Consider the following 72089-nt stretch of genomic DNA (forward strand, 5'->3'; position numbering starts at 1 on the left):
ATTCTTTTAAATAGATTTTTTTCACTAAATTCATTTAAAAAAATTAATTGAAAAAAATAACTATCTGTTATAAAATAATATAAAGTAGATGAGAAGAAAGAAGAAGAAGAGAGAAAGAGAAAGTGAATGAGAATTTTTGAGTTTTTTATTCCAATGGGGTGAACCCCTATTTATACAAATACAAGAGTGAAATATTAAGAAACTAAGAAAAATGGAAACTAAGAAAAAGAGGAATGTTGATTACAATTAATGGTAATAAATAAAAGATTTGGACATCCACATAATTATTCATATTTATAACACTCCCCCTTGGATGTCCATAATAATTGCCTTATTAAAAATCTTGTTGAAAACTTGATCAAAAGAAAAAGAGTATAGTGTAAACTAACTCCCCCTCATTTAGCCATTTGTGGAGATCTTCTAATCGACGAATTTCGATCTTGTCTGCCGTCTTCTCAAATGTTGATGTTGGTAATAACTTTGTGAATAAGTTTGCAAGATTGACACTTGATTGAATATGTTGAACACCAATATGCATTTTCTTAAAGCGTATAAAGAAGAATTTGGTGAAATGTGTTCTAACTCTATCTCCTTCAATGTACCCTCTTTTTAGTTGAGCGATGCAAGCAGTATTATCCATAGAGAATTGCTTGGATTGATACTTCTTTATTGAGTGCAATCCATATGTTTCCCAAATATGCTATGTCAATGATCTCACTCACACACATTCTCTACTTGCTTCATAAAATACAAGTATGTTAACATGATTTATAGTTGCCTCGTTAAAAACCTTGCTAGAAAAACTTAGTGGGACAAAATCTGAGCTAGGGAAAAGAGTACAATATATATTTCATATTCATAATTATTTGCAAGTTGCCTCGTTAAAAACCTTGACAGGAAAACCCAGTGGGACAAAACCTGAACTAAGGGGAAAAGAGTGCAACATAAATATGTCTCCCCGTCATGCACATATGATCCATAATTCTTTCGGTGATAATAGATCTCATAAGATTATTGTTATCAATTTTAAAATATCACTATATACAATCTTTGATCATATATTTTCTATAACTCTTCCAGAGTATGTATGGACTTCTAAATTATAGATGAGAGGTTCATGGAACATTAGTCTTTATCCAACTAATTGTATCATTCATGTGTGTACACAACTTTGTTCATACTAAAATTTAAAATTTTAAGTAGATATGAACATAACACATTAATGGTACTATAAATTTTCATTTGTGACAATGATGGTACTCCAAGACCATATATTTGTTCCATCTTGTTGTATGATCTTAATTTCCATATCAAATGATCATATATCTATAATTCTTGATACATATGAAGTACTTCAGGACTTCAATACTAATGAACAAATTTTATACATTTAATATTTCTCGATATACAAAAGAAATAAAAGTTTGTTTTGCAATTAATCAAAAACTCTTCAAGAGTATATCACAACGTATAATTTACGTATTTATCCTGTATAGACAACCATGCGTATTTTTCAAACAATAATTTACTTACATGTCTTTATTTCATACAAAGATCTTTGTCATATAGTGCGCGCGACTTAGAATTTATATCACTTAAGACATGTATTAAATTCTTCTAGAATTTTTAGATAAGGCTTATTTCAAATTCTCACTATATTAGGAGCTCTAAATAAATAACCTTTTGTTGCAACATTTATGTGACGCTTATAAATTCTCATAAAATATATTACAGGCTATAATCAAATCATGATTATATTTTCTCAATATTTAAGCCTTATTTTAATCAATCTCATGTCTATGCAAACTTTGTACAACAATTCATTATGTACAAATACATATATGCAAATTTCTCATTAGAAATATTTATTTGCACACCCTACAGGTCTTACTTCATTTTATGCGAGTAAACTTGCCTGGACTGCGTCATAATATTTTGGCCAAAATCAAAATGTATGTCGATAATTCTCGACAAATCTAATATCATGATCCTTGCTATCTCATGTTTATTGCATATGCAAACATTCAACATCTATTGTCGACAAAAATTCATTATATGATAATTTCCTCCCATATTGACATAACTTATAGAGATCTCTTTAAATTACATATTTTTCAAATATGTTTATCATTTATAGGTACCTGTAACGAATCACTTCAGGGATTCAATTATGATCAAATGTGTTATGTCTAACTTCTCTTGGGAGTCTCTTCGAGTACCGTTTTCATCACGGTTATCATTATAATCATCAATATTTTATAACATTAAGGTATCTCCATGAGTACCTTTAGATTTAACAACTTCAGGACAATTCAAATGAACATTTATTAATAATTTCTACATTGTTCATTTACGCTTCAGGCGTTTTCAACTCATTCTATCTCAACTTTGAGTAATATTGATTTGCAGTTGATATATATCATTTTGAACTATATCGTTCTTATATACTTTGTGCAAGGATTATTTTTCAAAAATTATCATCGATCCCAACTGCTTCTCTCCCCCTGATCGAGAGAATTTTTAAAAATTGTGATATCTAATAATATTAATACACCTGTAGGGATTTTAATATATCAAAATGAGTCAATATTTATTTAAACCCATATATATTATATGACATTAAACTTTAGGTTCAATAAACTTCATGTTCAAGTTCAATACTTATAAACTTAATTCAATTCTAAGAATGAGTCACACGTGTATAATTAGAAATACATAAATTTACACATTTTGTAAATGCGTGATCACATAATCTTATCACATCGATAAGAAACTATGCAATAAAAATCTAATAATCGCTCAAAACTATTAAAGAAATATAATTTAAATATTTTCTATGTGCAAATATATGCACATTCTTCTTTTGAGCCTTATAAATTAACAATGAGAAGAATCTTCTGGTTCTTCAACAAAATTTAGTCAAATCATTTGACAATTTATTGCATATGAATGATCATGTCAAAATAATTCAATTCATGAACTTCAAGTTCACTATAACTTGTATTTCAATGAAACTTTCAAAAAGTAATGTAAATTCATTACAAGATTCATTTTTATATACACGAATAATATAATTATATTATTCTCCAAAACATATACACTCTTCAGGAGTCACTATTATATTTATCAAACTTTATATTTCTTTAGGAATCACTATCATCAATTTAATGATGTGTATAATTTAAAAGATACATGACAACTTCGTCATGTTATTGTAATGGTCAAATAGATATAACCATAATATATCATTCATTTTTCCTGGTATCTTTTTAACAAGTCGTCTAATTTATTAATAGACTATTCATTAGTCTAATTATCATGACTTGATATATTATATATTTAAATGTACAACCAGTACATACAATAAGCTATTTCTTATTACTTTCATAACTAGATAAAAGTTATACATCTAGGTACATACAAATATATTTTACTACTCCAAGTAGCAATTGTATGTAAGACTTCTTCAGGATGCTTTTCAAATAATCATTTTGTGATTCTTTATCACTTTGATTATATTGGATCACTAACAAATATTAGTAAATTATATATCCACTTTTGGGAATATGGAAACTGAATTATATAGTAACTATATATATACATATCATGTACTAACAATAGTTTGAAACTATTGATTTCAAGAAATAATAAAATATGTATATATTAATTTGCTTCTGGCATTACCAATATATGTGAAATCTATATTCTTTGAAATAGAATTTCATGTCTATTCATTCTCTTTAGGTAATGATATTTAAATATTCTAAATGTACAATAAGTTTGTACAATTCACATTCTATTAAATAATCAAGTACAATTCACATTCTATTAAATAATCAAGTATACTTTTATCTTGATTATAAGTATGTCCGTACTACAGGTACGCGACTACTATTATTCAATTCCACACATGATATATAGATTTTATGCACTTTGATTGTGTGTGGTATTTCATCTTTTGGTTGTTTCCAATTTCTTTTGGAAATATTTGAGTAGCAAACAATGCCATTGATTATTTAAAATCATTACATTCACTTCGGGGAATGACGTTGAACAAGTAGAACATTATTATAAATTTCTTAAAAATTTATTACTTGTTCATCCAAGAAATTATTCAGCAATTTCTTTTACGATATTTCAAAGAATATATAAATGCAATTTTTGCATAGTCTCCAAGATGTATGCAAAATTTAATCTTTAATATATGTCAGATTCAATAATTTCCAACATTGCAAGTAATAACAATGTATAGTAACGTTACTAATACGAGGAATCTTTAAAAGTGATTGACTTCAATTCGTATCATTCTCTGCAGGGAATGATGAACAATAAATACTGCCTCATGTATTTAAATAACATTAGTCATGCTCATTGTTATTCTTATACTTTGATGTTTCAATGCAATTTTCTTAACATTCTTTTTGGGTATTCAAAACCCACTATAAAATTGCATCAATAATAATCATTTTTAATGATTCTTTAGTTGTATTCACATAAATACAATCATTTTTTTTCGACAAATATAAAACATTTACTTCAGGAAATGTTTGTCAAAATCTATATCGATATTGGATTACTTTTCATTGTCCTCAAATAATACAAGAACATATATATAAATATGTATTCATTTTTTTCATTATATATTCATCAACTATATAATGAATATTACGTTTGCATAATCTTCAGGATATATGCAAGATTTTATTGAGGACGCATAATCATCAGGATATATGCAATATTTTATCGAGGATGCATAATCTATAGGATATATGCAATATTTTATCGATGATGCATAATCTTTAAGATATATACAATATTTTATCGATGATACATAATCTTCTGGATATATGTATAATTTATATAGATTTCTTTATCATATCATAGCCACACATATATTGTAATTATTATGAATGATAAGAACATAATATATATATATCCATAATAAATATATAAAAACATATACATACATATATATAATATATAGATATATAGATAAAAAGAAAAAAGAAACCAAATGATTCTTGAAATTGTTTCAGTCAGAGGAGTATATATATAAATATATATTTAGTGTATTTTGACTTTGAAATAATTCAAGAACTTTAACAAGATACTTACATTGGGACTTGGGCAGAGACTCATGCTTGAAGCTTGGGCAGAGACTCATGCTTGAAGCTTGGGCAGAGACTCGTGCTGATAACGTGTTATAAAATAATATAAAATAATATAAAGTAGATGAGAAGAAAGAAGAAGAAGATAGAAAGAGAAAGTGAATGAGAATTTCTGAGTTTTTTATTCCAATGGGGTGAACCCCTATTTATACAAATACAAGAGTGAAATATTAAGAAACTAAGAAAAATGGAAACTAAGAAAAAGAGGAATGTTGATTACAATTAATGGTAATAAATAAAAGATTTGGACATCCACATAATTATTAATATTTATAACACTATCACTATTATTAAAGCTAAAATAAAATTCTAAAATATGATCTAAAATAAACTACAAGAAAACATAGTCATGAACAATACAAAAAAAGAAAAAAAACAAAAAATGAGATTAAAAAAATGTAGATTGTGTAGTATTTCATTTCTTTTTTAAAATTATCATGTTTTATCTATTGATAAAATCCAGTCAAAGAACTTTGCATTTAAAAAAGTCATTAAAACTCTGTCAAAGAAAATAGTTTCTTTTCTAATTCTTTTTTTTAAAAAAACTTTGCATTAAAAAAAAAAAAATTCATTAAAACTCTGTCAAAGAAAATAGTTTTTTTTTTCTAATTACATTCCATATATGGATGATAGAAGCTCTTAATCTCTTATACCTACCCTATTTTTTGATATATATTTATATATATTTTTCAAATCATTCCATAACTTTTTTTTCTCTCATCTCTAAAAGTTGAGAATAAAAGGGAACAAAGTCCTATAGTGTAGTGATTATTATTTAAAATTAGCTGTTTGTGAAAAAACTAATGAGTTTTTCATATTTCTTTTAATTTGTTTATCTTCCATGAACATTTCATTTCTTGTCAGATGTAGACGTGGGTCCACCACCATAATAATAATTCTTTTATTACTTTTTATGCTTTGTTATATCAATAAATTTAAATTATCTACTGCCCCAAGGTCACACCAGCATTATATATCTAAGCTTTCTAATATCTAAATCTAATAATATATAGTGATCCGATTATCATAATAATTGTGGGTAATCAATAAAATAACTAACTTATATCTAACATTGACTTTGATAAATGGAGGCCCATTTAATTTTTCTTTTTTTTTATTTGGCTACTGATATGAAAAAGAACAAAAAAAAAAGCATAATTTAAATGGTGATGAACGGTACATGAAATTGCTTAGGTTTATTTATTCAGAAGGCAAGAAAGAAACTTTTTTTTAGAAGATTTATTATTTTTGTGGTTGTGATGGGCAATGACAACTATAGGTTGTCGATAAATAGTGCGGCAGCAGCTGCATGAAGGTCGTCGGACGGTGATGGTAACAAAAATATAATACGATGGGTGGGTGTAAAGAAGTGTGATTTTTTTTTTTTTTTTGAAGATTTACATATAGACCGAAATTTTTAAAAGAATTACAAAAATATATCAACATGATATTTTTTTAGTTTTACGCTTTGAACTTTTTTATTTACAAAAGTATTTCTTCAGTAAAATCAATAAACCGTTTTTTTTTTTATTATTTTATACTTTATTTATAGTTGTATTATAGTTGTTATTTTTTAGTTTACCTTCTTTATAATAAGAGTCATATATTACTCTTATTCTACATGGAGAACTGATTACAATGTAAGGAAGGTATACACATAACTTACCACCTACAACTAATTCTAACTAACACTCACTATATTCGTGCTTAAGAACAGTGACTAGGTAGTAACAACTCAGAACACTAACAACATGAACTCCTCTAACAATAGTTTAATGTTAATACAACTCGGTATTAAAAAGTATGCATATTTATTTACTTGTAAAAATGGTTTTAAAGGTGTCAAAGAGATATGTGACTGACAAAAATCTTCCTTCACTAACTCGGAACGATGTTAGAGTGACGAGGAGAATGATTTCTGATACTAGCCCTCATAGAATTGTAACCATTTACACAACTGGTTTTAGTAAACAAGCTAGCTGGGACTACGATGACGATGCATTTTTGTCATCCTACATACATACATACCAATGATCTTTATAAGCGTTATAGCAGTATCTTGATTTTTTATCATTGTCATGTTGGGATTTTATGCCCTAAATAAAATCTATATCAATATAATTTGATTTGTTATCAAGAGAAGATTAGAAATCATTTATGGTTACATGTAGTTTTCATGTTTATGGTTTAAAGTATACAATTTATGTTAAGTCTAGAAGTTATAGTTATTCACAATTATAGTAATGTCAACACAGTGGAAGGTAATTGTGATTATATGCTTCAAAAGATAATGTCTCATGATTCATCAGTGCACTAGATTTACAGTGATGTGATAGTTAGCGATAAAGCTTACTTACACCTTGAATAAGTGTTATGTTCTTTCCAGAATATTGACAAAGTATGCTAGTATCAGATATATGGATTATACATTGGATTGGGACCGATATTGATCTTGGTAAAGATATTTTAATCTTACCGTTGTATCTTTGTAAGTCACTATCACTGGTTGATCTCAGATCAAAAGATCATAATCCTGATATGGTTAGGTTCGATCTCAAGAGTATTATTTGTGTTCTTATAGTTGTTAGTCAAAGCCTACTATCTGGTTCGGGGTCACACGTACAGCTTGGGAACATGATAGTACAATTGAGTGGGAGCACTAGTCATAGATATGGAATCTATAGCTTCTATCTGGACATAGAAGTGAAATGATGGTTTCCTTCGAGCTTAGCTTAATAGAGATAAATAGAAGACCTCTTATTTCAATGATTATATTAGTTTACTGAAATATAGGAAGCTAAGTGTTTTAAGGATAAAATACATTGAGGGGTGAAACGGTAAATGTAAAGCCCGCTTAGTTAATTTAGAAATTATCAGTTGTTTATGATTAATTATGAAATTATTTATAGCTATTTAAATAATTTATTACTGTTATTTATGGAATTCAGAAATGCATGGTTATGTTATTCAGTAGTTCTTCATATTTTGCATTTCCGGTGTCCGGTATTTTGGAACTCGGCGTTTGGCTCAGTAGAAATCACAACTTAGTATGTTAGTAATTTGGGGACGGGTTTTAGACATTGGGAATGTCGGGAATGGCCGGGAATTTAGAATTTCCCAAAAATACCCCTTTAGTATGATTTATGTGATTTTATGGTGGAGGGGCAAAATGGTCTTTTTGCCCCATTAGTGTTTTGTCTTATGTGATTTATTAAATGGATTAAATGTTTATTTTAATTGTTTATCTTGGCTGAAATAATGTGATATATGCATTAAAATTCATTTTCTCCTTTCATTTTAACACTTAGTAAAAAATTAGAAAACTTTGAAAAAGAGAATTTTCTCTCATTCTCTCTCTCTATTTCGGCTGGTGCATGGGATTCAAAGAGCTGGGTTTTTCCATCAATTTCTAGCTAGATTCATCATCACTTTGGAACTCTTGTTTGTGGTAGGTGTTTCTTAATTTTTCCTCTTTTGTTTTCTTGAAAAAAATAGTGAAAAGATGAGTAAAATGCATGCTTTTGTGGCTGTTATTATTGCTGTGCTTGGTTGTTGATTTCTGAGGTTTAAAGCATGATTAATTGATGTTAATTGAGCTGTTTGAAGCCTGCTAGTTGTGTTGTTCAAAGCTTTGAGATTTTTTAAGCTTAAATATGTGATTTTTGGTGAAAATATTGTGAATCTGTTCTGTGATGTTGCTGTTGTTTTTAATTGTTTTTCAGAGGCTTAGATAAGCTTGATTAAGTAGAATTAAGCTAGTGAAATGCATGTTTAGGTGTTTTTGCTCAAGTTTGAGTTTAGAACTCAAAGCTTGAGCTCCAATGGCATTTTTCATGATTGAGGTTTCTGGGTTGTTTTGATGCCTTGGATATGTTCTAGGGAAGGTATAGAACAGGTCTGGAAAGTTTGAGGTGATTTGGGGTTGAATTGTGCAAGTTATGAAAATTTGATGTTGCTGCCTGCGAGGAACCGGAATTCCGGATGAGGGTCCCGACTTCCCGTAACCGGAATTCCGGTTGGGCAACCGGTCTACCGGTTGGGGAATTTTTCAGAACCCGTGTTTTCCTCGTTTTTATGTTTTTAGGGGTATTGCCATGCTTTTTATCGATAGGGAAACTTTTAGTTCCTAGTTTTAGTCCCCGGGAAGTGATTTAGCGTGTCACTTATAGCGTTGTGATTTTTATGGTTTATGAGCCAGTAATCCGCCGCTCGGCTTCAGTTCCAGTCAGGTTGACCGGCACACCTGAAATCGGAATCCAGGTAAGATTAGTATAACAGTATGCATATGTAGATTACATGTTTAGCGTGCATGTAGGAAGCCTATTAGATTACATTAGTTGTATGTTGGCTTCGAACCATCCAACCCTATCACGTCGGTACAGGCTGGAGTATGACCAGCAGCCGGAGTGTAAAGCCCGCTTAGTTAATTTGGAAATTATCAGTTGATTGTGATTAATTATGAAATTATTTATAGCTATTTAAATAATTTATTACTGTTATTTATGTTATTCAGTAGCTTGCATATTTTGCATTTCCGGTGTCCGGTATTTTGGAACTCGGCGTTTGGCTCAGTAGAAATCACAACTTAGTATGTTAGTAGTTTGGGGACGGGTTTTAGACATTGGGAATGTCGGGAATGGCCGGGAATTTAGAATTTCCCTAAAATACCCCTTTAGTATGATTTATGTGATTTTATGGTGGAGGGGCAAAATGGTCTTTTTGCCCCATTAGTGTTTTGTCTTTTAGTGGCCTTTTTATTTGAAAATAAATAATTATTTAATTGTATGTTGGCTGAAATGAAATGTGTAATAAGTGACTTTTACTCCATTTCCTTTATTTTTACAAAACATTACACTTAGAAAAATTTACAAAACTTTCAAACTCTCTCTCTCTCTCGGCTGTGCATGTGGGTGCAAAGGGGGGATTTTCGCTTTGATTTCCTAGTGGATTCTCATCCAAAGCCAAGCATTCTTCAAGCTAGGTTAGCTCCTTTGGTTTCTCTTGAATTTTATTGAAATTTTGATGAAAATATGATGATTCTTGCATGATTTATAGTTGATGTTGCTGCTGTGGTTTTGTGTTAATTTATGTGGTTTAAAGCATGTTAATTGAAGTTAAAATGGGTTGTGTTGAAGCATGTTAGATAGGTTATGCAAAGCTTTAAGTTTTCTATGCAAATATGTGTTTTTTTGAGAGAAAAGGTTATATTTTGTTGCTGTGATGTTGAGGATGTTTGCTTGAGTTTCCAGAGGTTATTTTGAGCTTGATTATGTAGAATTAAGTTGGTTTGATTGCTTGTTAGGTGGATTTGCTCAAGTTTGAGTTTAGAACTCAAAGCTTGAGCTCCAATGGTGATTTTTGCTTCTGTGATTTCTGGGTTAGTTTGAGGCCTTAGAAATGTTCTAGGGAAGGTATAGAACAGGTCTGGAAAGTTTGAGGTGATTTGGGGTTGAATTGTGCAAGTTATGAGAATTTGATGTTGTCGCTCGCGAGGAACCGATCGGTTGTGCATCCCATTCGGATGAGGGTCCCGACTTCCCGTAACCGAATTCCGGTTGGGCAACCTGGCCTACCTAGGTTGGGGAATTTTTCAGAACCCGTGTTTTCCTCGTTTTTATGTTTTTAGGGGTATTGCCATGCTTTTTATCGATAGGGAAACTTTTAGTTCCTAGTTTTAGTCCCCGGGAAGTGATTTAGCGTGTCACTTATAGCGTTGTGATTTTTATGGTTTAGGAGCCGCAATCCGCCGCTCGGCCCAAATTCCGGTCGGGTTGACCACACCCGAAATCTAATCCGTGTAAGATTAGTATAACAAGATGCATATGTAGATTACATGTTTAGCGTGGATGTAGGAAGCCTATTAGATTACATTAGTTGTATGTTGGCTTCGAACCATCCAACCCCGTCACGTCGGTACAGCCGGAGTATGACCAAGAAATAGTATGACCGGCTCGACCGATCAGCCGACACTTGGTTGGTGGTTCCGTACTATTGACGTATCCCGTTCTGGCATGTGCCGGAGTATGACCAGCGGCGGAGTATGACCGGTTCGACCGATCGAGGATATAGTAACACGTCGGTACAGCCGGAGTATGACCAAGGAGTATGACCGGCTCGACCGATCAGGTTGTTACGTGTCAATAGTACCGTCCTTATGAACGTTCGTAACTCAATACCATGTTGGACATGGCGGTAGTGGCTCGGCACCATGTTGGACATGGCGATGGCGGGACTCGGTATCGTGTTGGACACGGCGAGTTAGAATTATGTATGAGTATTATTATGCTTTTCTTACCGAGTCCGTCGACCCGCGCTTACGTTCATGTGTAGGTAAAGGCAAGGCTGTAGCTGATGGACCGTGAGCGAGCTTATGAGATTGTACATGTCGGGGCGGGTAGGCCTGGAGCGTACGATCCCTGGGACAAAGAAGGCCGACTTTTGTAACTGGTCGTTAGACGACCCTTATTTTTATGTAACAGTTAAACTTTTTGTAAATATTTTTATAATCGGGATCCCGAGTCTTTTGTAATATGGTTTTATAAGTTTAATTAAAAAGCAAAATTTTAATTAATCACGTTTTTCCATAAACCTCGTTGATTAGCAACGAGCTGCACAGTACGTTTAAAAATCACGTAATACGCCTAAGGTAGTTAAGGTGTTACAATTTGGTATCAAAGCCGCCAGGTTTTCTTCCGAAGATCGTCACGACATGTACAATCATCATCAGCAGTTAGCTCGATTCACGGTTCAGTAAGCCTTTATTGCTTTAGTAGTTTATTTTATTCAGTTATGAAAAAGAAAAGCCTGTTAGGAAGCATGTTAGTAGCCTGATAGTAGAATAGGCGCATGTTTCGTTTTAATTTCCAAATTAAGCGGCATTAGTAAGCTCTCCTTGAATACGACCTGATATGCCAACTCTTGGTTTCGCAGGCGGTTCTAACTAGATGGACGCCAGGCGGACTACCAGGAGTCAGGGCAACTCCGTGGGGTCGAATCAAGGACAGGGAGCTCAGTTTCCCCCACCTGCTAGGGGACGAGGTAGAGGTCCCCGAGGCAAGGCTCGTGGCCGGGGTGATGAGAACCCGCCACAGGCTGCCCAGGCTCCCCCAGCCGATCAGGGAGCCCCGAGTTGGGAGTTGCGGTTTGCGGAGATGCAAGCCCGGATCGAAGAACAAGACCTCAAGATTCAGAGGTTGAGACAGCAGGGTGCTCCTGCAGTTCCAGTACCCATAGTTCCAGTGGCACCTGCCCCTGCTGCCCAGGCCGAGATAGTGGTGGCGGCCCATAGATTGGAACCATTGTATGAGCGGTTCCGGAAGCAAGCACCTCCGTATTCCCGGGAGGTCCGATGTAATGAAAGCCGAGCAATGGCCGACGGTGATCACCAAGATACCGAATTTCATGGGTGTCACCGTAACGACGAGTGGTGTGCGCCACGTTTCGGGCCTGGGAGGACGCGTTGGTATGGTGGGACATGGTGTCTCAGATCCATGACGTCACCACCATGACCTGGGAAAGGTTCCAGGAACTCTTCAACGCAAAGTATTACAATGAGGCGGTCAGAAGCGCCAAGAGGAAAGAGTTCGTTCACCTGACCCAGCGGGAGAACATGAGCGTCACTGAGTATACTACTCAGTTTGATCGGTTGGCAAGGTTAGCCTCGGGAATTGTGCCGACCAACTTCAGCAAGAAGGAGAAGTATCTGGACGGGTTGAACCCCAAGATCAGGCATGACCTGATGATCACCACAGACGACAGCACCACCTATGCTCAGATGGTGGAGAAGGCACTGCGAGCTGAGGGCGCAGTGGGGTGCATGTCAGAATCGGCCCCGCATCTCGGTTAGTGGCGGAGCTCCTACCCTCTCCCGCATCGAGGCTTTAGCAGGGGGAGTAGTGGTTCGGCCATTGATCGAGGAAGAGAGCACCCACCGCTTCCGTGGCTCGAGTCGAACAAGAGGTTCCGGGGAACCGCAACGCAGGAGTCGTCCCGGTGGTACCGAGACCCGATTCTCCTATCCCGAGTGCCCTAGCCGCAAGAGGCACCATCGGGGCGAGTGCAAAGGTCGGTGGATGCTTTCATTGTGGCATGCCCGGACACTTCAAGAGGGAATGTCCCCGGCTCCGACCGCAGGCACCGCGAGCTCCGGCGATACCCACTCCAACAGGTGTTCGCTATCACGCAGCCGATGCGGATGCCCCCATCGGTTGTCACAGTCGGCTTTTTATTAACAACTCGCTATATTCGCGTCGTTTGATTCTGGGGCTACACATTCTTATGTGGCGGCCAGAGTCTTTAGTAAATTGGGTAGACCCTATGATAGATATGAAACAGGGTTTGGAACCCTGTTACCTGGCGGAGAATTGGTTATCTCCAATAGGTGGATTAGGTCTATGCCGATCAGGATAGATGGTAGAGAGTTAAGCGCTGATCTGATAGAGATGAGTTTAGTCGAATTCGATATTATTTTAGGAATGGATTTCCTATCTAAATATTCGGCGAGCATTGACTGTAAAAGGAAGATGGTGGTCTTCCAACCGGAGAGTGAAGAACCGTTTGTATTTGTGGGTTCAGTTCAGGGATCTCGGATCCCAATGGTCTCGGCTATGTCAGCGAGAGAATTGTTGCACGGCGGTTGCTTAGGGTTTCTGGCCGTGGTGGTGGACACCACACGGCCAGATACCATTCGGCCAGAGGACATCAGAGTGGTTCGGGAATTTTTGGACGTTTTTCCCGAAGAACTTCCAGGGTTACCACCTCAGCGGGAGATTGATTTCGTGATTGACTTGGCACCAGGGGTGGATCCGGTTTCCAAAGCCCCGTATAGGATGGCTCCAGCTGAACTTAAGGAATTAAAGATTCAGCTCCAAGGGTTGCTTGACATAGGGTTCATTCGGCCCAGTGTATCACCCTGGGGAGCCCCGGTTTTGTTCGTCAAGAAGAAGGATGGATCTATGAGGATGTGCATCGACTACAGGGAGTTGAACAAGCTGACGGTGAAGAATAAATATCCATTACCTAGGATCGATGACTTGTTCGATCAGATTCAGGGGAAGACAGTCTTTTCTAAGATTGATCTCCGTTCGGGTTATCATCAGTTGAGAATCCGAGAGGAGGACATTCCAAAGACGGCTTTCCGCACTAGGTATGGACATTACGAGTTTCTGGTTAAGTCATTCGGACTAACCAATGCTCCTGCAGCATTCATGGACCTGATGAATAGAGTATTCAAGGATTTTCTCGATATCTGTGTGATTGTGTTTATCGACGACATCCTCGTGTACTCTCAATCAGAAGAGGAGCGTGAGTTACATCTTCAAATGGTACTGCAACGGCTTCGAGAGCATAAGCTTTACGCCAAGTTCAAGAAATGTGAGTTCTGGTTGTCTCAGGTGTCCTTCCTAGGGCACATTGTGAGTAAAGATGGGATCAAGGTGGATCCCGGGAAGATTGAATCCGTCAGGGATTGGCCGAGACCGAAGACAGTGACAGAGATCAGAAGCTTCTTGGGTTTAGCTGGGTACTACCGTAGGTTCGTGGAGGGGTTCTCCAAAATTTCAATGCCCCTAACCGAACTTACAAAGAAGAATCAGCAATTTATCTGGTCAGATAAATGTGAAGCTAGCTTTCAGGAGCTGAAACAGAGACTGATTACCGCTCCGGTGCTAGCTTTGCCTTCGGACAAGGAGAAGTTCGTAGTATATTGTGACGCATCCAAACAGGGTTTGGGGTGTGTATTGATGCAGGCCGATCGGGTTATCGCTTATGCCTCCCGTCAATTAAAGGATTATGAACAGCGATACCCGACTCATGATCTAGAATTGGCCGCAGTGGTTTTTGCACTGAAGATTTGGCGGCATTACCTTTACGGGGAGAAGTGTGAGATCTATATCGACCATAAAAGTCTCAAGTATTTCTTTACTCAGAAAGATTTGAACATGAGACAAAGGCGTTGGTTGGAATTAGTGAAGGATTACGATTGTGAGATCCTCTATCATCCCGGAAAAGCCAATGTAGTGGTTGATGCCCTGAGCAGAAAGGGTCCCGGGCAAGTAGCTAGTATGATTCAGATCTCACCTCAGCTAGCAGAGGATATGGTTAGATCCAGCATTGAGTTTGTGGTAGGTCAGCTTCACAACTTGACGCTGCAATCTGATCTATTGGAAAGAATAAAAGTCGCTCAGATGACAGATCCGGAGTTAGTGAAGATCCGAGATGAGGTATTGGCTGGTCAAGCCAAAGACTTTTCGGTGTCAGATAATGGGATGCTTTTGTATAAAGCCAGGGTTTGTGTTCCAAACAGTGTGGAACTTAGGAATGAGATCTTTGAGGAGGCTCATTCTACCCCATACTCTCTGCATCCCGGCACCACCAAGATGTACCAAGATTTGAAACCGTACTTCTGGTGGAGCGGTATGAAGAAGAATTTGGTAGAATTCGTATCGAGATGCCTCACGTGTCAGCAGATTAAGGCTGAACATCAGAGACCAGCAGGGTTGTTGCAGCCTCTAACCCTACCAGAATGGAAATGGGAGGATATTACGATGGATTTTGTGGTCGGGTTACCTAGGACCACGGGTTTGTATGATTCCATCTGGGTAGTGGTGGACCGATTTACAAAATCTGCTCATTTTTTGCCGGTTAGAACAACGTTCACAGTGGATCAGTTGGCAGAGTTATACGTCAGAGAGATAGTAAGACTTCACGGGGTACCGAAGTCTATAGTTTCGGACAGGGATTCGAAGTTCACCTCCAAATTTTGGCAAAGTTTGCAACGGGCAATGGGTACAAGGTTGAAATTCAGTACAGCATTCCATCCTCAGACAGATGGTCAGTCCGAAAGGACAATTCAGATATTGGAGGATATGTTGAGAGCCTGTGTTATGGACTTTGAAGGCTCATGGAATAAATATCTACCATTGATAGAATTTTCTTACAACAACAGTTATCAGAGTACGATAGGGATGGCTCCCTATGAACTGTTGTACGGTAGGAAATGTAGATCCCCTATCCACTGGGATGAGCCAGGGGAGAGGAAATACTTAGGTCCTGAGTCAGTACAGCGGACCAATGAGGCAATAGAGAAGATAAAAGCTAGAATGCTTGCCTCACAGAAAGGCATGAAGAGTTACGCAGATCCGAAACGCAGAGATGTTGAGTTCCAAGTAGGGGAACATGTGTTTTTATGGGTATCTCCGATGAAGGGGATTAAACGTTTCGAGAAAAGAGGCAAGTTATGCCCTAGATTTACAGGACCTTTCGAGATTCTCGAGAAGATAGGTCAAGTGGCATATCGGTTAGCATTGCCTCCAGCCTTATCAGCAGTGCACAACGTATTTCATGTCTCAATGTTGAGAAAATATGTTTCAGACCCCTCTCATATACTCAGTTATGAGAGCCTTCAGCTACAACTAGATATGACATATGAGGAACAACCAGTGCAGATCCTGGATAGAAAGGATAACGTCCTTCGGAATAAGACCATAGCATTGGTCAAGGTACTCTGGAGAAACAGCAAGGTGGAGGAAGCCACCTCGGAGCTAGAGTCAGATATGAGAGCTCAATATCCAGAGTTATTCTGGTTAGATTTCGGGGACGAAATCCTTTTAAGGGGGGGACAGTTGTAAAGCCCGCTTAGTTAATTTGGAAATTATCAGTTGTTTATGATTAATTATGAAATTATTTATAGCTATTTAAATAATTTATTACTGTTATTTATGGAATTCAGAAATGCATGGTTATGTTATTCAGTAGTTCTTCATATTTTGCATTTCCGGTGTCCGGTATTTTGGAACTCGGCGTTTGGCTCAGTAGAAATCACAACTTAGTATGTTAGTAATTTGGGGACGGGTTTTAGACATTGGGAATCTCGGGAATGGCCGGGAATTTAGAATTTCCCAAAAATACCCCTTTAGTATGATTTATGTGATTTTATGGTGGAGGGGCAAAATGGTCTTTTTGCCCCATTAGTGTTTTGTCTTATGTGATTTATTAAATGGATTAAATGTTTATTTTAATTGTTTATCTTGGCTGAAATAATGTGATATATGCATTAAAATTCATTTTCTCCTTTCATTTTAACACTTAGTAAAAAATTAGAAAACTTTGAAAAAGAGAATTTTCTCTCATTCTCTCTCTCTATTTCGGCTGGTGCATGGGATTCAAAGGGCTGGGTTTTTCCATCAATTTCTAGCTAGATTCATCATCACTTTGGAACTCTTGTTTGTGGTAGGTGTTTCTTAATTTTTCCTCTTTTGTTTTCTTGAAAAAAATGGTGAAAAGATGAGTAAAATGCATGCTTTTGTGGCTGTTATTATTGCTGTGCTTGGTTGTTGATTTCTGAGGTTTAAAGCATGATTAATTGATGTTAATTGAGCTGTTTGAAGCATGCTAGTTGTGTTGTTCAAAGCTTTGAGATTTTTTAAGCTTAAATATGTGATTTTTGGTGAAAATATTGTGAATCTGTTCTGTGATGTTGCTGTTGTTTTTAATTGTTTTTCAGAGGCTTAGATAAGCTTGATTAAGTAGAATTAAGCTAGTGAAATGCATGTTTAGGTGTTTTTGCTCAAGTTTGAGTTTAGAACTCAAAGCTTGAGCTCCAATGGCATTTTTCATGATTGAGGTTTCTGGGTTGTTTTGATGCCTTGGATATGTTCTAGGGAAGGTATAGAACAGGTCTGGAAAGTTTGAGGTGATTTGGGGTTGAATTGTGCAAGTTATGAAAATTTGATGTTGTCGCTCGCGAGGAACCGAATTCCGGTTGTGCATCCGAATTCGGATGAGGGTCCCGACTTCCGAACCGAATTCGGTTGGGCAACCTGGCCTACGGTTGGGGAATTTTTCAGAACCCGTGTTTTCCTCGTTTTTATGTTTTTAGGGGTATTGCCATGCTTTTTATCGATAGGGAAACTTTTAGTTCCTAGTTTTAGTCCCCGGGAAGTGATTTAGCGTGTCACTTATAGCGTTGTGATTTTTATGGTTTAGGAGCCGATCCGTCCGTCAGCTCGGCTTCGGTTCCGGTCGGGTTGACCAAGACACCCGAAATCGGAATCCGTGTAAGATTAGTATAACAAGATGCATATGTAGATTACATGTTTAGCGTGCATGTAGGAAGCCTATTAGATTACATTAGTTGTATGTTGGCTTCGAACCATCCAACCCCGTCACGTCGGTACAGCCGGAGTATGACCAAGCACGGAGTATGACCGGCTTGATCGATCAGTCGACATTTGGTTGGTGGTTCCGTGCTATTGACGTATCCCGTCGGTACAGCTGGAGTATGACCAGCGGAGTATGACCGGCTCGACCGATCAGAGGATATAGTAACACGTCGGTACAGCCGGAGTATGACCAAGAATGAGTATGACCGGTTCGACCGATCAGGTTGTTACGTGTCAATAGTACCGTCCCTATGAACGTTCAGAACTCAGTACCATGTTGGACATGGCAGTAGTGGCTCAGTACCATGTTGGACATGGAAGTAGCGGGACTCAGTATCGTGTTGGACACGGCAGTTAGAATTATGTATGATATTATTATGCTTTTCTTACTGAGTCTGTCGACTCACAGTTTACGTTTATGTGTAGGTAAAGGCAAGGCTATAGCTGATGGACCGTGAGCGAGCTTATGAGATTGTACATGTCGGGGCGGTTAGGCCTGGAGCGTACGATCCTCGGGACAGCAAGGCTGATTTTGTAACTGGTCGTTGACAACCCTTATTTTTATGTAACAGTTAAACAGTTAAACTTTTTGTAAATATTTTTATAATCGGGATCCCGAGTCTTTTGTAATATTGTTTTATAAGTTTAATTAAAAAGCAAAATTTTAATTAATCACGTTTTTCCATAAACCTCGTTGATTAGCAACGAGCTGCACAGTACGTTTAAAAATCACGTAATACGCCTAAGGTAGTTAGGGTGTTACAGTAAATTTATCGCTACTCGATGTAAATCATCTATATAGGATCTTTAATTATTGAGATTAAAACGATGGTTAAATTTTCATAGCGTATCTATATCGTGGACCATATAGAGTGTTCTATATAATTGAGAGTGCAATTCTAAATCTATAGTGGTGCAATAAGAAATTAATAAGTTAGGGAATTTACTTGATAAATTCTAGATCTGCTTATTGGAAGCTCGATTAGTCCCCATACTAGTTGAGACAATATTGCTTGTAAGACTCAGTTAATTGATTTTAATTAATCAATTATAATTCTAAAATTAGACTATGTCTAGTTTATAAATTTTTCACTATGTTATGGTTTGATTGTGAAGAAAAGAGATTTAAGGGTTTATTTGTTAATTAAGAGACTTTATTAAGTCTCATTAATAAATAAATTAAATGGTACGACGACACGAAAATTTTGCTACTTGTATTTGTGTTTTATCATTTTTTTATGTTACAGGTTATGTTCGTGTCTACCATGTCTAAAATAAATTTCAAAATTCAACATAACACGAACATGACATGATGACATTAAAATCAACAATTTAGTTTACATCCCGCCAACACAATATGCGATTTTGTGGGTTCGACACGACATGAACTTATTCGAGTCGTGTTCGTGTCTGTGTTTTTTAATTTTTTCGTGTCACGTGTCATGTTCGTGTTAGCAACTTTTTAGTAAATTTAAGACCTCAGCACAACACGAACACGACACACCAACACTAATTGCCACTCCAACTGTAAAGCATAACGAGCACAAGAAAGTTCAATCTCAATCCAAATGGCACATGTAACATTATTTACAATGCATGATTGGCTACAGTATGTGCTACTTGATTAGCATCCCTACAAATAAAATTCAAACCAATTACATAATCATGTGTAATATTAATTTATTTTAATATGAATTAAAAAAATATTTATTAATTTATTTTTGAGTAATTTATGGTGTAAATACTTAAGTTTAACTCTTTATTGTAGATAAATAACTAAGTATTTTTTTACGGTAACAATACCTAAGTTATATTTCTAGAACTTTTCTAGTTACCTGTCCATTAAGTGTCAAGTTATTATACACGTGTTATTTTTTATTGGTATATTTAAATTAATTTTTATATAAAAAATAAAATTTAATGATCTAGACTAATTAGGGTCTGCCATGTGGCTATTAACTTAACACTTAATGGTTAGGTACCTAGGAAAGTTCCAGAATTTTAACTTAGGTACGTATTATTACTGTCAAAAATTAAACTTAAATATTTATTTGCAATCGAAAGTTAAACTTAGATATTTATACCGCAAAATTACTCATTTATTTTAATATGAGTTACTTGATTATATACTTATTTAAATATACGTTGATGTACACATATTAATTTATATTTTATTATCAGATTTTTTCTTATGAACCAGAAAGTTGTATTGCTCAAAAATTGATTTTATTATAAAGAAAACAAATCTAAGAAATACATAAATTTAATTTTTAGAAAATAAATTTTAAAAAGAGTCATCAACAAGCTTATTAAAATAAATAATTTTTGAAAGTAACATATTAAAAAAATATCTTTAGAAGAATATAAAAAAAATACTGATTAAGTAATTTAAGTGTACTAAAAAATAAAATAAAATAACTATTAAATTTAGTTTTTTTAAAAAATAAAAATTAAAAAAAAAAAAAAAGAAGAAGAAGAAGAAGAAGAATATAACAATAGTGTAAAGACAAAAAAGGTGTAAAAATACTATAAGCTAGGTTCCATTATTACTATCATGTTTCCTTAACTTTATTAACATTAGATCAATAATCAAGGGCTAGAAAAGTATTCCTATCATAGAGACAAAATCAAGGTCTCCACCATAGACATTTCCAATAAATATATATATATATATATATTTATTTATATATATATATATAAAGGAATATTTGAAGGAGTTTAGGTGACAATCTATTTGAAGTTTCTTCCATATTTTTTATTTTCTAAATTTTTGTCAATTATTTAATTTTTTTTATTATTTTCAGCTCAAAATTTATTATATGCTATTATTAATAGAGTAACTTACATACATATTAATTTATTATTAATGGAATGGCTTAAGACTACATAATAATTATATGAAACTAATTTATATTATATTGGTATTCTTTAATACAAAATATTTAATCTATTTTAAATTCCAATATTAGTATGTCTATTAAAATTCCATATTCAATTCTAATAATAATAATAATAATAATAATAATATGTTATAAAATAAATTTTACTTTTCATATATCTAAAACAATTATAAATAATTATTCATATACCACATTAAATTTTAATAATAATAATAATAATATGTCTACTCCAATTCTATATTTTATTCTCATAATTATAATAATTATAATAATATGGTATAAAAGTTTTTTTTTCTATAAAAGGTGAAGATAAACCAAACTCAAATAATTATAAATTTATGTAATATGGTGATCCACTACAAGAAATGTCACTTTTACCAGTACAGTTCGCTACTACGCCGGGTAAAAGTAACTTTTACTAGTGCATTTCACAAACTGCGCTAGCAAAGAGGTCAAAGTTTTACCAGCGTACATTTGCAGTGGCTAAAATCTAACTTTTACCTGCGCATTTACACGCTGGAAAAAGTCATTTTTGCCAGCGCTTTTTATTTTATGCTGGCAAAAGTTCTAATACCAACGTTGATTTTCCAACTCCCTTTTGCCAACACATCACAAGTAAATTCTATTTTACCAGCGCAATACTAACTCTTATCAGCACAAAAATGTGCTGGCAAAAGTAACATTTCCATTCCAGTTCTAAGTTATTTTATTAAAGCTTTTAAACACAAGAATTCCACTACGAATTGATGTATTTTGGAAGGGTAAAGCATATGTACACAATCACTTCTATAAAATCTCTTTTATAATATTATACGTTTTTAAAAAAAAATGTGACAAGCAATTTGATAGATTGTAATTATTTTATAATGTATATGTTGATATATTTTGTATAATTTTTATTTTGTCTATTTTTTTTACATGAGAATATTGTGGTTTTGTATATATTTTATTGTATTTTTTTATTTGTTTTATGTGAGAATCACATGCTTCCTTTAAAACCAATCTTAAAGTGTAAATGTAGACTAAACAATAAGCAGCTATTCCAAACTTGCATTTATAAATTTGCTTGAAAGATTGTAAGAGCCCCTAAAAAATATTATAACAAAAATAAAAGTCCAACAAAATAAATTAATAAATCTAATTTGATTTTGATAAAGACGAATAGAGAACTTATCTCATTAACATGATTTCTGAATCATTCATTAGAATTTTTGGGATAGACAATAAATCTTTAACATTATCACAACATCAAATTTTTTTCATAATTAAAAAAACTTAACTCAAACAAAACAAAACTGAACAATAACAACTTGTATAATTACTTTTAATCACACAAATATATAATAATATATGAATGATTATGATTAATTTAATAAAAATATTTATATAAAAATATATTATTAATCTAAAGAAACAATAAAATGTTATAAGACAACGTAAGTAATAGTAAACAAAATCATTGAAGATAATAAAAATAATTAATACAATTAATATGATTCTATAAAATGGTAAAAAATAATATGGGAGTTTTGAAAGTAGTTTATATGGCTTTAGATATTAAATTAAAAAAGAAAATAAATAATAATAAAGAAAAAAAAAATTAATATAAATTATAGGATAATAATTTAAATTTTAAGACTTAAAAACTATCATTAGAAATTGCAATGATGCATATAAAAAGTAAAATTGATAAATAATAATGAATAATATTAAAAATATTATGTATTTAATTTTTTTAAAAAAAATTGGACCAATAATTTCTACGTAACTTTTAAAAGCTTAATTAATATGATCTAAATATTTTTTAAATATGTAAGTAGAATATTAAGACTGTTATAAATATTAATAATTATGTGGATGTCCAAATCTTTTATTTTTACCATGAATTGTAATCAACATTCCTCTTTTCCTTAGTTTCCCTTTTTCTTAGTTTCTTAATATCTCACTCTTGTATTTGTATAAATAGGGGTTCACCCCATTGGAATAAATAACTCAGAAATTCTCATTCACTTTCTCTTTCTCTCTTCATCTTGTTCTTCTTTCTTCTCATCTACTTTATATTATTTTATATTATTTTATAACACGTTATCAGCACGAGTCTCTGCCCAAGCTTCAAGCATGAGTCTCTGCCCAAGCTTCAAGCATGAGTCTATGCCTAAGATCCAATGTAAGTATTTTGTTAAAGTTCTTGAATTGTTTCAAAGTCACGATACACTAAATATATATTTATATATATACTCATCTGACTGAAACAATTTCAATGATCTTTTTTTTTATTTTTATTTATATATCTATATATTATATATGTATGTATATGTTTTTATATATTTATTATTAATTTCATATATATATATATTATGTCATTATCATTCATAATATTTACAATATATGTGTGTCTATGATATGATAGAGAAAATCTATATAAATTATACATATATCCAAAAGATTATGTATTATCGATAAAATATTGCATATATCCTGAAGATTATGCATCATCGATAAAAAAATTGTATATATCCTGAAGATTATACATCCTCGATAAAATATTGCATATACCTTGATGATTATGCGTTCTCAAGAAAATCTTGCATATATCCTGAAGATTATGCAAACGTAATATTCATTATATAGTTGATGGATATATAATGAAAGAGATGAATACATATTTATATATATGTTCTTGTATTCTTTGAGGACAATGAAAAGTAATCTAATATCGATATAGATTTTGACAAACATTTCCTGAAGTAAATGTTTTATATTTGTCAAAAAAAAAATGATTGTATTTATGTGAATACAACTAAAGAATCATTAAAAATGATTATTATTGATGCAATTTTATAGTGGGTTTTGAATATCCAAAAAGAATGTTAAGAAAATTGCATTGAAACATCAAAGTATAAGAATAACAATGAGCATGACTAATGTTATTTAAATACATGAGGCATGTATTTATTGTTCATCATTCCCTGCAGAGAATGATACGAATTGAAGTCAATTACTTTTAAAGATTCCTCGTATTAGTCATGTTATTATACATTGTTATTACTTGCAATGTTGGAAATTATTGAATCTGACATATATTAAAGATTAAATTTTGCATACATCTTGGAGACTATGCAAAAATTGCATTCATATATTCTTTGAAATATCGTAAAAGAAATTGTTGAATAATTTCTTATATTTTTTATGGATGAACAAGTAATAAATTTTTAAGAAATTTATAATAATGTTCTACTTGTTCAACGTCATTCCCCGAAGTGAATGTAATGATTTTAAATAATCAATGACATTATTTACTAATCAAATATTTCCAGAAAAAGTGGAAACAACTAAAAGATGAGATACCACACATAATCAAAGTGCATGAAATTTATAAATCATGTGTGGAATTGAATAATAGTGGTCGCGTACCTGTAGTACGGACATACTTATAATCAAGATAAAAGTATACTTGATTATTGAATAGAATGTGAATTGTACAAATTTATTGTACATTTAGAATATTTAAATATCATTCCCTAAAGAGAATGAATAGACATGAAATTCTATTTCAAAGAATATAGATTTCACATATATTGGCAATGCCAAAAGTATATTAATATATACATATTTTATTATTTCTTGAAATCAATAGTTTCAAACTATTGTTAGTACAGGATATGTATATATATAGTTACTATATAATTCAGTTTGCATATTCCCAGAAGTGAATATATAACTTACTAACATTTGTTAGTGATCCAATATAATCAAAGTGATAAAGAATCACAAAATGATTATTTGAAAAGCTTCTTGAAGAAGTCTTACATACAATTGCTACTTGGAGTAGTAAAATATATTTGTATGTACCTAGATGTATAACTTTTATCTAGTTATGAAAGTGATAAGAAATAACTTATTATATGTACTGGTTGTACATTTAAATATATAATATATCAAGTCATGATAATTAGACTGATGAATAGTCTATTAATAAATTAGACGACTTGTTAAAAAGATACCAGGAAACATGAATGATATATTATGGTTATATCTATTTGACCATTATAACAACATGATGAAGTTGTCATGTACATTTTACATTATACACATCATTGAATTGATGATAGTGATTCCTGAAGAAATATAAAGTTTGATAAACATAATAGTGACTCTTGAAGAGTGTATGTTTTGGAGAATAATATAATTATATTATTCGTGTATATAAAAATGAAACTTGTAAGTTGTAATAAATTTACATTACCTTTGAAAGTTTCATTGAAATACAAATTATAGTGAACCTGAAGTTCATTAATTGAATTATTTTGACATGATCAATCATATGCAATAAATTGTCAAAGAATTTGACTAAATTTTGTTGAAGAACCAGAAGATTCTTCTCATTGTTAATTTATAAGGCTCAAAAGAAGAATGTGCATATATTTGCACATAGAAAATATTTAAATTATATTTCCTTAACAATCTTGAGCTATTGTTAGATTTTTATTGCATAGTTTCTTATCGATGTGATAAGATTATATGATCATGCATTTACAAAATGTGTAAATTTATGTATTTCTAATTATACACGTATGACTCATTCTTAGAAATGAATTAAGTTCATAAGTATTGAACTTGAAACTGAAGTTATTGAACCTGAAGTTCAATGTCATATAATATATATGAGTTTAAATAGATATTGATTCATTGTGATATATTGAAATCCCTACAGGTGTATTAATATTATTAGATATCACAATTTCTTAAAATTCTCTCGATCAGGGGGAGAGAAGCAGTTGGGATCGATGATAATTTTTGAAAAATGATCCTTGCACAAAGTTATAAGAACGATATAGTTCAAAATGATATATACCAACTGCAAATCAATATTACTCAAAGTTAAGATAGAATGAGTTGAAAACGCCTGAAGCGTAAATGAACAATGTAGAAATTATTAATAAATGTTCATTTGATTTGCCCTGAAGTTGTTAAATCTAGAGGTACTCATGGAGATACCTTAATGTTATAAAGTATTAAAATGATAACCGTGATGAAAACGGTACTCGAAAAGACTCCCAAGAGAAGTTAGACATAACACATTTAATCATAATTGAATCCCTGAAGTGATTCGTTATAGGTACCTATAAATGATAAACATATTTGAAAATATGTAATTTAAAGAGATCTCTATAAGTTATGTCAATATGGGAGGAAATTATCATATAATGAAATTTTTGTCGACAATAGATGTTGAATGTTTGCATATGCAATAAACTAACATGAGATAGCAAGGATCATGGTATTAGATTTGTCGAGAATTATCGACATACATTTTGATTTTTGGCCAAAATATTATGACGCAGTCTAGGTAAATTTACTCACATAAAGTGAAGTAAGACCTGTAGGGTGTGCAAATAAATATTTCTAATGAGAAATTTGCATATATGTATTTGTACATAATGAATTATTGTACAAAGTTTGCATAGACATGAGATTGATTGAAGTAAGGCTTAAATATTGAGAAAATATAATCATGATTTGATTATAGCCTGGAATATATTTTATGAGAATTTATAAGCGTCACATAAATGTTGCAACAAAAGATTATTTATTTGGAGCTCCTAATATAGTGAGAATTTGAAATAAGCCTTATCTAAAAATTCTAGAAGAATTTAATACATGTCTTAAGTGATATAAATTCTAAGTCGCGCGCACTATATGACAAAGATCTTTGTATGAAATAAAGACATGTAAGTAAATTATTGTTTGAAAAATACGTATGGTTGTCTATGCAGTATAAATACGTAAATTATACGTTGTGATAGACTCTTGAAGAGTTTGTGATTAATTGAAGAACAAACTTTTATTTCTTTTGTATATCGAGAAATATTAATGTATAAAGTTTGTTCATTAGTATTGAAGTCCTGAAGTACTTCATATGTATTAAGAATTATAGATATATGATCATTTGATATGGAAATTAAGATCATAAAACAAGATGGAATAAATATATGGTCTTGGAGTACCATCATTGTCACAAATGAAAATTTGTAGTACCATTAATGTGTTATGTTCATATCTACTTGAAATTTTAAATTTTCGTATGAACAAAGTTGTGTACACACATGAATGATACAATTAGTTGGATAAAGACTAATGTTCCACGAACCCCTCATCTATAATTTATAAGTCCATACATACTCTGGAAGAGTTATAGAAAATATATGATCAAAGATTTATATGGTGATATTTTAAAAGTGATAACAATAATCTTATGAGATATATTATCACCAAAAGAATTATGGATCATATGTGCATGAGGGGGAGACATATTCATGTTGCACTCTTTTTCCCTTAGTTCAGGTTTTGTCCCAATGGGTTTTCCTGGCAAGGTTTTTAACGAGGCAACTTGCAAATAATTATGAATATGAAATATATATTGTACTCTTTTCCCTAGCTCAGATTTTGTCCTACTGGGTTTTTCTGGCAAGGTTTTTAACGAGGCAACTATATATCATGTTAACATACTTGCATTTTATGAAGCAAGTCGAGAATGTGTGTGAGTGAGATCATTGGCATAGCATATTCAGGAAACATATGGATTGCACTCAATAAAGAAGTATCAACCCAAGCAATTCTCTATGGATAATACTGCTTGCATCGTTCAACTAAAAGGAGGTACATTGAAGGAGATAGAGTTAGAACACATTTCACGAAATTCTTCTTTATACGCTTCAAGAAAATGCATATTGGTGTTCAACATATTCAATCAAGTGTCAATCTTACAAACTTATTCACAAAGTTATTACCAACATCAACATTTGAGAAGACGTCAGATAAGATCGAAATTCGTCGATTAGAAGATCTCCACAAATGCCTAAATGAGGGGGAGGGAGTTAGTTTACACTATACTCTTTTTCCTTTGACCAAGTTTTCAGTAAGATTTTTAATAAGGCAACTATTATGGACATCCAAGGGGGAGTGTTATAAATATTAATAATTATGTGGATGTCCAAATCTTTTATTTTTACCATGAATTGTAATCAACATTCCTCTTTTCCTTAGTTTCCCTTTTTCTTAGTTTCTTAATATCTCACTCTTGTATTTGTATAAATAGGGGTTCACCCCATTGGAATAAATAACTCAGAAATTCTCATTCACTTTCTCTTTCTCTCTTCATCTTGTTCTTCTTTATTCTCATCTACTTTATATTATTTTATATTATTTTATAACAAAGACATAATTATAGTAAGACACTACTCTTGTCCTTCTCGGTAGGAGTATTTTTGTTTTCAGCACGTGGAGAAATTATAACAAAAATAAATATTTTATATACAGAATAAATCTATTGAGACAAATAGTGATCACACCTAATATACATGAATAATAATTATTGAAAAGTAATTTTTTGGATAAACAAGTTTGTACATTATGTTTAATTGGATGCACAAGTAAAATACAATGATAATAACAATTTTGAATATAATGACAACAATAAATGAGATGCAGTGATGAAAAATATAGTTACAAATATAAGACAGACAACAATTTTAAAATCATATCATAATGAGTTTTCTATAAATTTATCAATTGTTTTTTTTCTTGGATCACTATTTTATGGGAGAATATTCTATAATTTCTAATTATATAAATTTATCAACTGTCTTTTAGTTTTAGATAAAAAATTGTACAATAAATTTTTTTTACAATATGAATTTATTTTACTGAATAATACAAAAATAAAATTATAGTAAAATAGTTACTTATATAATTATTTATTTATATATCAAAATTTTAAATTTCATATAAATTTACGACTAAATTATTACTAAATAATATGTCAAAAAAAATTATCATTAAATAAATACAGTTGTACGCGAAGCGCGATTTTTTGTGACTAAATATATATTTATAAAGGAGAACAATGAAACGGTGACATGGCAGTATAATGTTTATGTATCCATTTATTTATTTTTGGATAAATAGCGGCAAAACCCTCAAAACTTTTATTTTGGTTTCACTTAACCCCGAAAACCTAAATTTGGGCGTTAAAATCTCCAATACTCGTATTCTGTTAGCAATTTAACATTTCCGTCCATTTTAGGTGTTAAGTGCATGTTGGACTGGACACGGTGTACACGTGACACAATTTTATTAGTCCACGGAAAAAATTATTTAAAAAAATTATAATAAAATTAATTTAAAATTAAAAAAAATTATAATTAAAAAAATAAATAATTTTTCTTTTTTTTTTCTTTCTTTTTTTTCCTTTCTTTCTTTTTCTTTTTCTTTCTTTTTTTTTCTTTTCTTTCTTTTTCTTTTTATGTTCATCGACCTCTGTCGCTCTATCTCTCTCTCTCTCTCTCTCTCTCTCTCTCTCTCTCTCTCTCTCTCTCTCTCTCTCTCTCTCTCTCTCTCTCTCTCTCTCTCTCTCTCCTCGATAGCCACCTCTCTCTCGATCTCTCGCTCTATCACTCTCTCTCTCTCTCTCTCTTTTGAGAAACTGATACAATACCTAGAAATTAATAGAACAAAATTTTGAACACCAAAACCCAACTGTCACCGTCATCGACCCATATCCACAGATCTGCTACATTTTCTTCAAACACCAAAACCTAACTTTCACTGTCATCGACCCATATCCAAAGATCTGTGACATTTTCTTCGAACACCAAAACCCATATCCTTGCACAGATCTGCGACATTTTCATCGAACACGAAAACCTAGCTTTCACTGTCGTCAACCACAAAAGCTTCTAGCATTGTTCACTACAAATGCCAAAATCCCTGCACATAAGAGAGAGAGAGAGAGAGAGAGAGAGAGAGAGAGAGAGAGAGAGAGAGAGAGAATGAGAGAATAAAGGTCAACCTTTAATTTCTCCTTTGGTCGCCGACATCCAAGTCGCTCGCTGCCAGATTTGAGAGAAAAGTCGCCTGAAAATTTCTTTGCTCTGGTTTTTCTAGAATAAGAATGACGGAAAGGAGTACCTAAGGTTTTCAATCCTATTTATAAGTAATTCAAAAAAGGAAGTAATCGAATTCCCCCTAAAAGTGTACGTTATGTACTCATTACAAAAGAGTAACCGTCAAGCACACACAGACATCGAACCGTAATTCGAGGCAGAACTTTCAATTACCATTAAATGGGCAGAAATTGAAGAGACCCCCAGTCAAGGTCACGTCAGTTCATCATTCGACACTTAAGAGACGCATCACCCATCTTAACAAGACTCCAGATCGAGTAAAGTCCACGTACGACTAGGAAGGTCCCGCACAGACTTGGGGGCAAATGTTATCTTATTTTTTGCACCTCAACGTGGCAGTAGAACTGAATGACACGTGTCCCATGTTCTTGATACCTGAGCAGGGAAAAGTGTCCTGGGCAGCCTGTGAATGCCCTACCGGCATCTGTCACACTTCGACATTCGAGCAGGATTGTGAAGAAGATGTCTGACAAGGTATGATATGCCTGTCGAGAAACTTACAAGAGATAGTAACTTCAGAATAATCTCGTTATACCCAGACATGAAGACAATCTCTGTAATCGTGGGATTGAGTTAGAGAGATATGGCAACCTGCTCTAGCTTCCTATTTCATATTTTGTAATTATGTAATCATTGTAATTTTCTATTTTGTTCATTGTAAGCAAAAGAGAAACCACCCCTCATGCATTAAGCCCCTATAAATAGTGACCTACCCTAACTATGAAAGGGATTGAAAGAATCGCTTCAAAGAGAGAGATATTTATTTAGAGAGAAAATAGTGATGTAAGAGAATTACCCAGAGATCATTTGTTAGAGCTTTCAAAGGGAAAGAACACTTTGTTCCTTCTCTTAAGTCAATACAATACAAGGGGAGTAGGCTATTACCACACTCACGGGGCCGAACCTCTTTAAAATCTGGTATTCACTTTACCTTATTGTTTTTGTTCTCTTTTGATTATATTATTAAATCCCTTATTATTTTACTCACTGTCATTGGCTAAAAGCGAGGTCAACACCTAGAGATAATACTATTCAGATCACTATAAGTGGGATTTGATAGAGCTCTCTATAAGGTGACAAAGCATGGATCAAGTAGGCAGATCTCTAATGAGAGAGAGGTATAGCTTTAGAGGTGTGTGAGAGAGGAAGAAAGTATCCCTTTAGACATGTACAAGAGAGAGATAGAGAAGAGAGATTAGGGTTTCAGAGTTTGAGTGATTTGGAGGCTAGAATTAGACTTAACCTTTTTAGGTTAGTGTTAAGGCCTTTATATATGAAAGCCTAAACCCTAATTTACAACTAAAATTAATAGATATTTACATATTAAATTGATTAAATACAAAAGACTAAATTGCTCCTAGAAAGTAGATGTTTTCCATCAATTGGCTGGGCTGTTAAGGGCTCAATTCACAGGTAATTATTGTCCATGTATCAGTCTGTACATAGAGTCGTGCCAGGTCAATCTTGGCCGCTCATACATCTACAGGGGAGGTCTGGTCAGCCATGCACTGCAAGATATGGTATGGCCGACCATGCAAGTTCTGTAGGTTGAGGTCTGGCCAGCCATGCTCCTGCCAGGACCTAGCAGGTCATGTGCCTTCCAAGATCTTGCATGTCACTATAACTCTACCAAGAGGAGGCCAGCTTTGGGATATGGAGGCTAGCCTTTGGCAAGTGGAGGACAGCTTTGTACACTATTTCCTTGTAGAGGTCAGGTTTCTTGGTTGAACGAAAGCTCCCTTAGTCTAAAAGTCACTTTTTGGCCAGCCAGCTTGTGTCCAGATCCTGGCTTGCCATACAAGCTGAAATTGGCTGACAAGACTTGTTGGTTCAACTCCTTGATGGCTCGCTTTACTCCTTTCGGTTGCTGCTTGAAAGTTTTGCTATATCTTGTATGAAGACCCTGTCTTGCTACTGGCAGGTTGTATTCCACATGGCACATGTACTCTGTCTTTGTTTATGTGGACATGTCACGTAAGGTGGATAAAATTTAGGATAACATTATTAAATAAAGTAATTATTATAAATAAATACTTGTAAAAATATATAAATATTTATTAGATGAACATAAAAAAAAAATATAGAATAGTAAAATTAAAGTTCTTTAAATAAAATTATTTTGATAAATATACAAAATATTATTATTATTAAAAAAAAATTAGTACAAGATCAAGCATAAATGAAAAGATAGATATTCTTTTTCTGATATGATTCAATTGGTGTATAAATCTTTATCTTTATTTTCTAATGTTTTTAGAAATAACAATGTAATAGCCCACAACCTTGAAAGCAAGAAATTATTAGGCTTAGATAAAGAGATCGTTTGGAATTGTATCCTTGCAAATTGATTAGAGAAATTTGAAAAACTATCCATAAAACACTCTAAAATTATTTCCCTAAATTTATATCTATTCAAATTGCCCATATATGACTACATTTGATTTTCCCCATAATACTCCTCCCATTTGAAAAACAAATCCCAAACAAAAATTAAAACTTCTCTCTCTCCCTCTCGGTGAAACCTAGACCACGCCCGACCCAACCCCATCAAACACCAGCGGCTTCAGCGCCCGACCACGCCTGGCCACCGACGACCACCCACCACCACCGACAGCAGCGCCCAACCACGCACGACCACCGTCCGACCACGCACGACCACCACCCGCAATCGCGAATATGTCGAAGGTTAGTTTTTCCTCGGTCGGTTTTGGGTTTTTTTAGATCTGAGGTTGAAGACATCGGACCTCATATTGGTCCGATGCTGTTCGATGGTCCGACGGGGTACATGGGGTAAGGTCCGATGGGGTCCGATGGTCGTCTCGTGGGGTTATGTAGGTTGGCGTTCGATGGGTTATGTGAGGGGTCCGATGGGTTATGTGGGTTGGGGTCCGATGGGTTATGTGGGGGGTCCGATAGTCCGATGGGTTATGTGGGTTGGGGTCCGATGGGTTATGTGGGTTGGGTCCGATGGTGTTGTGGGTTGAAGTTTGAGACTGAAGGTTGTTCGGTAAGTGGGTGTCCGTGGGAGTCGACTCGGTCAGATCGGGGTTGTGGGTCTCCGTCGGAGTCGTCTCGGTCGGAGGAGGGGGTCGTCTCGTGGTCGGACTGGGGGTGAGGGGGCTGGGTCGGCTCGTACGATGTGGTGAGGTGGTTGAGGGTTCGGTTGGGTTGAGAGAGAAGCTAGAGAGATAGAGGAAGAGAGAGAGTTGGGTTGTGTGTTATGTGAGGGTTATTCTTGGGTTTTTTATAAAAGTGTCATATATGTTTTATTTTGAAATGTATTGGTTTAAGAATAAAATATTAGGGTTTTTAAAGTATAGTTTTTCAAATTTTTTAATGATTAATGTTATTGTAACTTGGATAGTCATGCTTTACCAATGGAAGTTACTTTACATTTTTCAGAAAAAAAAAGTAATAACAACGTCAATGCATATTTTTTAGGAAAAAAAAAGGAACAAAGTGAATACTTATTGAATATACACATATCTTAGTTATATCAATGGAAGAAAAATGACAAATATTTCAAACGAAACAAATAAGTGTATGTACAAAAAGATCTCTTCGAGCTGCCAATGAAAGCAATGCTTTGTATTTTTCTGTTTATCAATTAAATCAATTTTGTTAGCTTTTTTTTTTTCGATTGAAATTTTTATTTATAAATAATTAATAAATAAAAACTTATGAACTTTTGGATGATCTAACAATCCTCTGTATCTCTTTATTCAATTCTTCAAGTCCCCCAACATTCTCTAATTCCTACACACAAAATTAAACAATTTTCTCAAAAATACAATTTCAAATTGAAAAATAATAATAATGATAATAAACCAAAAAGACGTAAAAGTTATTAATTTAGGTAGACTCACATGTGGTCCTAAAAACAACCCGTATGGGACTCCTCCAAATTTGCCGGAATGATGAAACTAAATAAAAATGTATGGAATTAGATGTAGAAGAAAAAAATATATTATTCAGCTAAAAAAACAAAAAAAAAATAATAATAATATCTATTATAGTTATTACCTCCTATCAAGAAAAATTATCATATATAGCATGAATGAGTTACTGTTTAGTTTTAACATAGAATCTCGTTTATCTTATCTCAAATTCTAACCATAACAAAATAAAAAAAGAGTGAATTCATTACTTGATGGGCTGCAGCAACTTTTCTCAAATAAGGAACATTTGCAATGGGGCCAACCGGGAAACGACGGTGGACTAGACCATCGTGCACAAACATGTAAGCCATCCCAAACAGAGTAATTCCTAATCCCTGTAATGCCAAACACATACTTATTTCACCCTAATACTACAGTAACTACACTACTAATTATTTTTCTCATTTAGAAGAAACTATCATAGTAATTAAATTAATTGTAACTAAACTAATAATTAAAACTCACAGCACCAAAAGAGAGTCCAGGAAGAAGACCAGTGTTGAAGAAACCGTAATACAAAAGAGCAATGGCAGGGACCGCGTTGATTATGGCAAACACATCGTTGTGCTCAAAAGGTCCATCTCTAGCTCTGTGGTGGGACTGAAGAAAAGAGAATCGATTTAAGCACAACCCCAAAAAATTTGAACAACTTTTAAGTCTTAACCAATCACTATACTACACTACTCAAGAGGACAACCTCGTGCATATGCCACAATGAAGCGTGCCACAGTGCTCTATGGGCCCACCTTGCCCAGAATTCCATGCCAACCTGAAATAAAAAAACAATTGCGTGTTGTTATAAAATATTTTTATTGATTGATGAAATAATTATTGAATATGAAAGATAATCAAAAGAGCTTACAGCAGAACCAATAACTAGGAAAATGGTAACCAACATTTCAGCAACTGGGAATTCGCCACCCTGAAATCGAAAATATAAACAAAATCCCATTTTCGAAAACGGAAAAACAGATATTCGAATTTTGAAAATAAACATGAAAATATAATATTCACCTGCATTTGCCATGAAAATCTAAAATAAACGGCTGTAATGGCAGCCGAAGAAACTCCTAGGCTGGACAAAACTGCAGCAACAAGATAAGTATATCTCTCAATTTTCTTTCTTGCCAATCTATCATTTGATATTCTTGGAACTATAATTTCAGCTTCGGACTTGGATTCGTCTAATTTTATCGTATTTAAATCATGGGAAACCTGCATGGCATGATGATCCTCTGTTTTCTTGTTCAAAACAACGATAATTATTCCCTTGCCCTGTTTTCTCGAATAACTATAACTTGTTCGATTGAGATTGGATTTTTGAGCTAAGAACGAGAAGGAGTTTGATTTCGAGATGGGTTTCGGAGATGGAATGAACTTTCTTCCGAAACTGTATGTTAAAGGTCCAGAACCGGTCAAAACGCCGGCAGCCATGGACTTAACTCGAAGCTCGAGTCAACTCGATTATTATAAAGTGTCAGAGATTTTTCTGAATAATAGAAAATTTTGATGGAAACAAAAATCTACCGGAGAAAAAGATATTTGGGGCTTCGAAATCAAATTATTGTGAATATTTTATTTATACAGATCCTGAGGTGTTTTTTCAGACCATCATTGTTGTCCAAAATTTTCTCTTAGTGAAGTAATGTTTTCTTCACCGAGCTTTTAGCCAAATCACTTAAATATCAAATTCTATAATTTTCTCAATCATATAAATCAAATCCCACACGCATAAGAACTCTGAACAAGCTATATAATGGTGGAGATATTTAAGGAAAGTAATGTTTGAAATTCTTATGCTTCTGTCCATTGACTTGTACTTGTTCGGCGTGCTCGATCTACTCGAAGTTGGATAATAGACGTTAAAGGTTCAACCTTAACACGTTTAACTCTTACGCAATCTGAACGGAACTTATAATATTGGAATTAATTAGATTTACTAATTAATAAATCTTATCGCAAATTTTCGTTAACTATATTTGAGCCTAAATTGTAATAGATTTGCACATATAACAAAAACAGTAAAGAAAAAATAAGAATACAAAGAGTCTCTTTGGTTGTGTATTCAGTTTTTAGTTTTTAAAATTCTGTTTTTAAAAGTAAGAATAGAAAATAATTTTTTGTCATTTTAAAAATTTAAGGGTAAATAACATTTTGGACCCTGTGTTTTGCAAAAGTTAATGATTGGACCCTCTGTTTTGTTAAATGACAAAATGGACCCTGTATTTTCCAAAATGGTAAAAATAGAACCCTGAACTGTTTTTTTGTCAAAATAAAATTTAATAATTATCCGTTCTAAAGGTGTTATGACAAAACTGTTTACATTTTCTATATCTGTTTGTATTTTCAAGTTGGTTATATTAAAAAAAAAATTGTTATTCAAAAAAAAAAAAGTTGTCAAAAATTAAGCTCAGGGTTCTATTTGTACTATTTTGGAAAATACAGGGTCCATTTTGTCATTTAACAAAACAGAAGGTCCAATTGGTAACTTTTACAAAACACAAGGTCCAAAATGGTATTTACCCAAAATTTAATGGTATTTGGCATAAGTTTTTTAAAATTATTTTAAAATTTTTTCTTACTAAAAAAATTAATATTTTAACACCATCATGACATCTGAGTTCGGGTTAGGTTCGGGTCTAGGATCTGAGTAACAAAAATATAAAATATAATATGTTACACAAAAAAAATTATTTTTGAAAATTGAAAATAACATTTTGATGTTTTCTATTTTCTGGTATTTTAAAACTCAGTTCTTATAAAATTGTTTTTAAAAATTTTTGCCAAACGACTCTTATTAGTTATTAAAAACTGTTTTCTGTTTTTTAAAACTGAAAATAATTTTTAAGTTATGAAGCCAAACAACCTCAAAGGTTTTTACGTGGTTTTGCAGTTAAAAATCTGCATATTACACGAGTCAATCTTATTAAATTTCTGATGCAGTTCTAGGGCTTTCTTTCTCTAATGAATTTTTCGTCCATTTTTTAGTATAACCTGCTCCTATTTATAATTACATAGAAGGGCAGTTAATTACAAATTTGACTGATATTTTACAACGATCATCCCCTGAAATTGTGGGATTTGATTTCATCCCACATAAAATAAATGCGATAGGAGCTGGGCCGCGGCCCTTGGGTTCCAAACCCAGAAAACCTAAAAACTAGCTTCAAAAAACATGGCCAAATCACACTCAATTCAACCCAAACCAAAACCAAAACTCAGAATCATACTCCATAATTATAACTCATCAACACAGAGAGTTAAAACAAAAATTCATGCATTAAAACCCCACAATATAAACCCTCAAAGTTCAAATTTAAACAACATACAACATAGGCTCCAAACTAGAGCAAGATACACCAAGAACCCAACTTCAAGAGCTTAAATACTTCACCTAAATTCTCAGCTCCCAATAACAACAAAATTCACAACTGTATAATCAATTAAAAACACAATAGAATCCCTAAAATTTTCTCAAAACACAGTGATTGATGTGCCATCAGCATTCAATACAATGATAGGTCAGCCAGCCCTGAACGACTTAAAGGCAGTGACGTCAATTTACAACCTATGCCTAAAGTTCCCAACAAGGCATAGGGTAGTGTGCCTAAGGAAAGATTAACAAACTTCCTGGCACTGCTACAACATGGGTTTGACCAAAGCCAAGAAGGAAAAAAATCCTTCAAAGAGCATTGATGAACAGTACGACAAAGGTTAATGAAGCTCAGCTCAAAGCAAGGAGAGAGACATAGTTTCTCAATATGGGGTTCCTATAGAAAGCTTTGGACCGGTACAGGAGTTAGAAGAAGTAGATATTGACCGCACTCTTTTGACCAAAAGATTAAAGATCAAAATGGGTTTAGCGATAGAAAAAAATCATAAATAATAAAATTTCTAAGGGCAAACCTCAATGTCTTTTCCTAGTCGCATGAGAACTATGGTGGGGATCGATCCATCAATAGTCTCTCATGCCCTGAACATAGATCAAAACTTCCGACCTATATAGAAAAAATGAGGTTACTAGATAAAGAGCAAGCACAAGCTCTAAAAGATGAAGTCGAAAGGCTGAGTGCCAAAAACTCATCATTGAAGCTTTCTACCCGCTCTCGGTATCAAATCCAATTGTGATGCCCAAGCCAAAAACATGTGAAAAGTATGCATAGATTTTACCGACTTGAATAAGACGTGTCCAAAACACTTCTTCCCACTTTCAAGGATAGACCAGCTGGTAGATGCTACAACTGATCATGAGATCCTAAGCTTCATGGAGCCTACTCAGGTTAAAATAAAATTAAAATGTATCAACCAGATCAAGAATATACATGTTTTACGATGGACGTGGGTCTGTACTGCTACAAAGTCTTGCCTTTTGGACTGAAAAAATCTAGAGGCCACTTATGAGAGACTTGTAAATAAGATGTTAAAAGATCTTATTGGCCGTAACATGGAAGTCTATGTGGGCAACATTCCATTCAAGTCTAAAAAGGCTGGGGGCACATAAAGGATCTAAATGACTGCTTCAAGATCCTCCAAGAGTACAATATGAAGCTCAACCCCTCAAATGTTCTTTCGGAGTAAGCTCATGCAAGTTCATTGGCTTCATTGTGAATGCCAGGGGAATCGAAGCAAAACCTCAGAAGATCCAAGCCCTTTTCTACATGAAGTCACCCATAATGATAAAAGAAGTACAGAGCTTGACTTGACGTATTGCAGAACTAAGAAGATTTGTGTCAAATTCCATGGAGGAGTGTGAGACGACATTGTAAGAGCTAAAGAAACAACTAGCTCAACCTCCTATCTTATCAAAGCCTCTAGATAATAAGGAATTCGACATATACTTCGTTGTTATAGAATATTTTGTAAGTGTAGTTCTAATTAGAGAAGAAGACATAGTTTAGCACCCAATGTACTACGTTAGCAAGAAACTTATGGTCGCTGAAAGTCAATACCCACTTATTGACCTCAAAAAGTGATCAACCGATGGTAAGGTTGTATGGATCTGATGCTTGCCACATGTTACACAGATAGAATAGAAAAGTAATGAACACATAGATTTGTTATAGAGGTTTTCTCCCCTTACTTAGCACCTACTCCCCTTTTTGTTGTATTGACATATAGAGATAATACTATTCAGATCGCTACAGGTGGGATCTGATATAGCTCTCTATAAGAATACTAAACATGAATCAATAGGCAAATCTCTAATGAGAGAGTGAGATTGCCTTAGAGGCATGTGAGAGATGAAGAGAGGAGAGAGGCCTTGGGGGCCTGTAGCAAAAAGAGAGAAATAGAGGCTAGGGCTTCTTATTTAAAATGATTTGGAGGCTTAGTGACTTAGGTTTCTAGGCTAGGGTTAAGGCCTTTCTATTGACGGCCTTAACCCTGTATTATAGTTTCAATCCCTAGATATTTGCATAGGTTGTTAGATAAATATAAAAGACTAAAGTGCCCTTGAATCTAGATAATATTCGATCATTCTACTAGGCTTTTAGGGCCCAATTCGCAGCCCATAACTTCCTATCCACACTTTGGGTTGTAGATAGAGTCCTGCTAGGTTAAACCTTACTGCCCATAGACCTTTAGGGGAGGTCTGGCCGCCCAAGGCCTGTAGGATCTGACAGGTCAAGGTCTGCAGCATCTTACATGTCAACACTTGTAGGACCTGGCAGGATTCTATGTACAGCCCAAAATGTAGACAGCAAGTCATGGACTGCAAATTGGGCCCTAAAAGCCCAATAGAATGGCTAAATAATATCTAGGTTCAAGGGCACTTTAGTCTTTTGTAATTATCTAAAAACCTATGCAAATATATAGGAATTTAAATTGTAATCTAGGGTTTAGGCCTCCTATATAAGGCCTTAACCCTAAGTCACTAAGCCTCCAAATCACTCTAAGTAAAAACCCCTAGCCTCTCTTTCTCTCTCTTTACTAGACACCCCCAAGGGCTCTCTCCTCTGTTCGTCTCTCACACGCCTCTAAGAAAATCTCACTCTCTCATTAGGGATCTACCTATTGATTGATGTTTTGTATCCTTATAGAGAGCTATATCAGATCCTACCTATAACAAATCTATGTGTTTATTATTACTAGTCTATTCTATTTGTTGTAACACATGTCAAGCATCAGACCCATACGACTCTACTGTCAGTTGATCACTTTTTGAGGTCAATAGTTTGATACTTTCATTAATAGTGTGGATATCATATCTCATCAAACACCATGGTTAACATAGCTCAACAAAGTCTCTTAATTTAGTGATTCTTTTGTTATATATTAAATTAATTATCATTTAAAATTTATGTATCAATTAATTTTTTAAATAAAAAAGAAAATAATAAAGTTTCATACTAGAATTAAATAAACTTGCATTTTTTACACAATTAAACTTCACATGGTGCTATATATTATCTAGAAACATATAATATACAAAATTTTATAAAGATTAGGTCCAAAAATTGAACTCCCACCTCTAATAAAGTACCAAGCGTAAAAGACCAACCACTACGGTAATAAGGGTTCTCATAAACATAGCTAGCTAACCGAAACTTGAATAATTTAGAAGAAAAAACATAATGACAACAGTACACAATGCAAATTCTATGGAGTTTAATTAAATATGGTGTATTGCTTTCAAAAAGATAAATAAATAAATAAAATTAAATGTGGTGTATCTAATTAAGTATTACATATCCTAAAATAAAAAAAGTTATGTTTTATATATCCTTTGAAAAATAAAAATGTAAAAGTAAGTATTATATATTATCATAATAGTTTCACGAGGGATTCCCGCAATAATGTGGCCTACAGGTTCCCTTCCAACCAAACAAATATGTATTAACTTTGATACTGCTGGCCATCAATAATATCTCTACCTAAGCCAGTAGTGCTATTATGATCATGATGAACTTTATATTTTCTGTTCATTACCTTTCTTTCTTTTTAATTATTTTTTAAAAAAATAATAAGAAATGGACGTACCAATAAATTTGACACTATAATGAAGCCTATGCTTGTAGATCGTAGGCCCAATAATCCACTTGTAATATTGAGCCAGTTGAGACGACAACCGGCACCAGGACAGTCCGTGTTGCAAATATAACTAAATATACTATTTTAAAATTTTAAATATATTTAGAGATTGGCACCAATAGTCTCTAATTTTAAGTATGATATTGTAAAGGATAATGTCTCAATGCAAAAAAAAAAACAATGGCAATTTAATTAAGTTTCTGATTCTTAACATTATTAGTTGCAAAGTTCTTTATCCTTAAAGATTATTAATGTAAAAATTAGGAAACTTAATTAAGTTGCGTATGTTACTCTTGATCCTTAACAACGGCCGGGTAAACCTAATTATAGTTGCATAGCAGGGCAAAAAATTAAAACTGCCTAACTATTCAATTAATTTAAAAATAGAATGTAAAAGTCCTATGACAAGTCCGTAGTGTTCTTGCAATATTCCAACTTTTGTTGTTCTTAGCCAATTTCATCGCCACCACTACCCATTATCGCTATCTATTAAATTCACTAAAAAGAAATTTCTCTTTTAGTAACAATAAAATTATTAGCTATAATAATAAAATATATGTGGCTAAAATAAATTCTATCTAACTACTTATAATCATTAAAAAGTTTGTATGTTATTAAAAGTTAATGTTAGTCTCAATTATTATAATTTATTTTACTAGACAATAAAAGTAAGTTTTTGATTAATTTTTGTAACAGAATATAGTTGTATAGAAGTCTCTCTCTCTAAAGTGTATTGCATGTCCCTCCACTGTGAGTGCTTTGTGATTTGTTGATTTTGGTTCCTGTGATCCGATAGCCTCATCGTACGTCCCTGCATCATGGCTTCCAATAGCACGCGCTTGAAGGAGATTGAAGAAGGCTGGAAAAATATCCAGCTTGAAGAGGAAGAAGAAGATGAAACCTTCTATGAAGAAGCAGAGGCCGACGATGAGCAGCACATCGACAGTCAATGGTGTCTTGTTGGGCGGCTTTTAACAGGGAAGATCTTTGATTTTTCGGATCTTTCAGAACATTATGGCAGATTTGTGGAAACCCGGCAAAGGTATGTACGCCAAACAACTTGATCAAAATCAATTTTTATTTTAATTCTATCATGAGATCGACATTCAGCGAGTTATCAAAGGCAGTCTGTGGACTTACGATCGAAAACAAATCATTATCGAGCGTCTTAGTGAAGGCGCCAACCCTCGGGCTGTGCCGCTTAACACACTCAATTTATGGGTTCAAGTTCACGACCTACAGTCCGGTTTCTCGACTATGAAAGTGGCCAAGGATGCTTGTAATTACGTTGGTATATTTCTCGAATCCGATCCAAACAACTTCACGAGTGTTTGGCGTGAGTTCTTGCAGATCTGTGTCTCTCTTTCTCTTGATTGCCCTTTGAAAAGGCGTATGAAATTCAAGAAACGTGACGGCAGTTCGTTTTACGCCAATTTTCGGTATGAAAATGTTCCAACCTTCTACTTTATTTGTGGTCTCATGGGGCATTCGGAACGTTTCTGCCCACGGCTTTTCGATACGCCGGAGCACCTCATCGTTAAGCCATATAGTCTGCACATGAAAGCTACACCTCGACGACACCAGAACTTCAAAGAATCACCTTACCTACGATCGGGCAAAGCTGGCAGCAGCTCCTTCCCTGGTGTGAACGCAAACGGGTCTGCCAACTCCTCCCCTGGTGTGAACACGAATGGTCTAGGCAGTAATGGCATGGATACCAACCGAGCTAATTTCATGGGATTGGCTTCCCCTAAATTTTCTCAATCACGTAACAAGAATAAAGGTGTTATTGCTTATAGTAATCAAGGTGATGATGTTGATGAGGTGGCAGTATCTGATTTAAAAAGGAAGAGATTTGCTAGTATTTTAAATAAAGAGGCCCAAGCTCCTAATGTGGGCCAGACAGTCACCATGGACCAGCTTCATATTGACCCAAAAAACTTGCATTCGATGGGTTCTGGTTTCCAGGCCCACCAGCCATTATGAATACTTTAAGTTGGAATTGTCGTGGGCTTGGGAACCCACGGGCCTGTCAATTCCTTGAGAACATTGTTGTTCAAAAGAAGCCCAATTTTATTTTTTTGTATGAAACTTTTTGCAAAACTGATATTGTGGTTCGAATTAAACACAAGCTTGGTTTTGAAGGAGCTTATTGTGTGGAAGTTCACGGTCATAAACGGGGACTTGCTCTCCTTTGGAGAGTTAATGATGATGTCCATTTTTTGGGGTGTTCAAGTAATCACATTGATGTAGTTGTTCGTGCTCCTAACTGCATTCCTTGGCGGCTAACTGGTATTTACGGGGAACCAAACCGAAGCTTTCGGTTCAAAACTTGACAACTCATTGAAACTTTAGCTGGTTCTTCTCACCTTCCATGGTGCATTATTGGTGATCTCAACAACATTGGTGACCACTCTGAGAAGCGAGGGGGTAGACCTTACCCATTGTCTCTTATTCATGGCTTTCAAGGTGTCCTTTATAGATGCAATCTTGTTGACTTAAAGCTTCATGGCCATCCTTACACTTGGGAGAGAGGCAAAGGCACGGCTAACTGGGTTGAAATCAGGTTGGAGAAAGCTCTGGTGTCTCAACTTTGGCTTGATTCTTTCCCATAAGCTGTTTTAACCAATTGTGATGTTTCTTCTTCTGATCATACGCCCATATATCTTCAGCCTGAGCCGACTGATGTAACCCATTTTGTGTACCATTTTAAGTTTGAAAATGCATGGACACGTGAGCCTCTCTATAGCCAAATTGTTCAATCTTGTTGGGAGAATTTTTCACATGCTTCATTTCAGGAAAAAGTAAAGCAATGCAGTTTCTTGTTAGCCGAATGGGGAAGAAGTCTTACATGCAACTTTAAGCATAAAATCAAAAAAAGCAAGGCCACTCTTTCTGCTCTAAAAGATAAAACCGATCCCAACTCTGTACATGATTTTTGTCAGGAGCAAACTAATTATTTCGAGATCCTTGCCCAACAAGAATTGTATTGGAAGCAGCGATCAAAGCAATTCTGGCTTCATAGTGGTGATAAAAATTCCAAGTTTTTTCATGCCATGTCTAGTTCAAGGAAAAGAACCAACAATATCCATCAACTACAACAAGCTGACAAATTATGGGCTACTTGGGATAGTGGTTTGCAAGATATTATTGTTCAGTATTTTCAAGACATTTTTACTGCTGGGAATCCTAACTTTGATTATGTTACAGCTGGTATAAGGTGCTCTATCACTGACTTACACAACGATATGCTTTTGCAACCGATTGTTGATGATGAGGTTCGACTTGCTCTCTTTCAAATGCATCCTGACAAAGCACCAGGGCCTGATGGTATGGGACATGGCTTCTTTCAGAAACAATGGCATATAGTGGGTTCGGATGTCATTTCTCTTGTGAGGGACTTTTTTGAAACAGGCTCTTTTCCCGAAAGCCTCAATGACACTAATTTGGTTCTCATTCCTAAGAAGAAGACTCAAACTACTATGGGTGATCTTCGTCCCATTGCCTTGTGTAACGTTGTTTACAAAATTGATGCAAAAGTGCTTGCTAACAGAATTAAACCTCTGGTTGATCAGGTAATCTCCCCTACTCAGAGTGCATTTATTCCTGGATGCCTTATTTCTGATAATATAATGATAGCTTTTGAAGTTATGCATTACTTGAAATGTAAAGTTCATGGAAAGAAAGGCTATATGGCACTCAAACTTGATATGAGCAAAGCCTATGATCGAGTAGAATGGGGTTATCTAAGGGCGGTCATGATCCAAATGGGATTCAGTCTTCGATGGGTTAATATGATAATGTCTTGTGTGACCAGTGTTCGCTATTCTATTATTCATGGTGGTCATGTTATAGGACCTATTCTTCCCACTCGCGGTATACGATAAGGCGACCCCTTATCCACTTACTTGTTCATCATCTGTGCTGAAGGTTTCTCTACTCTCATCTCTAAGTTCGAAACTGACAGATTGTTACAAGGCTGTCGTGTTGCTAACGGTGCTCCCACCATCTCTCACATGCTGTTTGCTGATGACAGCTATCTTTTTTGCCAAGCTAATTCAGGTGTCGCACGTAGTGTCATGTCTCTTCTTCGTCGCTCTGAAACCGCTTCTGGCCAGCAGGTGAATCTCACAAAGTCTTCCATCTTCTTCAGTCCAAATGTTCAACAAGATGTTCGGCACCAAATATGCTCTCTTCTCAGTATGGATGAAGCCTCTGACAACAACTTTTATTTGGGATTACCAAACATTATTGGAAGAAATAAAAAATCTATTCTTGGTTTTCTGAAGACTAAAGTGATCAACAGAATCAATAGTTGGACTGGGAAATTATTATCTGGCGCTAGTAAAGAAGTTTTGTTGAAGACAGTTGTCCAATCCCTTCCTACTTATGCCATGAGTGTGTTCCTTCTTCCTTTGGGTACCTGTGACAAAATTGAGAGATTAATGTCTCGGTTCTGGTGGAAGACCACTAGTAGCAAAGGCAATGGTCTTATTTGGATGAATTGGAATCGACTCTCTCAACCAAAAGATGCAGGCGGCTTGGGTTTCCGGCTACTCCATGATTTCAACCTTGCTATGCTTGCTAAGCAAGGTTGGAGATTTTTGACACATCCAAATTCTTTGGCTACCACAATCTACAAGGCTCGTTACTTTCCACATGATGACTACCTATCGGCCGATCTTGGAAGGAATCCAAGTTTTGTTTGGAGGAGTATTTGGCAAGCTCAATCCTTAGTTCGTTTGGGGGTAAGACGAAGCATTGGTACTGGTTTGACGGTCAATATCTTACACCAACCTTGGCTTCCTCATTCCACTAATCCATATGTAACTTCCTCTCATGTGGGTCTAGTTGGTCATACTGTGAGTTCTCTCTTCTCTGTTGATTCTAGAACTTGGGACATTGAAATTGTTTAAGATATTTTCAACCACCGTGATGCTGATCTTATTCTTAGTATTCCTTTGAGCTTTTCAGCTTCAGGTGATTTTTGGTCATGGTCTGGTGAACATTCTGGGAATTTCTCTGTTAAAAGTGCCTACCGCATGCTTCAGGATAACAAGTATTCAAGGTTAGGTGTTAACAACTCAGGGTTTTGGCGAAACCTATGGCAACTTAAGATCCCACCAAAGGTCAAGAATCTTCTCTGGCGAGCTGCATCTGGGGTTTTACCAACCTGCTTGAATCTCAGAACTAAACATGTGGATATCTCCTCCACTCGTCCAGTTTTCCATTCGGCTCTCGAGACTATCTCCCATGCTCTTCTTTCTTGCCATTTTTCTTCATGCTGTTGGAATTCTATGGATCTACCTGCTGGAATTGCTCTCGATGACTCTTTTCCAATCTGGTTAGATAACATCTTTCATAAGCTTGATGCTGATCGTGTTTCCCAGATGGTAATGGTTTGTTGGTCTCTTTGGAAAGCAAGAAACTCCATTGTTTGGAAAAACAAAGCTCTCACAGTTGCAAATGTCTTAGCTTCAGCACGGATATCTCTTGATCATTAGATTAAAGCTTAGGATAACACTTCCCTATCCTCCATTAATTTCTATAATAGTGGAGATGGGGCTGAGCTATGGACTAAACCGGATACAAACACAATCAAGATAAATGTTGATGCTGCTACGTTTGCTAGTAAGAACAGATATGGTTATGGCATGGTCGCAAGAAACAACTTGGGCATTCTTATTGACGGCAAAGCTGGATGTAATCTTGGGACCTTTGCACCTGAAGTTGCAGAAATCATTGGCATCAAGGAAGCCTTAAGCTGGATTAAAAACCATAACTGGCACACTGTTTAGCTAGAGACTGATAGCTTACTCTCTGTCCAAGCTATTCGAAGCAGAATTCCTCTTAATTCGGTTTTTGGTATTCTTGTTCATGATTGCAAAGTTCTTTTATCTTCGATATCTTCTTTTAAAATTCATTTTGTAAAACGTTCAGCAAATCGACTAGCACATACTGTTGCTAGGTTGTCTCGGTCTTTATCTGAACGTAGCATTTGTGTGTCTAACGCTCCAGCAGTTCTGCTGGATATTAGGTATTCAGAATGCTAAATTTAATGAAGTTCTCATTTCATCAAAAAATAATTTATTTTACTAAAATTATATTTTTAATAAAATTTATTGCTAAAAGTAGGTTGTAACTAAAACTACATTTGTAAAAAAAATTGCGATTAAATAAATCTAGTAACTATTTTAAGATTTAACAAAAAATTCAAAATTGTCACAGATAGATCTTAAATATTAAGGCTGTGTTTAATTACACTGTGCAGTGTTTTTTTTTGGTAATTTAATGGGTTTTGTTTGTATATTAATTTATAATTTCATTTTGTTGTATAGTTCTTCTAAATAAAAAGATATTCGAAAGAATTGTCGTAGAAAGCTAGATCTCGTCCAGAAAGGAGTTCCAAAAGTCTAGATTGTCCACTCCAGAAGTTGTTTGTCTTTATGGGAAGTTAGAAGTCATTCGGAAGGGTATTCTTGGACTTGTAACTTGTCCATCTAGAAAAAGCCTCGTTGAATGATAGATGTCGTTTGGAATGGAATTCTCAGAAATCTATCTTGTCCACTCCCGAAGGAGTCTTAAAGAAAGCTAGTCTCCCTCCGAAAAAGAGTTTTGGATGGCTAGTTGTTCTCTCCTGCAAGTGAGTTCTGGATAGTCGACTCCAGTTGCCACTTTTCCTATTTGAGAAGTCCCTTCAACGTATGCACTGGTCTTTCTTCCAAGAAGCATACGTAGCTCTAGAAGCGCTTTAACATGAGCTAGCATGGAGATTTTGTTACAATGAAGTTTGTTAAATTTTTTATGTTTTAACTAACTTAACAATTTAGCTTTTCCAACCATAGATTTTGGGATCCATATCCCTAATCTATAAATGCTACCAACACTTATGATTAAAAAGGAGAGGTGTGATTAACAGATGAGTTTCGAGAGGCATTTTTCAAACAGAGATTGAATGTGGAGAGAAAGAGAGAGGTACATAGAAAAGAGAGAGATTGGGTTTGGGATTAGATTAAGAATCTTCTGTGGATGAAGAAGATTCTAGGGTAAGAGTGTAAGAGATAAATAATTTAAGAGAATCCAACAGACAATCGATCTCGACTGTAATTTACCTTATTCTTGCTCAATTAATAAAGAATATTTTTGTGGTGTTCTAAAATTAGAGTAGAGCCATAGATCACATCAATCTATAGGACTTGAATGAACCAGTATATGTGTTGGTGTTCATTTTATTGCTTTAATCATTTCTAGATTTAGATACTCTATTCATCCCTATTTTTATCTCCGATTATTGTTTGTCAATTGTTAACCTTGTCATTGCTAATTGTTTGTCGGTTAAGATTTAGTTGATTTGACTCTGGACATTAGTTGTCATTTTCCCACAGATCATAGCTTCATAATCGAATAACGATGCAGAATCAAGATGCATTTTGTTGTACTTCTTAAAGAAATAATTAACATCGTCAATGAAAATATTTGAGTTGGAGAAATTTGATGGAATAGGAGACTTTGCGCTATGGAGAGAAAGTTTAAAGGGGATCCTAGTGCACCTGAAGTCTCTAAAGTTCTTGGAGATGAGAAATTATTGGCTGAGAAGAAACTAGGCAAGATAGTTGAAATAGAGGAGATGGTTTATTGCAAGATCATCATGTACCTATCCTGCAGTGTGAGGAGAAAGCTTATCTTAGAAAAGACGACTAAGGGGATTTGGAACAAGCTTGAAGAATTTAACAAGAAACTATCAATTGCTAGCAAGATTAATTTGCTAGAAAGGTTGTATGGTTTTAAAATGATTTCTTCTCTTTCATTAAATTATAATATTGACAAGTTATATGAGATTATTGTAGGGTTCACTAATATAAATCATAAGGTTGATGAAGAAACCTAGGCCATCATTTTGTTGAGATCGCTCCCAAATGCATATCAATAAGTCAAGACTGCCATCAAGTATGGTAGAGATGTGATTGCATTAGACGATGTTCTTGCTGCACTCAAGTCCAAGGATTTTTAATTACAATTTGAAAAGGAATCCAAGAATGAAGATTTGTATTTTGCAAGAGGGAGATCACCTAAGAAAGTAAGTTCAAAGAGTATATACCATCACTCTAAATCATGGCCGAAGTCCAAAGATAAGGAAACTTGAAAGTGTTAATTTTGTCGAAGGTTCAAACACTTGTAAAGAAGTTGCAAGAAGTACAAGGTGCAGTAAGGCTTAAACAAATCTCACAATGGAGATAGGAAGGACAATCGATATCATCACCACAAGAAAGATTCAGCTGCTATCACGGAGGACAGTGATGATTGCTTAATAGATGGAATTTTTTTTCCATCTTAGAATCCTCAATCAAAAGGAAGTGGATTCCTTATTTCAGATGCACTTACCACATGTATCCGAGTCGAGAATCATTTTTTGATTATAAATCAGTTGATGAAGGTAAAATTCTAATGGGTAATGATCATTCTTGCAGGGTCCTAAGAACTGAAAATGTTTCCATCAAATAGTGTGATGGTAGAATCAAAGTGCTGAGGAATGTAAGGTACATTACGGAGTTGAGGCAAAACCTCATATCTCTAAGTATGCTTTAAGATGAAGGATACAGATACAAGTCCATGCATAGAAGCTTAAGGATCACCAAAGGTTCACTGACAGTGATGAAAGGTGAAAAGATCAATAGTTTATATGCATCTGTGGCATCATAGACTTTTGGTCTCAATGAACAAGACCAAAAAGAACTATACAAATAAGATATAATTGAAAATTGCCTTACCATTTTGTGAAGTCTGTGTTTTAAGGAAGCAACATAATCTGAAGTTCATTCCAGCAAGGGATACAACTAAGAAAATACTCGAATATGTGCATGCTGATCTTTGGGGGCCACACAAAGTTCCTACTCACTTCGATAAATCAAATTTTCTTTCTATAATTGATGATTATAGTAGATGTGTTTGGACGCATTTACTAGCAACTAAGCATGAGTGCCTAGAACACTTTAGAGTTTTCAAAACTTAGGTGGAAGGCCAAACAAATCTCAAAGATAAGAACATAAGGACTAACAATGGGTTAGATTTTATTAACTCCGAGTTTACAAGCTGTGTTAAGAACATGGGATTACTAGTCATAGAATTGTAGTGAAGACCCCAAAGCAAAATGGTGTTGCTGAAAGGATGAAATAAACCCTATGGAATAAAGTTAGATGTTTGATAGAGAAACAAATTTGGAGGAAGTTATAGCTACTGGAACCTACCTTATAAATAGAAGCCCAAACATAGTTATAGGCTTGAAAAACCCTTATAAAATATACATTAGAACCCCAAACCTAATGCATTAAAGAACTTTTGGGTGTAGAACATATGTATATTACTTAAGGAAACTTTCCTATGTTATGTCTTAGGTACTAAGGGTTATAGAATATGCATTTCTTAAAAGGGTAGACCAAAGGTAGTAATTACTAGAGATGTGATTTTCAATGAATTTGAATATCCCCACTTGACAGCCAGGAAAGGTAGTGTGTCTCCGTGTAATGTAGGAAAATCAAAAAATAAGTACACTACACACATGGAAATAGAGTACATAACAAAACATATTGGAAGAAGGTTTGCATTTAGTATTATGGAAACGAAAGATAGTGCATAGAAAAAAGCTAAAGTTTAACTGGAAGATAACGATGATGAAACTGAGGTTTCTGAAGGATTTCGATACTTAGGTCTTAAAGGTTATTAGTTAGCGCGTGATAGAATATGAAGAGAGATTCACCCTCTGAAAAGGTTTGTTGAGGCAGAGCAGATTGCATTTGCACTTGTAGTAGTACAACAAACTGAAATTAAAGAGTGTATAAGCTTTGAAGAAGCAATTTTAGGTGGAAACAAGTCAAAATGGTTCCAACCATTGATGAGGAGATGGATTTGCTTCAAAAGAAAAAGACTTGGATTGTTGTACTGAAGCAAAAGAACAAAAACATTATGGAGTTCAAATGGATTCTCAAGGTGAAAGAGAGAATAAATGAGAATGGACAATTAAAATCAAAGCCAGGTTAGTGCCTAAGGGCTTTACTCAGGTGGAAGAAATTGACCACACCAAACACCTGTGGTAAAGTAGAAGACGATAAGATTGATGTTTTCTTTGGTAGCTCAAAGAGAGTTTGAAGTTAAACAGCTTGATGCTAAAACTGCTTTTCTCAGTGGATTCTTGGATGAAGAGATCTACATGAACCAACCACCTAGGTTTAACATGGACGATATTATATATAAAGCAATTGTTCCCTAGATAGTTTACTTCATAATGATATTCACTTTACTTCATGCAAGTGAATCGATTGCCTCTTGAATCACCAAGATGCAATGAAGTCATCTTTAGGTAGGGAGGTGCATCACTAAGGTATGATCCTTATACTGTAATTTGAATAAGGCATTAGTCTAGTTTGGATCACTTAGCTAAGGTTTAATGAAAAACAAAAGTCTGCAACTACTACTTCTTTTTCTTTCAACTTAGCTCATAGTGATGTAATTTAATTTAATATTTAATAAATAAAATTTTCGAGTAAAGCTTGTTTGTACTTCATTGTTATTAATCAATTGTAGCTCACAGACTCGGCGACGCTCTTAAGTGCTGAACAAAGCTTGTACGGTTAGTCTTAAGGTAACTATGCTTATTTCTTTATTGAGTTAAGCACTGCCAACCCATAAATCTTTCGATAAGTGGACGAATGCTCACACATGTAACAACCTGATACCCATGATCAAGAAATCCCAACGAGATTTGGTAGGGCGAGTGACCAATGAAGGCATTTGTTTGATTACTTAAGGCACAAATAAGACATAGTATATAGGAGCTATGCACGTTACGTGATCATTCACAAAAATCATGGCACACGAGACCCATGTATGTCACATACACTTTGGTATATGGAATCCACGTGTTACCCTGGCATACGGGAGCCAGGGGTTGCAATGACATTCATAAAATTTTCACACCAGAGTTAAGCACTATTATGATATATGTGCTAAAGGTCTTATAAATATTAATGAGTTTATTAATCTAAAGTGCTACTGCAAGTGTTCCTCCTCGGATCACAAAAATCAAAAAAGAAAAGAAAAGTATCATCAATTACAGAAAGCTCGTTCTCTGGAAGCAAGATGCTGCATCAAGAAGAGATTTTCTAATTCATTGAAGAACACCCTCTGGGAGTGGGATGCTGCCCTAGTTGTGTTATTCTTTCATTAACTAGACTCCTCCAAGTATAAGACACTATACATAGCAAGTGTTTAGTCAAATTTATTTCTTTTCTTTTTTCGCCCTTGGACTTTTTTCTGAAACCTTTAATAAAGGTCTATAAGTTGAAATCCTCAAAGCAGGTTCTCCAACAACCTGTGATTTTGCCCCTATCCAAAGGATCAATTTGGTTGGTTTTTTCTCACTAAACTTTGACAATGATTCATCTCACTTATGATCATAAAGTGAGCTCATGCATGAGCACCAAGCGCACAAGCAATAGTCTACTATACCTCAACAATGGTTTATCTCACTGAAGAAAGATAGCTTCAACATACAAACTTCAAAGTTTTTCGTCCCAGTCATAAAGAGATCAACACCAGGAGGAAAGAGAAGTTAAGCTCATGCAGTATAAATGAAATTTCAAACTTCATGGCGACAAATGTGATGGTTAATAAACAAGCATCAGGAACTATTCTAATCAAAATAGACCCTGAAAAGATCTAGTCACTCCCTAAGAGAACCGAAACCATGCAAACAGCTCATGTATGGTTTTAGATGAGTCGACATCACTCCCTGTGGTGAAATTAGATTACCATTCACAGTCAAAACTGCCTCGTGAAAAACATCACTATGACTATTTTCATAGTGATCGACACTAAGTCTCCTTGGAGGGTCAACACCCAGCGACCTCCAAGCCATCTCACTTATCTACCACCTATCTATCATGTTCTCACCATCAGCTTGTATCGACCGTCTCCTTGGCAACCAAACGGTAGAATGTGAATGTTACAATGAATCATTGAAATTCGCCTAAAAGACCTCCTTGATTATGTCGAGGGAATGAGGAAGACCTCCTACATTGTGATAACAGTCAAGGGGAAGTGGAGGACATTCTTTACTATCAAGACAACCAAAGGGATAAAGAAGGCCTCTTCTATTGTGAATACAATAGAAGGGATGATGAATATCTCTAAAGTTAAAGACTAAGGACAAAATGGAGACCATCACTCTAAGGTGCACTCGATACGGGGAAGACATCACCTCCATCTAGGGTATATTAATTTGGGAGTCAGGCACATCCTAAATTGACTAAATAATAGCTAGGGACTACTATAACACGTCGTTGATAGTCGTCAAGAAAGCCTCCTCCACTAGAAAGACAAGGGGATTTTTAAGGCCCTCTCCACTGCAAAGTCGATGGGATGTTGAAGGCCTCCTTCGCTATAAATTAGAGGGATGTTGAAGGCCCCCTCCACTATAAAGCAGAGGGGATGTTGAAGGCCTCCTTCACTACAAAGCCAAAAGGGATGTTGAAGGCCCCCTCGACTGCAAAGTTGATGGGATGTTGAAGGCCTCCTTCGCTACAAATTAGAAGGGATGTTGACGGCCCCCTCCACTGCAAAGCTGAGGGGATGTTGATGGCCTCTTTCATTGCAAAGCCAAAGAGGACGTTGAAGGCCCCCTCCGCTGTAAAGCCAATTGGATGTTGAAGGCCTCCTGCATTGTAAAGCTAAGGAGTTGACAAAGGCCTCTTCTGGTACCAAATTGAGGAGATGAACAAGACTACCTTCACTGAAATACAACCAAAGGCATGCTAAAGAGCTTCAAGGCTTCAACCTAACAGCAGACAAAGACTACATCAATATTCACATAAACAGACTGTGTGATAGGAGAGTTAGTGCTAAGACAATAGCCAAAGATCAGAGTAAATGTTGACATTCCAATGTCGGCAAGATTTCACTGTATCTCAAATAAAAGAAAATCACTGAAGTAGTCATCAACCTAAAATTTCAAATTCTACCTTTCAACAGGGAATGGGGATTCAAAATCCTACTCTCAGTGGGAATTCTTGAAGAACGGAAACAATTATCTAAGATTGTTAAAAATGATGCCCACCTAGTAGTTTTGAGAGAAGCGGGCATAGTTCATGTAACTAAGTCAACCTCACACCAGTGTAAAGTTGACTTGGGGGAAAATGTTTGCACCAAAAGTAGTCCTAATGATGTAGGCATCAATAATTGACATGTGGCAAGAAAGATGACATCTCAGAGTTAAGTAGTCACGAGTCATAGCAAGTCGACCTAGGAGGGGTCCCTAGCCCCGCGATCATGTTGACTTTAGGAACTTTAAAATGGAAGTTTGGACTTTGATAACTCATTTTAAACTCACTATCTTTCAATATTCTGTACCATGAAGACATGGAGCAACCTAATCCAAGCCCCAAGAGCTGAAATTTACATGAACCTGTAACCTGGAAGCCAATCTGGGCACCTAGGGTTTCAGTCATCATCCAAGTTGACATTCTCAACAAGGATTTCACCTTTTTGGACCGTCTTACTGAAAATAGGTCAAAACATGCATTGTGACATCAACTTGACATATGACAAACATATTTGAGGCATTTGAATAAAAATTGGAGCACAATTCATTTTTGAGCACCTGAGGCCCTAGGGCCCCAAGCACCTCAATACTCAGGTTGACAATTTCTCAACCTAGGCACCTTCCAAGTATTAGATCAACGACCTGACTTTTGCATCTTCTTCGTCTTCATCAAAACTGGGGATATATGTTATGTCGAGGAAGAAACAACACATTTTGGGTACTAAAAGCAAGGTTGAGTGCCCAGGTTGACACTTAGCGCTGGCCCAGCAACTAGATTGAGATTTTGTCAACCTAGAACTATTTTGAGGAGGTTTTCTAAGAACTCTTACGAGCATATTTTTTGTTTTTAGTAAAGATCGATTTAGATTCAACTATTTTTGAGGACCAAACAAAACTTTCGAAGGGCCAAAAGGGGGACCCAGTGCCTAGGTTGACATATTTTTAACCAGGGCCATTTCTAATCAAGTTCACCAAAAAGTATTCCATAAATTTTTTCCGTCAATAGAGAATAATGAAGATTTAAGCAAACTCGGGGAGAAAACTATAAACTCGAGCCCCTAGAAGCTGAGCCTAGCACCCAAGCTGACAATCAACCTCGTGCGCTACTTTCGATTGCTCAAATGTGAAATTTGATTCGACCAATGAATCTGGAATGGTCAAAAATGGGGTAGGGGACCTCATCCTCAAGTTAATGAATCTTGGAAGTATTAAAATGAGATCCTGGGAGCTTGAGAATGAGTACCCAACGCCCACGTTGACAAATAGCGTGGTGCACTAGGTTTTGCTTATCATAAGTAGACTATATTTGTCTTAATTAATTTATATGAACATTATTCCCATACGACTAGATTCATGTTCCTTATAAATGATAGCAATATTTAAATGAATGATTCAATTTATATATGCATACAAAAGTATTTTTGTTTTCTGTTCTTCACCATTTTATTATTCTCCTTCAGTTTTATATGCATATTTAATTTATATATGATTTCAACATCTTGCAAAATTTGTTACAACCATATTGTTTACTGAATTTAATTTGGTAGAGGTAGGACTAGGAGCGACATCATTCTCCAAAGAAATTTAATTAACAATATTTTGTGTTTGAATATAAACTAACCAATTACAAAGCATGCCATGAAATAGGAGTGTTCATAAAATATTCAATCCAATTCAATTTGAACGAGCAAGTATAATCCGTAAAGTGCGGATATCCGCACTTATACGAATCAGATTGGATTGAAAATCTAAAATCTACACTTACACGGATTAGATATTGATTGACATATAAAAATAACCGATCCAATTCAATCCACATATATTTATATATATGTATTTGAAATATTATATACATAATTAATATTTTAACATAAAATAAGTAATTTAAAAATCTAATAGATATGATATAACTATATTTCAAAATATATTAAATCATTAATATATATTCATTTATTTTATTGTAAGAGACATAAAGTAATAATAATTTATTTTATTTAGTTGTTAATTATATGTAAAAAAAATATGTATTTTTTAATAAGTATTAGATAATTCAATATTCAAAAGTAATCAATCTAAAATAACTAATTCAATCTAGATTTTTACAAATTGAATTGGAGTGAGTTTGAGTTATTAGGCGGAATAGATTGAATCTTAAATATGAAATCCGCACTCTCTATGAGCAAAATAATACGGATTAGATCGGATGAACACCCCTACCAAGAAGTTGGTACTCCTTGAACTAAGTTATTTTTTAAGGGTAGATACCGGCAAAAATATCTAAAGTTTTGAGTTTGTAAGCAGTATACACTCAATGATTTTTTTTTTTGTGGCATAAATATCCAATATTCGTAAACTTATAATTTTCCTCTAATTTTGTCTGTACAGACTTTATTTTTGAATTAAAATAAAATTTGGAAGTAACTGATATTACATGTTTTCATTTAGACTCAATGACCTAAAATTTGGACCTTACATTGGTCATGTTAAAGACAATAACAACGTATTGACAAAACTTTAAAATAATAACACAATTTGTCTTGACAAAATTAGAGGGAAATTATAATTTTATAAATATTAACTAGATAGTTATAAATATAACTAAAATAATTAATAAATTTAAACGGACTCAAAAGTTTGAACATTAATGTAATTAAAGGATGAGATAGGATAATCTCCACCATATAATATCACTAGAAATAATTGTTTTAAGAGAAATGCTTAAAGGCACCAGTGGTGCCAAGCACCTTCCTACGTGTTAATATCGCTATTGGTCTAATTTAGTATTGGATCCCATATAGTTTAATATAATAACTTTTAGAGAGTATCGCTAGCCAATCGTAAGGCGACACATCTTAAGGGTGCTGGGTAACACTGGTGCCCAATAACAATGCTCTTGTTTTAATGCACTTTTAATTAAATATAACTAAAATAATTAATAAATTTGTACTAACTCAAAAGTTTGAACCTTAATTTAATTAAAGGATGAGATAGCATAACCTCCACCATATAATATGAAATAATTGTCAATGCACTTTTAATAAAATAATCACAACATTAAAAAAAAAAACAAAAAGAAAAAGAAACAAAAATAAAAATAAAAAACAAATCATGAGTAAAAAGTAATTTTAATAGAAAGTTGTTTTAAACAAGTCTTATGATTAATAGGCTTTTTTTATTATGAAAATGTTTTATAAGTTTGATTAAGTTACTAAAACTTTTCACTTTGTAGTGTGAAATGTAATTAACAACCACTAACTCAAAATTATGGATAATAGTGCTGTACTAATTAAAGCTAATTAGCTGATGATCCAGCTAGCAAACCTGATTTTGACGTTCAACCAGACCTTAATTTTTCGAAACTGAAACCTTAAATTGATCTTTTTCTTGAGTATTGTACTTTTTTGCACTTATAATATTTACAAAATAATAAACATTTATGGAGTACCTAAGTTTCTACATATTACTCTTAACTTTTCTTTCTTGAGAAATTAATTTAATATGCATTGATATCTATGCATGTTGTATATTCATAATTTATAGCATCACATACTACACACTTCAACTTTGTATCTACATTAGTATGTGAACCAAACTCGTATATTTATTAATATTTCTGTTAAGTATTAATATTATTGTTTAACGCTATTATAAATATTAAACTAAAATATGTAAGATTATATTAAATAGTTATATAATACAATATATATATATCACCTAATGGCGGCGTCGGAACTTGGGAACTATTAAAATTATTACGTACAGCGACTCCAAATTAATTTAAGTAAATGTAATTGAATGAAAAATTGTCATGTGATCATGTATAATGTTTCTATATTATATTTATGTACACTAAATAAAAGCAATCTGCAATGTTTATTATTATTATTATTATTATTATTATTATTATTATTATTATTATTATTATTATTATTATTATTATTATTATTATTATTGTTATATGGAAATTAATAACTATGGATCTCAACGAATATAAGGGAGGCCATTAGACATACAAAAACAAAATCATATAGACTAGCTGAATACCGATTATATATGTAGGAGAATTATTATTAATCATTCCTCTCAAAAAAAAAAAAATTATTATTAATCATAGTTCATATAAAGGACAAAAAATTTGAAGAATTCGTACTTTAGTAAGGCTAGCTTAGTAGTTTAGTGGTGAGAGAGTGATAAGAAAAAAGAAGGGACACAAATTGGAACCCAAATTCTTACTATTAATTGATTGTAATACTACACTCAAAAAAAAAAAAATATGCATAATTATATGTATAATATACAAAAATGGTCAATCACAACCCTAAGATCATTTAATTAGCTACGTATCATCTGATCAATGGATGACCATTAATAAGATTTCAAAAAATACAATTAATCAATATATTTATTATGTTAACACGCATACCCGAAATTCACCAAAAGTATTCACAGTATACTATTATAATTATATTTAAATATTGGCTATAGCTAGGGTTCTCTTCCTCTAAATTATATAATATTCATATTTCATCCCTCTATATATATAGCTCTTAATCCTTCATTAATTATTCAAACGAAAATATTACTGATCTTAATTGAAATTAATTAGAGATCGAAGGAGATGAGTAGAGGAGGAAGCTATGGCGGTGGACAGAGTTCGTTGGGCTATCTTTTCAGCTCATCAGAGGAAAAGCCACCGCCTCCGCCGCCGCTGCTGCCAGTTGAGCCGCCGTATGGCGTCGAAACAAGCAGTTTAGAGAAGCCTCCCGTGAGTCGCAAAAGTATTACTACCGATTCTGGGCAGAAGGAAAAGATCTCCAACAACTATCACAGAGCTGAGGGTCCTAATTTGGGCAACTTTCTTACTGTAAGATATTATTATTTTTTTATTCATATATAATAAATATAATACGATATTCTTAATTTTTTGCACTTCTCATCACTAATTAATTCGTTAATGTCTTGATCATCGTCAGGATCGGCCTTCAACAAAAGTGAAATCCGTTCCTGGAGGAGATTCATCTCTTGGATACTTATTTGGAGATAAGTGATCATCGCTACTGTTTTCTCCCATTGTATATAGTCAACAACTCTTACTATCATTATATAAAATATATATATAGAGAAATAAAGAGTTTAAGTATTTGTCAGTTTATTCTAGAATAGCTAGGGGAACTGAATTTCCCATATCAATGGATTAATTAATTTAGAGTAATTTTTAAAGTGTGTTTGCTTGGGTTGCATATTCTGATATATGAACACTAATTATAATTAGTAAGCACCCTTTATATGTATAATCTGGTTTGCTAAGTTTACTTTCCAATTTCTTATAATAATCAGTTTGTGAATGCTTATATAAATTAAGTTAATTATATATATCACATCGAATGTATATTAATGATGGTGTCTCTGTTCAATGTTGATTAATCTTGTTTTCCATCCAGATTGGGAATGTGGAGATTATTTCTTTTTCTAGTACACAATAATGTTAAAAGTCAATTGAAAAAAAATACTATTAAAAGTGATATGTCGATCTCATATTCCATCAACAAATTATTATATACTATTGAAATCACCAACTACATCTTCAGATAGTTAGCCCTAGCAACCAAAAATATACCATAAATTTTCATGGTCAACTCCCTTTCTCCCTAGCTAGCTTTTTCTTTTTGCTCTATACATATATATTGTTTAAAGAATAAGAAAATAAAATTAATTTCTCATTTCTATATGATATTTTAATTATATATCACATTATATATATGTACATTATTAATTAAGCTATACAAATATATATGCCGGGTTTACAACAAAATTCTCTTAAACATAGGAAATTAAGATCATAATATATAAACATAAGAATGGACAATATCCTAATTTTTAATAGTATCCAAAAGCTAAGCAATGAGTTCTTAAGACTCCTAGACAATATCATACATTTTAGAAACAAATGGGGTGTCCCAACAATAGGCTTCCACGAGAGATCTCTTTTTTCAATATTGTGAACTAACCAGTTTAGTAAATATACAAGGGTAAATATCATTATATCTTATTTTATAAAAATTACTAATTTACTCTTTGTTTTATTAAATGATAATCGAACCATGTATTTTTAAAATGGTACAAAATAATATGTATTCTAAGCTTTTTTTTTTTTTTATCAAAATTAAAAAAAAAAAAAAAAAACTTATTAATATTCGATATAAAGTTGTTATACTAAAATTGGTTACATTTTCAACATTTGTTCATATAAGAAATTATCTTCAAATTGATTATATTAAAAAGAACAAATTAGTTGAAAATTAAGCTCAAGGTAATTTTTTGTTTTTGTTTTTTTGTTTTTTTTTGAAAATAGAGAGTCTAATTTATCATTTAAGAAAATAAAAAGTTTGATAAATAACTTTTGCAAAACACATTATCCAAAATAATATTAACTTAATATATAATTTGTTTTATTATAACTTTTTTTTTTGGATGTTAATTTTCTTAGTCGTTATAATAATAATCATCTATATTTTATATTGTTCGATAAATATTTATTAGATAAATGATATACAAACGGTTGATATTATAATATATTAGTATATTGGGTTTTGAAATTTAATCAATGACTTGTAATGGAATTAAATTGAACCAACAAATATATAATCAAGAACAATAATATCAAAGAATTGCAAGAACTAAATAACGGATTAAAGGAGTAAAATAGAGAAAAATAACACCAAGTTTAACGAGTTCAAGTCTTGTGCAATGCTCTACGTCTCGATCAGAAAAAAAAAACAGTCATAACTTTATTGATATCAATGTTATAAGAATCCTTTCAAACTATTAAAGAGATTACAAGATGAACATTCTCTCTCTAATTTAGACTCGTTTTCTCTTACCTTACACAATCACAATTTTCTCTCAAGCTTTCAATGGTCTGATTCCCCATGGATTACAAAGGTAATAGCTATATATAGATTTTCATTGTTGCTAAAATTAGCTTTAATTCTATCATGGCTAATTAATGCTATCTTAAATCTCCAAGTCATCAACATATTGCATGTCAGCTTGAGAAATGTGCTTTCTGTACTGACAATAATTCAGAAGACAATACACATGTTCTAGATGTGCATTCAAGACTAACAACAAGCTATCTCGATGTACGTCTCATGATGTATTACAAGCTATCCAGCAGACTTCACTTACAGAAGACAAGCTTTGGAAGAACTATCTGAACTAGCCATACGAACAAAGCTTTCCGCATGAACACCAAGCTTTCTACAACTTCTATCCAAAGTAACAACTAGCTTCTCGGAAGACAAAACTTGTAACCATAATCAATAATCTGCAGGTTACTCCTTAGATTAGAACATCTCTTTTTCTCTTACAAGTGAGGGCATGTGTATAACTTTTGATTTGGAATTTAACGGTAACAATTTTCTTTAGTTATGGCGAGGTATCTAATATACGATTAATAATTTATTTTACACCTAAATGGCCCATTTATATTTTCCTTGATTAAAAAGTATCCTTTTGATCACTCTCCTTTCTCTATTGCTTACTCTATATTTCCAGTGAATGCGACTAGATAGCTTAATCTGCAATGGCTACATGTTAATAATACATCATACTCAAATATAAATACTCTTGTCATACCCGATTGTTGAGAAATTAAAAAAAAAAATCAACCCTGCAAATTTGACTAAGACTCATAATGGCAAAATAAGTTAAGGTATCCTACTTGAGAATCCCATGACGCCTCTAGAAAACTTATAAAAATACTAATCAACTATTTGGTGTTGGGACCCACACCAAAGCTTAACCTATGGATTATTCCTTCCAAGGGTTTTCATCGAGAGACCTCAATCCGATAAGAAAATCAACAAGGACTTGAGTTATTTAGGCATAAAATAGCTAGAACTTGAACATAAAAGAATTCACAAGGAGGCTAATCCACAACGCATGGCTGACCTGTGCCATAAACACTACAACAAAAGGGACTTTTTATCTCACTTTTTTCACTTGAAAAAAATAAAAAAAAGGGATAAAAAATTTTGATCCCACTTTTACATTTAGAGCCTTAAGTAAAAGTTTGGAACAAGGGCCTTGTTTAGAAAATGGATAAAAAACAGTGTTAGAAATGCTATTTTTTAGCATTTGCCAAACACAACTTAGCATTTTAAGTGAGACTTTTAATCTCGGTTTTTACATAACAACTGGGATAAAAGGTCCTCATACATTTGGGCCTTTTAATTGTTGGGCCAGCTACACATATAAAAGGAAATTAACTTGTAGGATTTTATTTTTATTAGGGTTACTCTTATTTTTCCTCCCACTTGATCTCTATCTCTGTCTAAGCGGCTGCCCACAGGGAGATCAAATGGGCTCTACCATGGTGTCTCTACGCTGCAATCCTTCCCTGCTCTTTTATTTTTCGTGCATCATCACAGACCAGCGGCCTTTTTCCGGTGAAGGATGAGCCAACGGAGTTCAGATCCGAGCTCCATGCTCTTTGAAACTTCTAGGTACCATTCGTGTTCTTTTTCTTTTTCGTTCTTGAGAGATCTATGCTCCACATTCTCTAATCTTGTTCTACTTCTTTTATTTCTTTTTTTTATTATTATTTTTCTGAAATGCCGATCAACTCTCTCTCTCTTCTTTCTTTGCTCAGGTGTGAAGGTTCGTGGTCGACGGGTCATGGTTTTTCATGGTGGACGAAGCTTCGTGGTTGCTATTTGTGGTCGTTGATAATGACTCACGGTTGTCGAAGGTGGTTCACGTGGTTGTCAAGGTGGTTCGTGGCTTTTGTTGTACTGATTTTTTGGGATTTAAATCTATACTGATTGTATATTTTACCAAAAATATTGTCAAGAAAAAAAATATACTCTGTAGTGGTTCATTGCTTGTTAGTGTTACTATATTCTTTTTATTTTTTTAACCTTTAATCCCAGTTATTATAGAAAAACTGGGGTAAAAATTACTTTTTATCCCAATTTTTAAAGGAAAACTGGGATTGAAAATAGTCTTGTATTCCAGTTTTTCTATATATAATAATCGGGATTAAAAGTAATTTTTTATCCCAGTTTTTATCAGAGCTTTTATCCCACTGGCATATATTCCAATTTTTATTTTAGCAAAAATAGGGATAAATTGTCCCTAAAAACCGAGATAAAAAGCATATTTTTGTAGTAGTGAAAAAAGATGGCATAGGTCTCTACTCTCAATTCACCAAAATAAACTTTTCCAAATATGGTCCCTCAACACCAAGGAGTATAACATAAGTGAAAAAAAAAACAATTTTTGTAAAGCCCGCTTAGTTAATTTGGAAATTATCAGTTGTTTGTGATTAATTATGAAATTATTTATAGCTATTTAAATAATTTATTACTGTTATTTATGTTATTCCGTAGCTTGCATATTTTGCATTTCTGGTGTCCGGTATTTTGGAACTCGGTGTTTGGCTCAGTAGAAATCACAACTTAGTATGTTAGTATTTTGGGGACGGGTTATAGACATTGGGAATGTCGGGAATGGCCGGGAATTTAGAATTTCCCAAAAATACCCCTTTTAGTATGATTTATGTGATTTTATGGTGAAGGGGCAAAATGGTCTTTTTGCCCCATTAGTATTTTGTCTTTTGTGATTTTATGAAATGGAAAAATAAATGTTTATTCTATTGTTACTTGGCTGAAATAATATGTTAAATGCTTTATAAACTCCTTTTTCCCTTTAATTCCACACTTAGTCAAAATTAGAAAGAAATTTCAAAACTCACACACTCAAAGCTCTCTCTCTTTTCCTCTCTCTCTCGGCTGTGCATGTGGGTGCAAAGGGGGTGGATTTTTGCTTGATTCTCTAGTGGATTCTCATCCAAAGCTAAGCAATCTTCAAGCTAGGTTAGCTTCTTTAGTTTTCTCTTGAACTTTGATGAAATATGATGATTCTTGCATGATTTTTAGTTGATTTTGCTGCTGTGATTTTATTGTTAATTTGTGTGATTTAAAGCATGTTAATTGATGTTAATTGAGCTATGTAGAAAGCATGTTGGATAGATTGTTTAAAGTTTGAGTTTTCTTTGCAAAAAATGTGGTTTTTGGAGGAAAATATTGTGAATATGTTTCTGTGTTGTTGCTGTACTTTCTGTTAGTTTTCAGAGGTGATATTATGCTAGATTAAGTAGAATTAAGCTAGTGGAATGCATGTTTTGGTGGATTTGCTCAAGCTTGAGTTTGGAACTCAAAGCTTGAGCTCCAATGGTGATTTTTGATTATGTGTTTTCTGGGTGGTTTTGAGGCCTTAGATTTGTTCTTTGGGGTGTTTAGAACAGGCCTGGAAAGTTTGGAACCAATTGGGGTTGAATTGGTCGAGTTATGAGAATTTTGGTTGGCTGCCTGCGAGGAACCGGAATTCCGGTTGTGCCCGCTTAGTTAATTTGGAAATTTTCAGTTGTTTGTGATTAATTATGGAATTATTTATAGCTATTTAAATAATTTATTAATGTTATTTATGTTATTCAGTAGCTTGCATATTTTGCATTTCCGGTGTCCGGTATTTTGGAACTCGGCGTTTGGCTCAGTAGAAATCACAACTTAGCATGTTAGTAGTTTGGGGGACAGGTGTTAGACATTGGGAATGTCGGGAATGGCCGGGAATTTAGAATTTCCCAAAAATACCCCTTTAGTATGATTTATGTGGTTTTAAGGTGGAGGGGCAAAATGGTCTTTTTGCCCCATTAGTATTTTGTCTTTTGTGATTTTATGAAATGGAAAATAAATAATTATTTAAGTGTTTATTTGGCTGAAATGAATAGTGTATGTGTTATATGTTATTTTCTCTTTTTATCAAAAAAATCATTAAGTAAAGAAAAGAAAGAAAAATTTCAAAGAAAAGCCTTCAAAACCTCTCTTTTCCCTTCTCATTTTCGGCTGGGTTTTGGGATTCAAAGGCTGGGTTTTTCAAGCTTGATTCAACCTATATTTGGGAATTCTTGTTTGTGGTATGTAATCTCTAACTTTTTCTCTTTAATTTGTTGGAAAAAAATGATGAAAATGATGATGCATGCATGATTATTTGAAGTTGTTGCTGCTGTTTTTTTGTTGATGTTTTCTGTGGTTTAAAGCATGATTTTTAGTTGGTAATTAAGCTCTTGTGAAGTATGATTCCTAGGTTGAGCATGCTAGAGGTTTATTATGCAAAAGTTTGATTTTTCAACATGAATTATTGTGAATCTGTTCTGTGATGTTGCTGTTGTTTTTAATTGTTTTTCAGAGGCTTAGATAAGCTTGATTAAGTTGAATTAAGCTAGTGAAATGCATGTTTAGGTGTTTTTGCTCAAGTTTGAGTTTAGAACTCAAGCTTGAGCTCCAATGGCATTTTTCATGTTTGAGGTTTCTGGGTGGTTTTGATGCCTTGGATATGTTCTAGGGATAGTTTAGAACAGGTCTGGAAAGTTTGGGACCAATTGGGGTTGAATTGGTCGAGTTATGAAAAATTTGGTTTGCTGCCTGCGAGGAACCGGAATTCCGGTTGTGCATCCGGAATTCCGGATGAGGGTTCAGTAATTCCCAGAACCGGAATTCCGGTTGGGCAACCGGTCTGCCGGTTGGGGAATTTTTCCGAACCCTAGTTTTCCTCGTTTTTATGTTTTTAGGGGTATTGCCATGCTTTTTATCGATAGGGAAACTTTTAGTTCCAAGTTTTAGTCCCCGGGAAGTGATTTAGCGTGTCACTTATAGCGTTGTGATGTTTATGGTTTAGGAGCCGATGTCCGCCGCTCGGCTTCACTTCCGGTCGGGTTGACCGCACACACGAAATCGAATCCGGGTAAGATTAGTATAACAGTATGCATATGTAGATTACATGTTTAGCGTGCATGTAGGAAGCCTGCTAGATTACATTAGTTATGTATATAGGCTTCGAACCATCCAACCCCGTCACGCTCGGTACAGTGGAGTATGACCAGCGGCGGAGTATGACCGGCTCGACCGATCAGCCGACATTTGGTTGGTGGTTCTGTGCTATTGACCTATCCCGTCGGTACAGTGGAGTATGACCAGCCGGAGTATGACCGGTTCGACCGATCAGGAGGATACTTGTCAATAGTACCGTCCCTATGAACGTTCAAAACTCAGTACCATGTTGGACATGGCAGTAGTGGCTCAATACCATGTTGGACATGGCAGTAGCGGGACTCAGTATCGTGTTGGACACGACAGTTAGTATTATGTATGATATTTTTATGCTTTTCTTGCTGAGTCTGTCGACTCACAGTTTATGTTCATGGGTAGGTAAAGGCAAGGCTATAGCTGATGGACCGTGAGCGAGCTTATGAGATTGTACATGTCGGGGCGGTTAGGCCTGGAGCGTACGATCCTCGAGACAACAAGGCTGAATTTTGTAACTGGTCGTTAGACGACTTTTAATTTTATGTAATAGTTAAACAGTTAAAACTTTTGTAAATGATTTTATAAATCGGGATCCCGAGTCTTTTGTAAAATGGTTTATAAGTTTAATTAAAAAGCAAAATTTTAATTAATCACGTTTTTCCATAAACCTCGTTGATTAGCAACGAGCTGCACAATACGTTTAAAAATCACGTAATACGCCTAAGATAGTTAGGGTGTTACAATTTGGTATCAGAGCCGCCAGGTTGTCTTCCGAAGATCGTCACGACATGTACAATCATCATCAGCAGTTAGCTCGGTTCACGGTTCAGTAAGCCTTTATTGCTTAGTAGTTTATTTTATTCAGTTATGAAAAAGAAAAGCCTGTTAGGAAGCATGTTAGTAGCCTGATAGTAGAATAGGCGCATGTTTCGTTTTCAATTTCCAAATTAAGCGGCATTAGTAAGCTCGCCTTGAATACGACCTGATATGCCAACTCTTGGTTTCGCAGGCGGTTCTAATCAGATGGACGCCAGGCGGACTACCAGGAGTCAGGGCAACTCCGTAGGATCGAACCAAGGACAGGGAGCTCAGTTTCCCCCACCTGCTAGGGGCCGAGGCAGAGGTCCCCGAGGCAGGGCTCGTGGCCGGGGTGATGAAAACCTGCCACAGGCTGCCCAGGCTCCCCGCCCGATCGTGGAGCCCCGACTGGGAGTTGCGGTTTGCGGAGATGCAAGCCCGGATCGAAGAGCAAGACCTCGAGATTCAGATGTTGAGACAGCAGGGTGCTCCTGCAGTTCCTGTGCCCGTAGTTCCAAAGTGGCACCGCCCCCCGCCGCCTGTGCCGAGATAGTGGTGGCGGCCCATAGATTGGAACCATTGTATGAGCGGTTCGGGAAGCAAGCACCTCCGGTATTCCTGGGAGGTCCGGATGTAATGAAAGCCGAGCAGTGGCTGACGGTGATCACCAAGATTTTGAACTTCATGGGTGTCACCGGTAACGACAGAGTGGTGTGCGCCACGTTTCAGTTCCAGGAGGACGCGTTGGTATGGTGGGACATGGTGTCTCAGATCCATGACGTCACCACCATGACCTGGGAAAGGTTCCAGGAACTCTTTAATGCGAAATACTACAATGAGGCGGTCAGAAGCGCCAAGAGGAAAGAGTTTGTCACCTGACCCAGCGGGAGAACATGAGCGTCACTGAGTATACTACTCAGTTTGATCGGTTGGCGAGGTTAGCCTCGGGAATTGTGTCGACCGACTTCAGTAAGAAGGAGAAGTACCTGGACGGGTTGAATCCCAAGATCAGGCATGACCTGATGATCACCACCGACGACAGCACCACCTATGCTCAGATCGTGGAGAAGGCACTGCGAGCTGAGGGCGCAGTGGGGTGCATGTCAGAATCAGCTAGTACTCCGGTTAGTGGCGGAGCTCCTACCCCTCCTGCATCAGGCTTTAGCAGGGGGAGTAGTGGTTCGGCCATTGATCAGAGGAAGAGAGCACCCACTGCTTCCGGCGGCTCGAGTCAGAACAAGAGGTTCCGGGGGAACCAGAACAGAGGGAGTCGTCCTGGTGGTACTGAGACCCGATTCTCCTATCCCGAGTGCCCTAGCTGCAAAAGGCACCATCGGGGCGAGTGCAAAGGTCAGGGATGCTTTCATTGTGGCATGCCCGGACACTTCAAGAGGGAATGTCCCCAGCTCCGACCAGAGGCACCGCGAGCTCCAGCGATACCCACTCCAGCCAGGGTGTTCGCTATCACGCAGGCTGATGCAGATGCCAGCCCATCAGTAGTCACAGGTCAGCTTTCTATTAACAACTCGCTTTATTAAGTGCTGTTTGATTCTGGGGCTACACATTCTTATGTGGCGGCCAGAGTCTTTAGTAAATTGGGTAGACCCTTTGGTAGATATGAATCAGGGTTTGGAACCCTGTTACCTGGCGGAGAATTGGTTATCTCCAATAGGTGGATTAGGTCTATGCCGATCAGGATAGATGGTAGAGAGTTAAGCGCTGATCTGATAGAGATGAGCTTAGTCGAATTTGATATTATTTTAGGAATGGATTTCCTATCTAAATATTCGGCGAGCATTGACTGTAAAAGGAAGATGGTGGTCTTCCAACCGGAAAGTGAAGAACCGTTTGTATTTGTGGGTTCAGTTCAGGGATCTCGGATCCCGGTGATCTCGGCTATGTCAGCGAAAGAATTGTTGCACGGCGGTTTCTTAGGGTTTCTGGCCGTGGTGGTGGACACCACACGGCCAGATACCATTCGGCCAGAGGACATCAGAGTGGTTCGGGAATTTTTGGACGTTTTTCCCGAAGAACTTCCAGGGTTACCACCTCAGTGGGAGATTGACTTCGTGATTTACTTGGCACCAGGGGTGGAACCGGTTTCCAAAGCCCCGTATAGGATGGCTCCAGCTGAACTTAAGGAATTAAAGATTCAGCTCCAAGGGTTGCTTGACATATGGTTCATTCGGCCCAGTGTGTCACCCTGGGGAGCCCCGGTTTTGTTCGTCAAGAAGAAGGATGGATCTATGAGGATGTGCATCGACTACAGGGAATTGAACAAGCTGACGGTGAAGAATAAATATCCATTACCTAGGATCGATGACTTGTTCGATCAGCTTCAGGGGAAGACGGTCTTTTCTAAGATTGATCTCCGTTCGGGTTATCATCAGTTGAGAATCCGAGAGGAGGACATTCCAAAGACGGCTTTCCGCACTAGGTATGGACATTACGAGTTTCTGGTTATGTCATTCGGACTAACCAATGCTCCTGCAGCATTCATGGACCTGATGAATAGAGTATTCAAGGGTTTCCTCGATATCTGTGTGATTGTGTTTATCGACGACATCCTCGTGTACTCTCAATCAGAAGAGGAGCATGAGTTACATCTTCAGATGGTACTGCAACGACTTCGAGAACATAAGCTCTACGCCAAGTTCAAGAAATGTGAGTTCTGGTTGTCTCAGGTGTCCTTCCTAGGGCACATTGTGAGTAAAGATGGGATCAAGGTGGATCCCGGGAAGATTGAATCCGTCAGGGATTGGCCGAGACCGAAGACAGTGACAGAGATCAGAAGCTTCTTAGGATTAGCTGGGTACTACCGTAGGTTCGTGGAGGGGTTCTCCAAAATTTCAATGCCCCTAACCGAGCTTACAAAGAAGAATCAGCGATTTATCTGGTCAGATAAATGTGAAGCTAGCTTTCAGGAGCTGAAGCAGAGATTGATTACTGCTCCGGTGCTAGTTTTGCCTTCGGACAAGGAGAAGTTCGTAGTCTACTGTGATGCATCGAAACAGGATTTGGGGTGCGTATTGATGCAAGCCGATCGGGTTATCGCTTATGCCTCCCGTCAGTTAAAAGATTATGAACAGCGATACCCGACTCATGATTTAGAATTGGCCGCAGTGGTTTTTGCACTAAAGATTTGGCGGCATTACCTTTACGGGGAGAAGTGTGAGATCTATACCGACCATAAAAGTCTCAAGTATTTCTTTACTCAGAAAGATTTGAACATGAGACAAAGGCGTTGGTTGGAATTAGTGAAGGATTATGATTGCGAGATCCTCTATCATCCCGGGAAAGCCAATGTAGTGGCCGATGCCCTGAGCAGAAAAGGTCCCGGGCAAGTAGCTAGTATGATTCAGATCTCACCTCAGTTAGCTGAGGATATGGTTAGATCCAGCATTGAGTTTGTGGTAGGTCAGCTTCACAACTTGACGCTGCAATCTGATCTAATAGAAAGAATAAAAGTCGCTCAGATGACAGATCCGGAGTTAGTGAAAATACGAGATGAGGTATTGGCTGGTCAAGCCAAGGACTTTTCAGTGTCAGATAGTGGGATGCTTTTGTATAAAGCCAGGGTTTGTGTCCCGAGCAGTGTGGAACTTAGAAAGGAGATCTTTGAGGAGGCTCATTCTACCCCATATTCTCTGCATCCCGGCACCACCAAAATGTACCAAGATTTGAAACCGTACTTCTGGTGGAGCGGTATGAAGAAGAATTTGGTAGAATTCGTATCGAGATGCCTCACTTGTCAGCAGATTAAGGCTGAACATCAGAGACCAGCAGGGTTGTTGCAGCCTCTAACCCTACCAGAATGGAAATGGGAGGATATTACGATGGATTTTGTGGTCGGGTTACCTAGGACCACGAGTATGTACGATTCCATCTGGGTAGTGGTGGATCGATTTACGAAATCTGCTCATTTTCTGCCGGTCAGAACAACATTTTCAGTGGATCAGTTGGCAGAACTGTACGTCAGAGAGATAGTGAGACTTCACGGGGTACCGAAGTCTATAGTTTCAGACAGGGATCCGAAATTCACCTCCAAATTTTGGCAAAGTTTGCAACGGGCAATGGGTACAAAGCTAAAATTCAGTACAGCATTCCATCCTCAGACAGATGGTCAGTCCGAAAGGACAATTCAGATATTGGAGGATATGTTGAGAGCCTGTGTTATGGACTTTGAAGGCTCATGGAGTAAGTATCTACCGTTGATAGAGTTCTCTTACAACAACAGTTATCAGAGTACGATAGGGATGGCTCCCTATGAACTGTTGTACGGTAGAAAATGCAGATCCCCTATCCACTGGGATGAGACAGGGGGGAGGAAATACCTAGGTCCAGAGTCAGTTCAGCGGACCAATGAGGCGATAGAGAAGATAAAAGCTAGAATGCTTGCCTCACAGAGCAGACAAAAGAGTTACGCAGATCCGAAACGCAGGGATGTTGAGTTCCAAGTAGGGGAACATCTGTTTTTACGGGTATCTCCGATGAAGGGGATTAAACGTTTCGGGAAAAGAGGCAAGTTATGCTCTAGATTTACAGGACCTTTCGAGATTCTCGAGAAGATAGGTCAAGTGGCATATCGGTTAGCATTGCCTCCAGCCTTGTCAGCAGTGCACAACGTATTCCATGTCTCAATGTTGAGAAAATACGTTTCAGACCCCTCTCATATACTCAGTTATGAGAGTCTTCAGCTTCAGCCAGACATGACCTATGAGGAACGGACGGTGCGGATCCCTGGATAGAAAGGATAAAGTCCTTCGGAATAAGACCATAGCATTGGTCAAGGTTCTCTGGAGAAACAGTAAGGTGGAAGAAGCCACCTGGGAGCTAGAGTCAGATATGAGAGCTCAATATCCAGAGTTATTCAGGTTAGATTTCGGGGACGAAATCCTTTTTAAGGGGGGAATAGTTGTAAAGCCCGCTTAGTTAATTTGGAAATTTTCAGTTGTTTGTGATTAATTATGGAATTATTTATAGCTATTTAAATAATTTATTACTGTTATTTATGTTATTCAGTAGCTTGCATATTTTGCATTTCCGGTGTCCGGTATTTTGGAACTCGGCGTTTGGCTCAGTAGAAATCACAACTTAGCATGTTAGTAGTTTGGGGGACAGGTGTTAGACATTGGGAATGTCGGGAATGGCCGGGAATTTAGAATTTCCC

The 72089-nt window shown here is 35.1% G+C and overlaps 3 protein-coding genes across 4 annotated transcripts; 2 read left to right on the forward strand and 1 right to left on the reverse strand.

The window, feature by feature from the left end:
- Positions 1 to 33645: 33645 nt before the first annotated feature.
- Positions 33646 to 35913, reverse strand: LOC133037934 (beta-carotene hydroxylase 2, chloroplastic-like). Of its 2 annotated transcripts, none has more exons than XM_061115737.1 (7): positions 35147 to 35913; positions 34995 to 35054; positions 34830 to 34901; positions 34603 to 34732; positions 34342 to 34467; positions 34061 to 34117; positions 33646 to 33950 (listed from the first exon to the last, which is right to left on the reverse strand). In XM_061115737.1, coding segments are annotated over exons 1-7 (867 nt in total). In that variant the 5' UTR covers positions 35567 to 35913; the 3' UTR covers positions 33646 to 33948. The 2 variants fall into 2 exon arrangements, with proteins under 2 accessions (XP_060971720.1, XP_060971719.1); XM_061115736.1 differs by having other exon boundaries at positions 34598 to 34732; positions 35147 to 35898.
- A 7230-nt stretch (positions 35914 to 43143) lies between these two features.
- Positions 43144 to 46959, forward strand: LOC115717814 (uncharacterized). Its single transcript, XM_061116506.1, has 6 exons — positions 43144 to 43453; positions 43517 to 43743; positions 43834 to 45037; positions 45092 to 46015; positions 46136 to 46560; positions 46678 to 46959. Exons 1-6 carry the CDS (start codon positions 43144 to 43146, stop codon positions 46957 to 46959), a joined length of 3372 nt encoding a protein of 1123 aa, XP_060972489.1.
- Positions 46960 to 58691: 11732 nt separating this feature from the next.
- On the forward strand, positions 58692 to 59548 carry LOC115715918 (protein SPIRAL1-like 5). Its single transcript, XM_030644594.2, has 2 exons — positions 58692 to 59118; positions 59228 to 59548. Exons 1-2 carry the CDS (start codon positions 58873 to 58875, stop codon positions 59300 to 59302), a joined length of 321 nt encoding a protein of 106 aa, XP_030500454.2. The 5' UTR covers positions 58692 to 58872; the 3' UTR covers positions 59303 to 59548.
- Positions 59549 to 72089: the final 12541 nt, after the last annotated feature.

The sequence above is a fragment of the Cannabis sativa genome, chromosome 5 (assembly GCF_029168945.1).
Source record: "Cannabis sativa cultivar Pink pepper isolate KNU-18-1 chromosome 5, ASM2916894v1, whole genome shotgun sequence".
Lineage (NCBI taxonomy): Eukaryota > Viridiplantae > Streptophyta > Magnoliopsida > Rosales > Cannabaceae > Cannabis > Cannabis sativa.

Bases quoted from the DNA above. Each gene is read 5' to 3' on its own strand.
- LOC115717814 (XM_061116506.1), top strand. From the start codon at position 43,144: ATGAATACTTTAAGTTGGAATTGTCGTGGGCTTGGGAACCCACGGGCC. The intron at 43,744-43,833 runs GTGTCTCAACTT...ATATATCTTCAG, and splicing joins TCAGGTTGGAGAAAGCTCTG to CCTGAGCCGACTGATGTAAC. The intron at 46,016-46,135 runs GTCATACTGTGA...TGAGCTTTTCAG, and splicing joins CTCTCATGTGGGTCTAGTTG to CTTCAGGTGATTTTTGGTCA.
- LOC133037934 (XM_061115736.1), bottom strand. From the start codon at position 35,566: ATGGCTGCCGGCGTTTTGACCGGTTCTGGACCTTTAACATACAGTTTC. The intron at 34,118-34,341 runs GTAATGAATTCA...ATTTTTATTTAG, and splicing joins AAGTTGCTGCAGCCCATCAA to TTTCATCATTCCGGCAAATT. The intron at 33,951-34,060 runs GTGAGTCTACCT...TTTTGTGTGTAG, and splicing joins GGTTGTTTTTAGGACCACAT to GAATTAGAGAATGTTGGGGG.
- LOC115715918 (XM_030644594.2), top strand. From the start codon at position 58,873: ATGAGTAGAGGAGGAAGCTATGGCGGTGGACAGAGTTCGTTGGGCTAT. The intron at 59,119-59,227 runs GTAAGATATTAT...GATCATCGTCAG, and splicing joins ATTTGGGCAACTTTCTTACT to GATCGGCCTTCAACAAAAGT.